This window comes from Centroberyx affinis, unplaced genomic scaffold, assembly GCF_046629955.1.
Source record: "Centroberyx affinis isolate AG114_WGS23_722 - 3 ecotype Tasmania unplaced genomic scaffold, CSIRO-AGI_Caff_v1 ptg004359l_1, whole genome shotgun sequence".
Classification (NCBI taxonomy): Eukaryota; Metazoa; Chordata; class Actinopteri; order Beryciformes; family Berycidae; genus Centroberyx; species Centroberyx affinis.
In genome coordinates this window covers 124283-176916 of record NW_027282055.1, presented here as the reverse complement: position 1 = coordinate 176916, position 52634 = coordinate 124283, and the positions used below count along the sequence as shown (strand labels likewise).

At 41.8% G+C, this 52634-nt stretch overlaps 2 protein-coding genes across 5 annotated transcripts; one reads left to right on the top strand and one right to left on the bottom strand.

Annotated features, from left to right (window-relative positions):
- The first annotated feature begins 9334 nt into the window (after window positions 1–9334).
- On the top strand, window positions 9335–27626 carry LOC139664693 (guanine nucleotide-binding protein subunit beta-4). Of its 2 annotated transcripts, XM_071543619.1 has the most exons (11): window positions 9335–9530; window positions 14806–14989; window positions 15535–15573; window positions 16401–16507; window positions 18889–18903; window positions 20826–20889; window positions 22221–22383; window positions 23264–23330; window positions 23600–23801; window positions 24932–25148; window positions 26464–27626. In XM_071543619.1, exons 2-11 carry the CDS (start codon window positions 14933–14935, stop codon window positions 26568–26570), a joined length of 1038 nt encoding a protein of 345 aa, XP_071399720.1. In that variant the 5' UTR covers window positions 9335–9530; window positions 14806–14932; the 3' UTR covers window positions 26571–27626. The 2 variants fall into 2 exon arrangements, with proteins under 2 accessions (XP_071399720.1, XP_071399719.1); XM_071543618.1 differs by lacking the exon at window positions 18889–18903.
- A 4279-nt stretch (window positions 27627–31905) lies between these two features.
- mfn1b (mitofusin 1b) lies at window positions 31906–51212 on the bottom strand. Of its 3 annotated transcripts, none has more exons than XM_071543626.1 (18): window positions 51182–51212; window positions 50357–50514; window positions 50108–50243; window positions 49139–49301; window positions 47173–47297; window positions 45781–45889; window positions 43750–43857; window positions 43309–43462; window positions 42455–42522; window positions 40536–40657; window positions 40036–40162; window positions 39328–39432; window positions 38268–38370; window positions 36161–36387; window positions 35466–35648; window positions 34569–34765; window positions 33730–33864; window positions 31906–32789 (listed from the first exon to the last, which is right to left on the bottom strand). In XM_071543626.1, the coding sequence occupies exons 2-18, from the start codon at window positions 50502–50504 to the stop codon at window positions 32720–32722; spliced, it is 2280 nt and encodes a 759-aa protein (XP_071399727.1). In that variant the 5' UTR covers window positions 50505–50514; window positions 51182–51212; the 3' UTR covers window positions 31906–32719. The 3 variants fall into 3 exon arrangements, with proteins under 3 accessions (XP_071399727.1, XP_071399726.1, XP_071399728.1); XM_071543625.1 differs by having other exon boundaries at window positions 51075–51204; XM_071543627.1 differs by lacking the exon at window positions 51182–51212 and adding an exon at window positions 51054–51081.
- Between the last annotated feature and the right edge of the window lie 1422 nt (window positions 51213–52634).

The following is a 52634-nucleotide window of genomic DNA, read 5'->3' as shown; positions in this document are numbered from 1 at the left end:
CTTTACAGTAATAATATACTTTCCTTGTATTTTCAAAACAAAGTCACAAAGTCTTCCTAGAAGAGTCTTGGAAGAACACAGTTTTCTGTTTTAGTCAGGACAACAGTGACTCTGACACATGCTGTATTTTGCGTGCTACACTTTCACCGCTCAACTATCCCAGTTGTTTGTCTTGGAGTTTGTGCTCGGTCAAAGGATTATGTTCTTTCCTTTCCCCATGTGCCATTCGGATAATAAAATCCACTGAACAAATCAATCAAACAAATAAACAGAGAAAAGATGCAGTAAAGATAATTCGATTGGAAGTAGGAACAAACAAGATGTGTTTTTGTTTTTAACCTAGATGTCTGTTGGATTTTGAGTTCAGAACAATGTGTGGAGTGTTGTTCGCCGGTTGGCTGCTCATGTGTCAGCTATCAGACATTTCTGACATTTTACTTTCGCTGCATTGTTCTCCATTTCAACAAAGACAGCAGAAATTCTTCCAAAAAGGGGATTGCTACCAGGAGTGGGCCTTAAACGCACAAAGACACCCATTGTGTCTTAAAAGCAATGGAGCTTAACTGCAAGTCTGTCCTGTTTTTCAGTTTTTCAACATGAAGATTTTGTGTATTTAGATGAAGTTTAAGTATTTAGATTTAGATTAAGTGTAACAGTCTTCACCTCTGCAGCTTATTATTAGACTCAAGTCACAATTGTAACTGCTTGAGACTTGACTTGATGCATGAAGAGAAGATTTGGGACTTGACTTTGACTTGTACTTTGATGACTTGAAAATGTTTCTAAAGTCATGACAAATCAGATGTTGTGTTTGTGTAAATGTCTTAGATTGAAAGTGATGAGATTTGTTGAATTGGCTGAATTTAAATTCTGTTTTCTGAATTTGTATGGAATGATTGAATCTATTTTGAAATTGATTATAGAAATCAAACTCATGATGCTCTTACCAAGTTTTTATCCTATTAAAACCATATTGCATTGAAAAGTCCTGGATATTTAGTTTTCTTTAAGATATTAAATTGATACTGGACTCTTGATTTGTTCTGACTTAACTTGGTGTTCTACATTTAGACTTGAGACTTGACTTGAGACTTGTGCCTCAAGACTTGAGCCTGACTTGGGACTCGAGCAAAGTTGACTTGGTCACACCTCTGACACTTTCTAATAATAATGATAAACTTTATATGTATAGAACGTTTCAAAACAAAGTTTCAAAGTGTTTTACAGACAATAAATCAATAATAAATAAAAAATTGAAAGACTATAAAGCAGACCAAAGTGCTTTATGGAAGACTTCTTTACTTACCTTGCCTTCCTAAAAGCTTCATAGAGAGCATGATTTCTGTTTTTCCAGGGATAGCTTTAACACCACAGAAGATTGCTACCAGGAGTGGGACTTGAACCCACGAGGACACATGTCACATCTTGAGTGCAACACCTTAACCACTCGGCCATCCTGGGTCTTCCACTGTTAAAGCTCACTTGATAAAAAGACAACATTTCTTGGTTTCATATGTGACATTTGCTTATCCAAAGTCACAAAATAAACCAAACAAAAAAATACAGTGAAGATAGAAGCAGTGATGTTGAAACCCATGTTGAGCCTAATGCTTTCTGCCACTGTAGTTTGGATCTACAGTATGTGTGTAGTGTTATAAAGCGGTTGTGTTGGTATGTGTTGTGAAGATGCAGTTATACAACATCAGAGGGAACAATATTATCCTCCAAAGCTCACTGAACCCATGTGGGCACATGAAGTCCATGAAGTCCTAAACTACTTTACCACTCGGCCATCCTGGTGGCAACAGGAGCGTGTGGTTGACAGTTTTTTTTGATAACTGGTGTGAAAGTGTCACGTTGTTCTTCATTTCACAGAAGGTGCACGTGTCTAATGTGTTTTATAAAAGAGTTTCTAATCTACTTTGACTTCCTAAAGCTTCACGTGTTTTTTTTAAAAGAGTTACAAATCCATTTTGACTTCCTAAAGCTTCAAATGCGTTCTATAGAAGACTTACTTATCTACTTTGACTTCCTAAAGCTTCATGTAAAGTCTTGGCATAGCATTACTGTCTGCTCTACCTGGGATAACAGTCAGCTGGCCGTGCATTAACATGAAACCAACCACAGCGACAGTACAGTATATTGTACAGTATATATGGGTTCTGTGTCAGCAGGGCTTGATGAGTCAAAAGACACCTCTTTCAAGATAATACACATTTCTTAGATTTCTACCCAAAATGTCCTCTAACTAAATACATCCAGTAAAAAACTCTTACTGTTGAAACACACATTGAATTTGGGTCCAAGGCAGCGGCTCTCTGGATCAGAGCGAGGCTGTCTAACAGCTGTGTGGTGTTATGAAGCGGGTGGTTACTCACTGTACACTTGTGACACTTTATTTCACCACATTGTGCTTCAAAGGGTCTGGCATGGTGGCTCAGTGGTTAGCGCTGTCACTTCAAATAAAAAATAAAAATCCCAGCTCCCTCTTTGAGGATTTTGCATTTTTTTCCCAAACTCCAAAAACATGCAAATCAGCTGTACTGGAAACTCTGACTTGCCCATACGTGTGTAACTGTGAGTAATGGGTTAGTAATGGTTTATCTGTCTGTGTTAGCCTTGTGATGGACTAGCGACCCCTCCAATGCATGCTGGGTAGGCTCCAGCTCCCTGTGACCCTGAATGAGAATGAGTGAGGAAAGACAATGAAAGAGTCTTCTTCAAGATCAGAAATCCTTTTAGCAAACAGTTCCTAGCAGGAGGGCAGGGCTGGGGCCATTCATGAATTGAACTGAGAATGCAAATGGTAAATTCCAGTTAAATTCCTGGAGTTGGAATTGGAATTGGAAGGAAACAGAATGGGAATTGAAGAGAGTTTGTCTTGCTAAACATTATAAAACAAACATTATGAATCAAAGAAATGACAGTTAAACAAATCAAGTACCGTCAATCATAATGTATGTATAAGAATTACATGTTATGCTTCAAATACCACCTGAAAGGTCCATTTAATTCAAAATTGATAATATATTACACTTCTCAGGTATATGGTAAGAAGAACAAAACAAAACAAAACATGGGGTTTCACAGAATTTCATTGAATTAAACTGAACTTCCTGAAATTCCAATTCTGTTTACTGTAGATTTTTTTTCAAATTCCAAATTCCAGATTCCTCAGTTGAACTGGAGTTGATGAGTTCATTCATAAATTCTAATAATATAACAATTGGTGTATATCAGAAGTGAGATTTGAACCGTGAAAATCTCCCAAAAAAATGAATAAAAAATTGAAAAGGAATCTACACAGACAAGCATCAAGATTGTGAAGAGTTTGGGGGGGCAATGGCTTAACCACCTGCCATCCTGAAGCTCAGTAGCACAAGTTTGTCCCAGTAGAGTTTCTTAAATACAATAGCCGAGAGTTTCTTATCTAGACCCATATTGTCATAAGAAATAAACCCTGTCCCTTTAATAGAAATACTACTCCATCTCCCATCCTCCACCCCCCCCCCCTTCCCCTCCGTTCCCCACCCCACCACGCTCACCCTCCCACTCACCCAGCCCTCCACCTCATACTCCAGCTCTCTCTCTCTCTCTCCATTTACCGCTCCTCCTAGCAGCATCTACACCGATCTGAGAGGAAGAACTGAAACCACAACGCTGTCTGTACAACTCACAATCCATGCAATTTAGGACGTATGCAGAAAACGCCCACTTCCTCTCCTACTCGCCTACACTGGAGAAAGGTAAAAACATCTTATCTAATATATATATATTTCTTCATAAATATAGAATTGCTGGTGTGTACTAGTGTGCATAGTGTCCAGTGTTTGCTCTGTATTCATTCATCTGTGATGCATCGCTAAACCACTGCTGGAGAAAATGTGAAATTAAAATAGCAGTAGAATATAGTCAGTTTTCCCTCTAAAACACAAAGAAGTGTAGAGATAATGCCTTTATCATGGTAAAGCATCTAAAGAGCAGCATTTTCTGCACCAGAAGTGCAACTTGGATCAAAGCAGGGATGGATGGGTGTGGAGCCAAAACTAAAATTAATGCCACTGCTGCAGAAATCACACAGAGGAAACAGTGGTGTCTATGGGCTCGTCAGACTGACCAGTGTGTCCGGCATCAAGGGGCGTGTTTGGTTTTCAGGCAGCCAGGAGGCAACACCTCGGTCTTATCTCGTGTTTTGAACCTGTGGCGCACCAAAATGTCAAGTCAAATTAATTGTGGGCTCATGGTAATGAATAAATGATAATCTGGTATCATAGTGTTTCAGCTGCGAGGGGAGGCATTTAGAAAAGGGTGGCATTAGCACACCAGGGCTGCACCTCAGCTCGTTTCATCAAACAATCACAGTGCTGATGTATTTCTTAAGAATGGGAGTTTTCCTATACCTGACGAGAATGAGTCACTATACGGATGAAACTGGCAGCATGTTAATTCATGCTCTGCGCTGGTTGTTGCACCTCTGATTTAAGGAAGTCTCTGGGATTCCCCTGACAAACTCTCACTTCTGCTCTTTGTACATTTCCTCTGCAGCTTCTTCCCTGAAATGAAAGCTAAGCAGTCGGCCTACTCACACTCCTACATTTACATTTGTATTGTAGGCATGTACAATACAATACAGTAACTGAGCCGGTATGGGTTCGGACACATATTGGATGTTGCGTTGTGAGAACATGTGACATTTTGGTTTAAGGATGGTCTTGGATATTAGGCCACACTGCTGCCTTTTATCTAAGAAAATGTTTGGTTTTTTTTAAATATGTATATTAATTTAACCAGGCTTATCAATTAAAAATAAATTCTTATCTATGGGGCGAGTCTGGCAAATGCTAGTCTCAAAAAATATCAGAACACTGTCAAAGGACTCACTGTTCCTGCAAAAGATTTGGACCTTGTAAATGGACACCATTTCAACTTTCCACTGTGTGTGTGTGTGTGTGTGTGTGTGTGTTTTTGCCCAGCTGTATTCATTCGGGTAGCAACAGTACTTGGCCTTTGCCATCAGCAAACTGGGCTCCACAATCAGTGTCATGCTTCTCGAGAGTGTGACTCCAACACTACATGAGAGGCATTATCGCAGAAATGATGAGGGCGCTTCAGCAAGCTGCCACCGTGACAGTCTCTCCTGGGCCAACAATAGCCTGAGATTAGACAAGAACCCGACACAGGGACACAGGGAACAGCCTGCAGTTATGCTCTGGACTTTAACATGATCCGAACTGATCAGTTTCTGAGAACCTAAGCGTGAATGTTGTTGTGTATCCTATGGGATCGACTGAGGCTGGTGACAAGCAGATGTGCCAACCCTCTCTCTCTTTGCTTCGGTCTGAGCGAGTTGCAGTGCGGGTGCCGTGTGTTCTGATTTGAGAGGTTTTGCTTTTTGGAGACACACAGAAGAACATCTGTAATGTGCTCTTATCCAATCACAGCACGCATATTCCTCCTAGGAGAAGAGTACTTCTGAATCTGGTTCTCTTGTGATCGCAGTTGTAATAGAATGAATGATACAGGATTTCTCCACTAGAATAGAAACCATCGTGTGCGTTATGAAGAGATGGTTGATGAGCAGCTTTTGACTCAAAACGGATAGTTTCAATCGGGCCAGCCTAGCTCAAGCTGTGCCAGTCAGCCAGTAAAACCCTGAAACTGTCAACATCTATTTCCCTCATCACACACACGCACTCAGAGGGAGAGATAGAGAGAGGGAGAGAGAGAGAGAGAGAGAGAGGTGGTGGCGAGCCCAGCAAGCCACTCATATTTTAAGTCACTTTAGCACTCTTCAAGAGGGCCCTTTTTTCAATGATCCATTTTGCATAGCAGCTCTGGCTCTCCCTGGTATTTCTCCTACCTTCTTGACGTCAGTTGCCATTTGTGAGGGTTGCCGTGGCAACGGCCAGCCTCCCCTGGAGATATGTCTGGTGGATAAGACGGCCCTGATAAAGCCTTTTAAGGTTCTACTGTTGCTACATCTTTTAATTGCCTTTGATACAGTGGAAGTATTACATGGAGGTCGTCGGGGTGCGTCGCCGCATGAGGGCAGAAAATGGGAACGTGCGGATAAAAATAGGTGTTGAGAAGCTGCTTTAGATTGACGTCCCATTATCTCCACTTGATTCGATCACCCACGTATTGGGCTCATTTTCGAGCAGTCCTGTGAAACTGAATTGGACATCGTGGATCTATTTTTTGACTGTGTTCTGCACGGCTCTGCCATTATGTGAAAGACACACTGTAATGCTGCAATTCGGTGTGATGCATTTTAACAATGTGACACTGTAGTGATCAGATAGAGAGCAGATAGTACCCAGCTCGACGTGATAACTCTTAACAATGTGAAGACGTACGCATCCGACAGTATGAAAATATCTGATAGCATCCAGGTTATTCATGCAAGACATAAAACCATAAACTGCCTCCAGCATGCAAACTTGTCCATGCAGCTTATTGATTGTTACTGTTCATTCAAATCTGTCACCACACCAGAGGCCATAGCAGGTTTGCATCTAGGCAAAAACATGGACCAAAGACATACAAAAGCCAACCTGTTGTGAGTTTCGGGAAAGGCTTTTACACTGTAATGGAAGGATAATGTGAGGTCAGCTCTTGTTATTTTTCCAGGCACTGAAACCCTAAAATCCCCCAAACGTTCAAATCATTCCACACAGCTGACTGAATGTTAATGTACATCTACATCTGCTCCTTCTGCACTAGCCCTGCTGGGTTTGCATCTATGCAAAAGTGTATCATGGACAAAAGACAGTTGAGATACTGTACAAGGAGGATACCTGTTCCAAGCTCCGGGAGGCTATTTATAGCCTCACCAGCATGTGTGTTTTTTTTTTTCAGACACCAGGCTATTGATGTGCTATTTTTACAGTGTCAATTTGCTCCCTCCCTCTCCTTTTGGTTGCCAAGCAATGGGCCAAGGGACCTGATTGGCCAAGGATGTGCTTGGACACCTTGACTCTGATTCTCAGCTGGCTAATGAATTCAGTCTCTTTTGCTCACTAGAGACTGTCGTACAGCAGAAAGAAGACTTGACTGCCTTAAATAGTCATATTTATCATTTCTCTGTACAATCAACCTCTCTGGACCAAAAAAAGGCAAAAAGAAAACTGCTAATGAATTGACTGTTATAAAACGTAGGACGAGTTGGTATTTAACTACAATTGCGTGATAAATAATCCATTTACAGGCTATGGCTGTTGCTCTCATTTATGATCGTGGCATGGATTGCTGAGAATGAATTGCACCTTGTGCAATCACAAATCAGTTTGTTGCAACTTAAGGCATGAATCGACAAAAAGCTTGGGCTGATCCAAGATGATGTCATGCTCAGGTTATTGCCATATCTTGTTTTATTGTATCGTCTTCCGTACTATCGCAGTATTCATGAGAACTGCCAAATTCTGCCATTCTAACATCATGATTATACTGAAGGTTTAAGAATTCATATGTTAATACTGCAGCCGAGGACAGTCCAATCAATATTTGTGACAATGAACAGCTCTTTTTTCAAGTCTTTCCTTCTAAAAAGTTAGAAACCAAAGAACTACGACTCTAACCTGTGATGACGCCAACATGTTTGGTTAGGTTTTCAAACCCAGATGAGCAATAGCACTGTCATCAGTTTTGAACCAGACACTCCCCAAGGCTGAACTCTTCTCAAATCATCTTTACCCTCTTTCCCACTTGACTTGTCTGGTTTCTGGCTTTCAGACAAGTCTTCATGTTTGCAAATATTGTTTAGACTGTCAAACATTTTCATACCACAGACCCCCAAATAGATTCACATCAGGCCACGGACCCTGATTTTATAAGACTTTGTCCCAGGAACCCCAATATGAGGATTTTTGTTGTTACAATTTGGTATTGAATTGTTTAACTGTCTAAATTGTATGTGGGGAGATAACAGAGTGAAACTATGATTACAGAAGTCATTCTTATACAGTGCATTCTCTAACTGGAATAATTTCTAGTGAATTAAACTATTTTTCTTTTTGCTTGAGGACCCATTCAAACCCCTCCAGGACCCCTATAGGGAACCCTGGACCACACCTTGAAAACCACTGTCCTTGAACATAGGAATAACAAACTCATACTGAGTCATATTTCCCTTAAAACAGTCATAATCGTAGTATTGTAAACCAACGACAAAATCCAGGCTGCACCATTGACAATCCAACCACAAAATATGTCTGCTATCATCCTAATCCTAATCCCCATAATGCGTTTAGGGGGGAAATGGGACCGGCACGCTTAATCTACTGCTGTGTGTGAATTCAATTAGACTTAATCTGACCCCATGCCATTCCAAAAGGAAACCGAGGGCCGGGCAACTTTCATCTCCCCTTCATTGATTATGGCTCGTGCAGAGATATGGAAAAGCCTATCCCACTGCTCCCTTTCATTGGCCCCATTAAAAATTCATCCTGTCCTAATGGAGAGAGATCCTTTTCAATGAGCCCACTGCAGGCCAGCCATGGTATACTAGGGCGAGACTTGGCACGATCCAAACATTATGTAGCTTTAACTTTTGATTTTTTTAACGATTTTTGTTTTTTAGACTGTAACCGATTAATCTCCACTGTTCTGCATTGATGATACTGCATGTGCAATACTGGATATTACCGTTTAATCCTGAAAATGTATTTTATTCAGTAATTCCCATATTTTTCATGTCACTTCGTGCAGATATTACCTTATATTTAATTTATTATAGGCATACAGCTAGGGTACTTTCTGTTTATTATAGCCTGGAAATGTATTCTAATATAATAATGTTGACAGGTCACAAAGTAATAGATTACATTCACAGACTATAAAATACTGTACTTTGCTTCTACCGCACCCCTCACCTCCAGTTGTGATATCGACACACTTTCACGACTCTCTTTGCTTTATTGGTGTATCGGTATTTTTTAATATATCTCCGACAGAGGTTTTTAGACTAAACAGACTGGCTTGGTAAAGCAGGGGTGAAGTCCATTTGAATTACTACTACCAGGCTTCATAGGTTTACAATTTGTTTCCTGTATCCCATTCTGTTCCTTTTTGTTGAGGGGGCTGACAGGCAAAACCATTTTCCTGTAGGTTACACAACCCGTTTCGGCACAGTTGATTCGCGCGCACAAGCAGAAGAAAATCTTATTACCGAGCGGATGGAAACACGGTCGTAAATATAGGACGATTTGGTGAGGTAATGGTATTTTCTAACATGTTATAACAGGTTTGTAAATCAAAAAATGTGCGCCTTCTCTCCGCGCGCACCCCTCAGCGTAGGCTGTTGCCATGTTCCCAGTTTCATGGGTGTGGTGATTAGATTGCTTGGTGAAAATTTAGTCAAATCCTGCCCGAGTTGCGCCAGCTCCTGGCCCTTTAAATCTGTTTAATTGTCTTAAAATTAACACAAGCTATCTTTGTAATTCCTCTCCTAGCTGGGACCATGATGTGTGTTTGAAAACGGATCAGTGTGACACGGACTGGAAGGACGGACAGAGCCGAAAAGCCTGTTTCAGGTAAGGACGTGTAGTCTATCTTGATATTTTCTTGCCTTTATTTCCTGCTTTGCTCATGTCGGCTTTTGTTTTATATAGAGGAGATGCGTAAAATCGTCCGGATAGTGAGATGTTGTCGGTGTGTTGGGCAGTATTGCTCTTCATAACTGTTCCCAGCCTACTATTCTCTCTGTGCTATTTTTTTTTCTGAGGCAAGCTTTCCTCTGCTGAAAATTCACTGTTATCAAAACGCGGCCTTGCAGCGCTGTCAAATGACTCTCAGGCGGAAATATAGGCACCAAACCTTACAATAACAACATATTCATTTGAGCGGCGTTCACATCTCACGCTGCAGTTCATCTCATATGTGGAGCAAGATGCCCTAGATATTTTAATTTTTTTTCCTTTTACTATCAATTATACATGACAATCCGCCTTCATCCGAGCGGCAACTGGTAGCTCGTCCATGTAACGGGGCGCGTAGCAATTTGTTGCTTGTATTAGAAATTTCTCCTGACTGAAAAGATGCAGGCAGATTAGTTTATGTTAATATCACACACCAAGTCTGTATGTGACCATCTGATGTTTATCATGGTTTCCTGTCTGCGCTGTAGTTGACAGCAGTGACACCTTTTACCTCTCAGTGTGAGCAGTGGGTTGTTGCTGCTACAATGTCAAATATATGCAATTTGTAAAAGTTGCTACTCATCCTTGATGTTTCCACCTGCGACAACATCACTGTTATTTTTCTGCTAGTTGTTTCAGCAATATGCCAGCAACCCAAACACCACGCCTCGGGAGAAGGAGGTGGTGACAGTAAAATAAACGCCGTCAGTTTTGACTCCTGTCACTCCAGCTGTGTGTATTGGCCTTGCACCAGCGTAACCCAAATATTGACCAGAGCGGGGCTTCCCAAACCGTCCATGTTAAGGACTGAGATGCACATCAGACCATTGACCTCAATTTGATGAGATTTTTGTGGAAGGAACCCAAGCTGTGAAGATTTTTATAGCTGGTGTTGATTTAATTTAGAATTGCATCGACTGTCTAGTGTAGATGGGGTGGGGAGAGTGAAACCTGTAATCAAAATAGTCATCTTTATATGTTCATTCATTGTGTTTCAGTTAAATAATAGTGAAATTAAAGTATTTCTGATTTTTCTGGGGACCTCCTGAAATCATTTGAAGGACCCCCAGAGGTCCTCAGACCCCACTGGGAACCATCAGACTAGAACACATGTATAGGTAATATGTAGGTAATTAAGCTTTCATTACAATTTCAGTAATTTGTTAACACTACTATAGGTGATCTATTCTTCATACCAGATGTTTTCTAAAGTATTTTTCATATTTATTGTCATAATTAATCTGACTTAAATGATATTGAACATCAGTTTTCCCCAGATGTTCATACCAGTTGACTGTTGGCTTACTGGAAACTCAGCAGATAATTCCTCCATTCTGGGGATGTTTGGAATAGTCATTAGTTACCTGAACAAGTTCACACCTGGTGGAGCCGCCCTGCCTCCCACTTTCAGTTTCACACACTTAACTCTTGTTGTTTTGCTCTTTGTCCTTAGTCGGGCCCATCAGTACGGATGCGGTAATCGCTCCTAAATATTGCTCACAAAGAGAGATTGTGAAGGCGAGATGTTCAGCTGGATTATTGTTTGACAGACCTCAAGCTTGATATTCTGACGATTAAGTGCGCATCTTCAGCATCTTCCAACAGGGTTTGTCATAAACAAGCAAATAAAAAAAAAACAATCTGTGAGGAATTATATAGAAGCTGATATTTGGTCAAGAAACAGAGAGCTCAGATATTGCTAAGCCATTAGATGATACACGGCACATTAGAACTTCGCTACCCAAAATGCATTGGCAATACAAAATACACATGCACACAGACTCTAAATGTCAGCATGTATGTAGGTTCAATGTAACTCAGAGGTGAAAGGCTTTTAATTAGCTACTGACAATTAAAACAATTAGGCCTAACTAATAGAATGTTATTTTTGCAATGATGAATATTAAAATTTTCACTGTATGTCTGTGCAGCATTGGCAGAATTTACTGATAATTGGCCATGGTGCAAGAATTTGTTTGGACCCCCCACCCCTCTCTCTAACTAGCTGTTAATAATGTTAAATCCTTAACTTCCTAGTCATTTCATGTCGAGCCCCCTGTGGCCCCCCAGCACCGCTGCACCCCCTGCACCCCCTGCTGTTCAATTAACCCACATTTTTACAAGTCTGAAGCTCACGTGAATGAGTTTCGACTGTATGTGACCCAAGAAGAGCAGAGGCCACGTTAGGTCCCAGTGACAAATTTAACCAATAGTGAAATCCTTATCAAAGTGAGATGCTGGGCTGTGTAACTCCATTCATGTTTGATCTGATGTGGATCTTCATCAAGTTTTGACAAATTGAAAAACACTGGGAGGAAAAGGCTTTAATCTTGTCCATGACAGGTTCCCACGGAGCACTCACTGTCCAGTGGCTGTGTGGCTTCCTATTGCTGAACATGAACTGGCACTAAGGGCAGGGTCAGCAGGAACACCTGCACCCAAGGGACAGTGTCTCCTGTAACAAATATGTCATGACCGGGGCCCATTACGGCAACGTTAGACCACAGTGAAAGATGGCAGACGCTCTGACCTTCCTGGGGAGAAGTTAAGGCAAGAGGCAGCTCTCTCTCTCTCTTTCTCTCTCTTTCTCTCTCTCTCTCTCTCTCTCTCCCCCTATCTCTCTCTTTTGTCTTCCTCTCTCTGTCTCTGTTTGAGGTTGAGTGGTATAAAAACGAAACAGAAAGCTTGCATGCCAGTGTTTCACCCATGGTAAACAGAATCCATTTTACTGTCATTATTAAACTGGAATAAAAAGGTTAATAATTAAGGCTTGCAGCGACCGCCTGGCTTCACATATATTCACTCGTACACATTCACACCTGGACGCTGCCAGGTGCGACCGCAGCCCTCTGCTGAACAGGTTGGGTGGGTGGTGTCAGAGCCTCCCATGGCCAGACTCGGCCCCACAGAGTCCTGCCTGTGGCGGTGCCAAGCAGCACTAGCTGCTATAGCCGGCTGCCACATACTAAACAATAGGCAGCTCCAACACACACAGCTCCCCCTTTGTCATCCCTTTTCCCTGTGCCATGCTCTGGGCCTGCATGGGCCTGGCTGGCTGCATGACTCCAGCCATACAACTGGAGAGAAGACACACACACACACACACACACACACACACACACACACACACACATACAGCACTGCCCACTGAGGTTTAAGACTTCTCTAAATTCTCTAAAGAATTCTCTAAAAAGTCAGAGTTGAGAGGTTACAGGAAAACTTTTTCTTGTCCCTCCCTCGTAGGCATCGTCTCTCTGTCACAGCAGCTTGTTTTGCTGATTGTGGTTGATGTGTGGTTACATCACATACAGTGCATCGCTAGTCTTGAGTAGCCTGTTTTGGTTTCTAAATGACTATATAGTAATCATCTCCCAGTGTCCAAGTGTGAGGAAATGTGTGGCATTCCCGCAAAGCAGGTCGAAATGTATGACAAGTAAAAGATGTTGCGGCCCGCCTCAGATCTGACCTGTCAGTTTCGGCCAACCTTTTAGCCGCTTTATGACAGAAATGCACCTGAACGCGTCACATACTTCAACGTCATCTTACATCACACCTCCGCACATTTTCATTTCTCATCTCTCTTGTGTGCTCCGGCGCGTTTCCCGGCACAAGCTTCAGGCTGAAACTATCGATTGAAAATATTTAGCTGACCATAGAAGGTCATGTCGGGTTTGTTTGCTAGCGCGCGAGGCCCTCTGTGTGACGTGGCAGATTTTAGAGGCATATAATAGATCCATCGCAGTCGTAGAGCAGCACCACATCACAGGCGAGCTGACGCTGAGAGCCTCTCTTCAGGGGGGTTGCGTCAGCCGCGGGGGGAGAGTGACGTCACTCCTGGGCAGCTAAAAGCATTGCAACGCTCTCTGTCCCTGATGCCTCGTTATTGTCAAAGGCCTCCTTGGCTGAGACAAGAGTCCAGGATGAGCGGTCCAAGACATCCTCTCTTTTGTCAGCGGAGCACAGGCACAATGGCCAAAACCTAATTTAATTGTGAGTCTTTAAGAGCAGCTTTCCACCGAGATGAAAGTACGCTCTAAAAGGCAGCGTAAATCTCAGCACTTTGAACTTTCAAGCATTTTCGTAATTGAGCATGTTTACTTGCTCTATGTAGAAAATGAAGTATTTAGGTTTTAGCCTCTTAGATTTCAGTGCTACTTTGCGGCCGGTGCGTTGTACTAGGCCTCATGTAAGGCGAGCAGTGGATGTAAAGCTTCTGGAAAAAGGAAGATAAAGCAAAAAAAAAAAAAAATCCCCCCTCTTTACAACAACATGATTTCCTGTGGAGAGGATGGGCTGGACTCGGTCTAATTGTTGAATTATAGAAAATGGAACTGAAAAATTAATCTGGGAGGGTTAGACTTCTGGACAGCAGGCTGTAAAACGGGCTGGAAAATGAGGGGGGTTGAGAGGAGGAGGAGGAGGAGGGGAGGGGGGGGGCGATGGTCCAAACATTTCTGAGGAGTGTGTAAGTGCTCTGTGACCCACATTCAGGCTCCCTAAGGTAAGGGAAGTGGCGACACACACACACACACACACACATACATATGCATATATACCGCACGCATGCACACACAAACAGATGCTCTATCTGACACAATTATCCAGACATGCATATAAACAAATACACACACAATATATACACACACATTGACTTACACACACAAATTCTCTCTCTCGCTTGCACACGTCATCTAATAAACCATCCACAGCTCCTTACAGTACACACACACACACACACACACGTCCAACATTCTGCAGGGCTCGATGGGGCGGGCCGAGCAAACAGCACAATGCAACAACACAAAAGGCCGATTGAGTCAGGAAAGGTCAGAGCCCGGCTCAGATGGCCTTTTGAACCAGACCGGGGGTGTTTGAAGAGCCAGGCCACCCTCTGCGGTGCCTGGGCTCAGGGTAGACGCCCCCCCCCCCCCCCCCCCCCCCCTCCCTCCCTCCCCTCCCCAGCTCCTCCCCCCATCTTCCCCCCTTACCCCCCTCTTCCCCTCCCTACAGCACCTCCCTCCCCTTTGGTACGAACCAAAACAGCCAAGCCCACAGGATACCTCTGTTTGTTTGATGGTAGCCTTCCCGTCCGAAGAGCCCCATCCCTCACTCTGTCTGTTGAACTTACAGTATCTCTCTCTATCTCTCTCTCTCTCTGTATGTCCTGCAGGTGTCAGCTGGAAAGAGTGTGTGCGTGTGAGAGAGAGTGTGTGTGTGTGTGCACGCGCGTGTGTGTGTTTTCCCAGCCCAGTCAGTATTCGAAGCGGAGCGCGGCCTGAACACATCACCGAGGGACAATGAGCGAGCTGGAACAGTTACGGCAGGAAGCCGAGCAACTACGCAATCAGATCCGGGTACGGGAGCGTCTGTGTGTGTGTGTGTGTGTGTGTGTGTGTGTGTGTCTGTGTCTGTCTGCTTGTTTATGTTTGTGTGTGTGTGTGTGTGTGTGTGTGTGTGTATGAGTGTACATGCATGTGTGTGCACATCACGTGTGTGTCACTCCAACAATTCATTCCAAGCCGTGACTCATGTAGTTTCAGATGAGGCTGTGACGCGCTTCAACTTATCAGTCAGCCACCTCCGTTCTCTGGGAGCAATTGGATTCTGTGAATTAATCTATAAATGTCAGTCGTTGCTGTATGATTATGCTGAGATCACTGAGACGCTCTGTCCCTGTGATCGCTAATAACTTACGGCACGTGTTCAGACACATTCTGTAAAAGCAGTTTTGTCAGAGGAAGTTGTTTATGTTTCAGGTTCTCTTTTTGTTTTATTACTGTGTTTGTGTGTGTATTAATTGCATGCACATCAAGTTTAGCAATGGTTGAATAATCTTAAATTCCTAGCTGTCCAACATGATAAACTAGCTGATCAGTAACTGGTTGCTGTTGTGTTGCAGGATGCCAGGAAAGCCTGCAGTGACTCCACTCTGTCACAGGTAAGGGACTTCCTCTCCACATTAGGCGTAATGGCCTGGCTTTTCCCTGGCATTCGGACAAGCTCATGCAAAACGTGCTGTTTTGCATGAACATGCTGTTTTGCATAAGAATGGGTTGTTGAAGATGTAAAAGTAACTGTCAGTGGCCCAAAAGGAGGCTACTGGAACCCTAATGTGAGGAAAATAAATTAATGTAACTCATCCACAAGCCAAACCACAAGACAAAACAAAATAGTTACAATACAAAATAGTTTTTGCATGACAATTTGGGGTTTCAAATTTTCTAACAAAAAAAACAAAAAACAAACAGCTAACTACATGTATACCATGAGTTAAGCTTTGAGTATAACTATCTTCTTTATTCTAAGATAGTTTTTCTGACATTTTTTAGGTCTGTTTTTAGGCCAAATAAGCCTACATGACTGGTGAATATCCCATAGTAAGATTTATTACTGTATGCAACAAAAATGTACTAAATGAATGGTTAATCAAGATAGAATCAAAAAATAGATATAACAAATATTCCCATGCCCTGGTCTCCTCTCAAACAGTCAGCATTTACAAACATTTCTGTCGCTCTGAATCCACATGAACATTACATAGACATTATATTATACATACAAAATTACAACACATACGACTTTATAACAGCATAATCCAGTATTATACATCACTATCACCCGACACTGTAAGCTGTCCCATTCAGAGTGATGTCGGGTCACTTCTGGAGTCCCGGCCGGCGTCCTGTATCCAGCGGTGTGTGTTTGTGGTGATAAGTGTGTGGGCCTCGTGTCTCGCCGCTGACGCTGCTTCCTGTGTTTTGGCAGATCACAGCTGGTCTGGACTCAGTGGGCCGGATACAGATGCGGACGCGACGCACTCTCAGGGGCCACCTGGCCAAGATCTATGCAATGCACTGGGGCAGCGACTCCAGGTAGGGTGGCTGGAGTACTAATGTTTTAGGAGTATTAATTATCTTCTTTTCGACTGTTGTAAACTAGCAGCAGGCCTTACAGAAGAGGATCGTGCCGTTTTTCTGCTCTGTCCCCAACCAGTCCATCTTCCACCCCTCAACTGTTGACTTTTTTACGATGCAGTTGTTTGTTATTGATGTTTGTTTGTTTGTTTGTTTTTATGATGAAGCAGTGGTTTGTGTGGGGTCTGCATTTTCTGCTGCTTCAGGCTGCGTGCTTGGTTGTTTTCTGATAAAAAAAAAAAACACTCCATATTTCTCACCCAGAACCACGCACTGGAACAAATGGCCAGGTTATAGGGTCCCATGAATTACCTACGGTGGCCCACGGGGGACAGTAGTTGCATTCATGTGCAAAAACAAATGGGAGCAGGGTGAAATGCACAAAAGACTACTCATAATTATACTGTGCCATTTTTTGCGCCTTCATTTTTAGTTTCACAGGCATTTTATGAGAGTCCCCATTAATTTCTGACCTTGCTAATGGGCCAACTGTTAAAATCTCTAGACTGCTACTACTGGCACACCACAACTATTACTATCAAGATCTGTAGCAGGGTTAGGACACCGTGTGTCATGGAGGGCCGAGACTGTGCAGGTTTTCACTCCAACCAAACACCGCACCAGATGATTTCATTTCAGCCATAGAGGAGGAACTAGTCAGTGAAATCAGCTGCTGTAGTGTTTGGTTGGAAGGAAACCTGCATGACCCCCCTGGTTGCCCATCCCTGATCTATGCAGTGCTCTTGGCAGCAGCTCCAGGTATGACGATAGACTACCACACTATTATTAGTAATGTTCCCGACACCACAATTGTTACTAATTTGGATTTATAGACTGCTGCCGATGACAGGGGCGCTGCTGGAAATTCTGGGCCCCCTGACAAGACCTGATACTGGACTCTTCTCGACCCGATGCACCTTACTAAGGACAGTATCACCTGCCCTCTCTGAAGGGCCCCTTATGACTGGGGCCCCTGGAAGCACTCTCCCCTTTTCCCCCCATTAGCAGCCCCCCTGCCCCTGAGACCAGCAATGCTACTTACTACCACAGCTGTTATTATCAGTGCAGCAAGACTAGTAATGCCACTAGCTGTACGATTCTGTTGCATTTTTGTTATAGATTGAGTAGGAGCGTTGAGTATAACACCATATGGCTATTATCTGTGAGTGTTATGTTAAAACTTGTAGGCTGCTACCACGAGGAATAGGAATGTTACTGAAACCAGGACTATTGCCAGAAAAGTATAGATTTCTACCTCTATGACTAGTAATGTTAACAAACATCGTGACTGTTACTAGTGGGCAGTCTGTTGGATTTTAACATGGGAGATGGTGAGCAGGTAAAACACAGTTTTCCCTCTATGTTTGCGCAGAATTCAATGTCAGTGATAGGGATGCATTTCATGTTGTTGATAATAAGGGAGATGTCATTCCTCTTCAAATTACCCCTTACTATTAATGTCAAGGTCTCTGCAATGTACCGGACCATCGTCTCCGTTTACATTTTGGGCTTTTAGCGGCCGCTCTTATCCAGAACAGGTAGGAGATCAGTGTCTTGTTTTTTTTTAAGGACACTTTGATAAGTCACATCATGACTGTTGACAGATACACACTGGCTGTTACAGGGATCAAACCTGTCACTTTCCAGTTCAATTCAGTTCCACTTTATTATCCCTAAGGGGAAATTATTTTGCAGCCAGGTGAATAAAAACAGACACTTTACACACGACAACCGAAGTCCTAGCATACAGAAAATCAAAGGCAACAGCAGCAAAATAACAACACTAAACTGTAGTCAATCAAATAGTCAAATAAAAACAATGATCTGTTGGCAGCTAAAAAATAATAATCCACAGTCAATCAGTCATAGTATTGCATTGTAGTGAAATTGAGCATTTTTTGTTACACATGGAATTAAATTCTTTGTATAATAAGGGAGATTTGGAATGGGATATAGTCGTCAGATATGGGACACAGCGTTACTACTTAAGTACCAGGTCATTAACATTTACATTTTCAGCATTTAACTGACATTCTTATCTACTGTAACTTACAATGAATGAATAAGCAGTAGAATAACCTTAAATTGCTTAAATTCCTAGATCACCAGCATTACAATCAACCATTAGTAAGAAGCCGTATATCAGTTACCAGCATCTCTGTCACTACAAACGTATATTGGGACAGTAACTCAAGATCTAGGAGCACACAACGACTTGCATCACCGGTGTTATAATCTCTTCTCTGTCTGTGTTTAATATGTATGTGTCACTGTTTATCTTTCTCTCTGTCCATCTGTCTTTGTATCTGTCTGTCTCCCAATGCAATGCACTGGGGCAGTGACGGCAGTCCCAGGTGTGGGGCTATACACTATTACTACTACTATTATTATTCTACTAAAATGACTAATACCACCATGAAAAACTATCACTACTGCCACCTCCACTACTACTGCTGTTATTATAAGTACTGGCACTATTTTACCCCCACCACTATGAGCACAGTAATGACGTTTGCAAGGCACAGACAGGCAGTCACCATAGCTTACCGAATATTTCCTTAAAGATGCAGTTTGTAAGATTTAAAACTTTGAAATATGTTATCATAATTCAAGAGGGATCATTAAGTAAAGCTTAAGCATCCAATGGAGTCCAGTATAGTAATTGTGGTTGAACATGTTGAGTTGTAACTAGGTCAGCAGGCGGCCGTCAAAAGAGGCAACATGAACAAAAACAAATGAAACTTACAAACTGCTTCTTTAACTTCTTCTTTTGCTGCTGCTGTTGTTCGTTACGAGCACTGACAGATGATCGGTCAAGATCATGTTCATTTTCCCATAGTATGCATGCATCGCACTGAACCTCACCCGCAGGGAAGAAACTGGAAGTTGACGATACATGGCCAAAGAAAGGTTCTGCTTTCGGATAATTCAGCTGTGTCTTACGAAATCTTGTAGATTCTTAGAAAACGTAGAACATACACTTCCATCAAGTCCAACTGAGTCCAACTACAGTATGTTTTATCAATGAGCTCAATATTACCCGCAGCTAATTAGGCATAGGCTATTCATTCCTAATTATTCTTACTGTTACCAAAAGTGTGTGTGTGTGTGTGTGTGTGTGTGTGTGGACATGTACGCACGTGTGTGTGTGTGTGTGTGTGTGTCTAGTACCCTCTGGGTGACCCTGCGGGAGGCCAGTGTTTATTTTGTATACAGCCGTTGACATTTGAGCGTGGTGGCGCTCCCCTTGATTGTAGCGCCGCACCGTCGAACCACTTCCTGTCCCCGGGGAGACGGAAACACCCAACCGAGGGAGGGGGGGAGGGAGGGAGGGATGGGGGGATATAGGCTCTCTCTCTCTCTCTCTCTTACTGTTTCTGCTGCTCACTCTCTCTGCATCTCCACTCTCTCTCTCTCTCTCTCCCCCACTCACTCCCTTCTATTCCTCTCTCTTCATCCTATCTCCATCTCCGTCTCTTTTCCCTCTTTTCCTCTTGCTGTCTATCTCACCCCTCTTTCCTGCCCTGCCCCCCCCCCTAACCCCACCCCCACCCACCTCCCACCCATCCACCCATCCACCCATCCACCCACCACCACCTGGCTCTCTCTCTCTCTCTCCTCTCCTCTCACTGTTTCTGCTGCTCGCCCTCTCTCTGCATCTCACTCTCTCTCTCTCTCCCCCACTCACTCCCTTCTATTCCTCTCCCTATTTCCATCTCCGTCTCTTTTCCCTTCTTTTCCTCTTGCTCTCTATCTCACCCCTCTTTCCTGCCCCGCCCGGCCTCAGCCTCTTTCTCCTGCTCTCGCCCCCCTCCACCACCTCCCACCTGACTGTAGAGACTTTCACATAACTGGGGTAATGAATATTACATGCAGTAGTGGCACATTCAAAGTGGCTTCCCTGGATGCCTGTGGCTGCTGCCCTGGAATGAGGAGGTTTTCCACCAGGAGAGGGAGAGAAAGAGGGAAGAGAGAGAGGGGGGGAACGGGGGAAGAGAAAGAGGGAAGAGAGAGGGGGGGAACAGGGGAAGAGAAAGAGGGAAGAGAGAGAGGGGGGACAGGGGAAGGAAAGAGGGAGAAAGGAGTAGGGAGCTCATGCTGAATTTGAAATGCTTTTGGACGGAGCACCTTGTACTCATTCACTTAAACTGTAGGGTAGCCGGCTCCCATTGCTTTTTTTTTTTTTTTACGATCTAGATGCATGTACTTTAGATTATGTCGGGTTCTGAAATGTGTCGGCCTGTTCTCAAGTTCCTGTCATTTTCTTTTTGTCCAGGTTACTTGTCAGCGCCTCGCAAGACGGCAAGCTGATCATCTGGGACAGCTACACAACAAATAAGGTGAGAGGAACGATCATCAGCCGCAGATGGTAAAATATTCACACAGTTACATTAAAAATCCATCTGAGAGAGCTAAAGCGCTTGGCGTACACAGTAGTCAACAAACCTTGTTGTAGGCAGCAGCAGTGTCTCTCTGCTCTTAGTGCTGCTCTGATCCAGATTGCGTCTCACCGACTCTCCTCAGTGAGTTTAGGATTGAAAGGATGATTCAACACATTGATATTGACTTTCAAGTGGTCCCTTTTTAGTGTAAAGGCTGTAATTTTTGGCTTGAATGTTGGTTTCTTTTCCGCCAGCATGTTTGCAGCTAGGTTTCTTCCTTACCACTTAAACACTGCCCGGGAGAGGAAATCCAATGAGGACAGATATAAACACGGTGGGAAATTAAGCCACCAGCCAAATGCTGAAAAATCTTGACTTTGGCTAGTAGGTTTGTCTGCTGTGCTAGCCACTGGCAGCTAGCTTCCTGTTTGTATTCTAAAAATAATATTTGGCTGGTAAAATAGTGAAAGTGTCCACTGGCTTGTGCTTTTTCAGCCATTATAACCAGTGGATGGAAATACCAGTTTCCTGCCCTGGTTCCAAAACACTTAACCTCCCAAAAACATCACACAGTATTACTGTTAGCCAGGGTTTTTACTGTCTGTTAAATTCTTACAGTCCACATAAAGGCTTTGTCTGACCACCCGAAAGGAATTTAATAATGATCTGATGAAGACTTTTGGCAAAACATGTCAGCCTGGTGTGGCCATCAATAAAATAGGCTACAATTGAGGTGTTGCCTTATTTATTGTAGTCTGGAGAACTGCCACTCCCATGTTTTTCTGGTGTATTTTGTGTCTTTCAGTTGCACAGGCAACCATCTACCATCTAAACCTCTACAGCAGAGGAAAACCCTGCCTGTATCAGTGTTGTAACATCCGCAGTCCAGACACACCCCACATGTCTTGCACTGTATGTCAAGTCCTGTTGTCTCTGCACCATCTGTGCCAGGATGTAATTTTGTCAGTATGTTTGTTATTGACAAGTCTCTACACCAATACCACCCAGACAAAGTGGAGAGTTCATTTCTAAAACACTATATATCCATTTTGGAAAAACAACAAATCATCACCTGAGGCTCATCCTTCAGTGTCTCCAAAATATAGAATATCCAATTTGTAAAAGTAATTTTAGCATTTGAGGACTTAAAAGTGCCATAATTCATTTTTATTTTTGGATTTTGTCAGAACAGGTGTCACCCTTTATCTCATTTTGTATTGAAACACTTTCACTACTGCACATTTATTGCACTTGGTGAATGAATTGATCCTGACTCCCCTCCTCCTCAGATGCATGCCATCCCGCTGCGCTCCTCCTGGGTGATGACGTGCGCCTACGCCCCCTCTGGGAACTATGTGGCCTGCGGAGGCCTGGACAACATCTGCTCCATCTACAGCCTCAAGACCCGCGAGGGCAACGTGCGCGTCACCCGAGAGCTACCTGGACACACAGGTAGGCAGAGGGCCCGCCGAAAATAATGGGAATATAATTAGGGATGGGACGACACGCTTATCTCATGATATGATTCAATACGTGATATGGGGTTCACAATTCGAGACAACCATGATACGATGTAATGCATAAAAGTCCAATGTTATTGTATGTTTATTTCTGAGACACAAATCTATTTAGCAATGGCATTGTCCTGCTAGAATATAAACAACAATAAAAAAAATGTCATTAAAGTGCAAATAATATAATTTGGATGGAGAGCTTGTGAAATTGTGATGGGCCAGCATCTCAGTAGTGATTACTACAGCAGAATAAAATTTAGCTTATTTCACAATTTTTCTGCCCAATGATATGTATTTACACATTTTTGTATTGTAATATATTGAATTTCGATATATACAGTATTTTCCCATCCCTAAATAAAATGGGCCTTCACTATGGGCCTTAATTAGAGCGAACAGTTCTAAGTCTTCCCTTTGTTATAATAACTGATCATTTTGTTCATTTTGTTAGGTTAGGGTTGGTTGAATAGAAAGTCTCCTTGTACTCTGTATAATCAGTATTTTCTAATTTCAGTAACTTAGAGTTTAACATATAATAGATCCATTTAGTAGCAGCTATCTTGTTTTCACCTTCATTTGGCCCTGTGTAACATATATAAAGAGTATATTGTACTGTTTTATTTTATTCCAGGGAAGCATGCAAGCTGTTTTTCAGTTACACATGTTCACAGTGTGTAACAATGTCCTACGGTTGGCCACTAAGCAGCATCATGGTAGCAGTTGAGGGTTAAGTGCCTTGCTCATGGGCACTGCAGTAATATTTGCTTAGGGAGAGGAGAGTGTTTCTCAACTGATGCTGAGCCTCTTTGTGTCTGCAGGTTATTTGTCCTGCTGTCGTTTCTTGGATGACAACCAGATAGTGACCAGCTCCGGAGACACGACCTGGTGAGTGAGCAGCTCTCTGCTCCTCTGCAGCTTGGGTGTTCAATTTAAAGTTCAGAGAAAATACTATAAAAGGCAAAATTTAGGAATATTTAGACATTAACATTTAATAGGTACAAAAATATGTCTCTCTCCCTTGTTCTACCTCTTACTACAGTATCTCACTCCCACTGTGCCTATTGGGTATTATATTTACATAATAACTTGCCATATTGTGCAATTTGGGGGAAACCGATCTCACTCTTATCTCACCACTACATCCTGTCTTGCAGTGCGTTGTGGGACATAGAGACGGGCCAGCAGGCCACTACCTTCACCGGCCACACGGGCGACGTGATGAGCCTCTCCCTCAGCCCGGACTACAAGACCTTCGTGTCGGGCGCCTGCGACGCCACCGCCAAGCTGTGGGACGTCCGCGACGGCATGTGCAGGCAATCCTTCACCGGCCACGTGTCCGACATCAACGCCGTCAGCGTGAGTAGCGGGGCAAGATGGGAGGGGTGTGACGGATTAATGAATGAAGCACCGCATTAATTCGACAACGGTTCCCTATCGCTGTACTCATGTGAAAACCTAATAGTTCCAAATTTGTTCATCTTTGTTGCTAAGAGCTCATTGCTGTGGCGTTTCTGCATTGCACTTCCCACAGACTGTGACGTCTTTTTCCTTGGATTTTCTGTTGATGCAGTTTGAGTTTCTGTAGGTGGCGCTCTTTTCTTTGTCTGTTCAGCCATGGTGGCTATCACTGCTCATGCTAACTACCCAGGTCTTCTTCTGTTTATTCCAAACAAAGCGCTGTTGCTGCCAGGAACATAAAGTCCTACCAGACACCAGGTTTTTAGAACAGCAAATGGAAAAGCTTTTATGAACTGGCTACAAGTTGAATCACTGTTGTGTTTTATCAATCAATCAATGATAGAAAGTAGCAAAATTGACATTTATTTATATGAAAATGTTGCAGATTATTACTTTAACTGATGGTTCACATGGTCCTTTGTGGGCTGAGCAAGCTTCATAACCCACAGGACAATGAGTGAGAAATAAATTGCAGAGCATAGACTCAGTAGGATCAAACTCACTGTGCCTTATTTGAGGTCCACATCCAGTCTTTTTAGGTGCGTAGGTGATACAGCTGATACAAGTATAGTAAGTAGTAGGAAACCCACACATTGTTAAAAATGAGGTTGAGAGGTTTTTTATCTGACATATAAGTCAATTTTATTCCAAAGTGGAATAAGTGCAAGGTGATGGTCACACGACCATTGTGCATATAACTACAGTACATAACTAGCAAATGGATGTTGAAACACTGGGATTTTGTATGGACTGACGTTTCTACAACTGCACACGCATTGTTATTCAAAGAAAAGAATGAGCCAAAGAATGAGCTTGAACACCGGACATATTACACATCTGGAAGTTCTCTTTTTAAGCAAGTCAGTATTTTACCCATTTATTCCTCTTTACAGCCCCCAGGTGGGATGTAAGGCTCTGGGACAGACCAGAAGCCTCTCTGAGAGTTAATCCCATCTCTCACCCCCATGCTACAAAACCACGATACAGTTAAACAAATTCTTACTTAACTTCTTTCTCTTTCTCCTCAGTTTTTCCCCAACGGGAACGCCTTCTGCACCGGCTCGGACGACGCCACCTGCCGGCTGTTCGACCTGCGCGCCGACCAGGAGCTGATGATGTACAGCCACGACAACATCATCTGTGGCATCACCTCCGTGGCCTTCTCCAAGAGCGGCCGCCTGCTGCTGGCCGGCTACGACGACTTCAACTGCAACGTCTGGGACACCCTGAAAGCCGAGCGCGCAGGTGAGCCGAGCCCGCCGCCCCGTTGTGGTTTTCAGGATTTAGGCACCATCTTGGTTTAAAGAATAGTTCGGCTTGTGTAGTTAGAACAAGGGTCTGTTTTCTGATAAGCAAGATGGAGTTGAAGTTTTTAAATCTGTTAGTTTCATAGAGGCAACAGGCAAAAAGAGGGATTAGCAACTTCAGTGATTTTCTGAGTGATTAGTAAGCTACATTGATGACGTCAATGTAGCTTTACATTGACGTCATCAAGTACTTTGCGTGATTATAAGCGATTAGCAATATTACAAATCCTGTGACTTCAAATGATTTCTTAGGCTACATTTACACTGCAATTCAGCTTTCATTTTTTCCTTCCTTCCCTTGACACAGACCTGATGTTTTCTAATCAGCAAAAAGCTGCATGGAGTTGCATTTTTTCAATTCTGATCTTGACCACACAGGCTTTTGGATGTCCAAGGCATGATGCAACCTACATGTGAATTGTATTTGAACGCTCAAATCACAATCTGCCAGTGTTGCCATGACAATAAGTAAATCTTACATCATTCACCTGGGACAATTTAGTGATAATTTTAGCACCCATAGCAGCTTGGTTTCTGTCCCGGTGTTGTGCCAAAATATGTATTCCCAAGAATATGTATTTCCTTGGCGGTGTGTCCTAGTTTCGTACTCTGTGTGTGTTGTGGGGAAAGACGAATGTAATGTACAGCCTGACGACTTCCTTACAGCATCAGTGGATGCTTGTGGTTTGAGAAGATGACAAACAAGCATGATCTCCGGTTAGATTTCTTTTGGTAGACTACTTTCATTCTTTGTAATACCGTGAAATTTTTGTTTTACCGTTTGAAAAGCCAGAGATAGGAAAACAATCCACAAACTTTAAAATGATTTTGTTATTTTGTTCCCCTGCCGTGAAATTGAGACAAAGACACACTGCCAGGGAAAACACATTTTTTAGGGGAAACAGATTTCTCCCATGTTAGCCAGAAGACCAGCCTGCATAGAGAGCAGAGGTGTAGGTGAAAACAGAAAAAACAGATTTGACATCTTTATTATTGTTACACTTTGTATGTGTCTTTTTGACATCACTTTCGGTTCATATTGGTATCAGATGGGTTACATCATTAGAGTCATCATAGTGTGACTGCTGATGTTACAAACCTTGTGACTTCCAGTGATTCCTGAGTGATTAATGACATTACAAATCGTGATGTTCAGTTATGTCTTGAGTGGTTACTGATGTTGCCATGACTGACTGTGATTGGTCTGTACTAGCTTGTAATCGACCTGTGACTGTCTGTTTCTGCACGTCCAGGTGTGCTGGCGGGCCACGACAACAGGGTGAGCTGCTTAGGCGTGACAGAAGATGGCATGGCCGTAGCCACCGGCTCCTGGGACAGTTTCCTCCGGATCTGGAACTAAACAAACCTGCTCCCTCTTCTCTGAGACCCCGCCCACCATCCCCCATCCTCCCCTCCTCCCCCCCCCCCCCCCCCCCCCCCCCCCCATCCCAGCTCCTCCTCCTTCTCCACCGATTCTGCTGGGCTGGACCTGAGGGGTGAACACTGTGTCAACCGAAATCTAACTCACCCCAGTTCTCCTCCTCTCCACCGGCGACCTGCCCACCTGTGAGAAAGTACCAACTCTTTCTACCTTTCCAAGTGACGTTTTTTTACCCAGCTATTACACAACAACAACAAAAACAACAACAACAACAACAACAACAACAACAACAACAACAACAAGAGCTTTTCCAGTAGAGTTGTCCAATCAAAAAAAAGCTAAAAGACGAGTTATGAAAAATAGAAGGAAAAAAAAAGAAAAAAAGAGGAAATCGATTTCGCCCCTTCCTCCAATCCTAGGCTAGGGGGCGATAAAGAGCGCATGTTACCATGGTTACCACCAAACTAGAGGACAGTCTGTGTGTAATATGTAAATGTATATATAAATACAGTATATATGTATAGCATTATGTGTGTATATATGATATATGCATATATAATGTGTATGTATATATTTTTGTAGTTTATTTCCCACCCTTGAGTTTTTTTTATGATTTTGGGGGTTTTGTTTTATGTTTTATTTCAAATGTACATAATATTCACATTACTACACAGGATAATACCAGACCTGGGCCAAGTAGTCATTGCAAATACTAATTCTTAGCGTTTATTTTATCCTACTTGGGTACCAGATGGGTGGGGTTTTCTATACCCGTCTGGCACCGAAATAAGTTAAAACTAATTTTAAAAAAGTATTTGCAAAATACTGTTTGGCCCAGCTTTGGGTAACACATTCTCTGAATTTTAATCTCACTTTCCTCATGTGTATGTGTGCATGTGTGTGTGTATGTGTATGTGTGTGTGATGGTTACAGGCACTGGGCATACACACGCAACCTGTAACTAAAAAATGTTGTGTACATGTGAATGATGGCTGTGATGGTGATGATATTATACTTTCTTTTTTTTTTTTTTTTTACATAACCCGTTGGCATTCCTTGCCACAATCTGCAGTTTTCTTCTCAAAGGAACCTGTCACACTGTCGTGGTTGTGTATAGAGAAAGCTTCTACGCCAACAAAAGGCGTTTTTTTTTTTTTTTCAAGTCTGGATGCAGCTTTAGCTCCAAAGTAGAAACTGGTGAATTCTAGGCTAAGATAGAAGACTTCTGTATCTGATCGGAGGCCCTGCATTGTCCTTTGCTCCCTCCTCGCTGGATTGTGGTCTCAAATCATTGGATGCTGAATATCTGAAGCCCACGTCCATCCCGTGCAAATCAACAACTAACTGTGTGATACGATTGATAACCCGATATTGGTCAAAAAACGGAGGCTTTGCTTCGTTAACGCCCCCCCCGTCTGCGTCTCCTGCCGCCTATCCAATCCACACATTTCCTTTAGAGTTGAGACGAGACTGAGACGAGCTTCTCCAGACTTGACCTGACACAAGAGACAATGATGGACGCAACCTGATCTCCTGTTGTGTTCCTGTGAGCCTGTAACAGCGCTGAGGCCCGTACGGACTGACGGGAGAGCGGTCAGTCATGATGTGAGGATGTGAGGATGTTAAAGGAGCGGCAGATTCATGTCAGGACCGTGAAAAGACAGCAGTGACTGTCAGTGGCTTCTAAGGACTGGAGAGAAGAGGCATAAAGAGAGAGAGAGAGAGATGCCTGTCAGTGCTCGCCATGTTATTATTTTCTTTTCTTTTTTTCAATGAAGGATAAGCGAGTCCTCCTTTTCTTGCCAACAAGGTGTTCACCTGAGTGACCGCATGGAACTGAAATCATGTTAGCCACTCCAAAATCACACCAGTGCCACCACGAGCCTGTAAAAAAAAAAAAAAAAAAAAAACTAAAAAAAAAAAAAAAAAAAGAAAAAGATTTTTTTAAAGGGTTTATCCGTATTTAACACTTTCAGTGATTTATTTTTTGGTTTCTTTCCTCACCAAAAACATGCTATGAACAGTTAAGTATTGCTAGCGAAGAAAGTACACTTGGTAGACAGAAATGTACACTTACTAGAGAGCTAGAAACGCACTCACAAACTGTAGTACAAATGTAAAGCGACGAGCACATGTGACTTATTTACCCATAGAGGTGGTTCTCTCTGATGATTTTGACGTTTTCTCATCAGGCATCTTCCATTTTTGTGTTCCTCTAAAGACTTGATTTGAATTAAAACACATATGCGCGTGCGTGTGTGTGTGTGTGTGTGTGAGTTGGACCTATCCATCAGCTGTTTCAGGTGCCTATCTCCGATACACACATTTGACCCACGCGGTTGGGTCGGATTAGGAGGGTTTGTGCTCTGAGATGCGGCACTATATTGTGTCTCCATTCTGCCTTACGATACGGTTCATAATAGAAGGTAATACTAGCATCGACTACAGCAATGTTTTACTCGTACTATTCCTCTTTTCACGCTGATCGATAGACAGATTGCAAAGTCTAAATTTCTTTCTTTTTTTTCCAAAACAAGAAGCACATAGCATTTCCAATACTAGTGAACACTAAACGCATGCTTACAGACGAACACCGTGACCACATGCAGCTCTGTGCGGCTTCTTCAAGCAAGTGCTCTACATCATTTTTTATACGACTCTGCTTTCTACTACTACCGTACAGTTTGTAGTATTTATTAAGGTTCAATCAATTATCAATGAAACCCCTCTTTGGCATACCGTGATTCTAGTGACCGTTGATTTTCTTTTTTGTTTTCTGTATGTTTTAGCTGCTTCTACCTGGCTTCGCATTAATGAATCCATTTTTGAGAGAATGTTAAAGATAACGGTTCTTGTTTTTAGCCTGAGAACATCCTTGAGGTGCCTAGGATGTGATATGTGTTGCATATCAGTGTTGGGGTGTGTGTGGGGGGGGGAGGGGGACTTGCTGATATATGTGGATAACATATAGAACTAAGTGTTACTTTCTCATTTGTGCCAATGTTATCCACGGACCCTGAGCTGTGAACTGAAAACTAGTCAACGTGACAAAACATGTTTGCTCGCTTTACTTAAGTGCCAGCCTTTTCCGTCGAATAAGATCCCATCAGTATCTCACTTTGTACCCAATCTGCTGCCTGATGGAAAACATGGACTGCCAATCAAAAGATGGGTGTTGTACCCCAAAATGTTATTAGGTTGACAACGCTTATTAGACTCATCAATTCTTTTTCAACCAGTGGACAGCAGCGTTTGGGGCCTTCATGAATTGAACTGAGAATTCATGGTAAATTCCAATTCAGTTTCTGGAGTTGGAATCAGCTATGAAACAGAATTTGAATTGAATTGGAATGATAGGAAACAGAATTTAATTCCATTAAATTCCACTTTGGAATTTAAGTTTGTCTTGACTCACTAAACATTATAAATCAAACATTATGAATCAAATAAAAGACAGTTTAACAAATCAAATATATTTATATATCATAATGTATGTATTACGGTTACATGTTATGCATCAAATACCACCTGAAAGGTTCCTTTAGCTTTTTATGATATTCAGTATTGATAATCTATAACGCTACCTGTATTCTCAGATGTGTGGTAAGAAAAAACAAAATTTCATTGAATTAAATTAAATTTCCAATTCTGTTTCCTGTAGATTTTCATACAAATTTCAAATTCAAATTCCTCACTTGAAATGGAAATGATGAGTTCATTCATGATTTGACCCCCACACCCTGCTGGACAGACTACAGACTGGCCCGAGACAACAGACGCTCACGTTCCCCCAGAAAAAAAAAAGACAACAAAATGATGGACTGACATTCTGTACTTTAACCGCCCCTCTGTTTTGACTTTCGCTCCGTCACGAGCTGTGTGAGATAAAACGACACCGTAGCCCTTAAAAACAGCTGAAAAAGGGGGATATTCTCTATTACTGACAGTGACGTTCAGCAGGCAGCCATTTCTTCGCTCTGTGTGTAAAATGCAGCAGTATTAGCAGCTGGAACCTGGAATAGTAACCACACTTCGACGTGCCTGTGCAGTTCACTCATCTTAGTCGTGCAGTAGTCTCACTAATCAAAAAAGGTGCTCAACCTCATTGAATTTCACCACACCATTGTATTTAACCTACAGTCTTCTCCAGTTTATTTCCTTCATGAAACAACTGACTTCAGAGCCCTCCAGCCAGCTTACAAAATGTCAACTTTCAATGCATTTAAACTGTAAATGTGGGTAGATCTGCGAGTTTAAACCCTTAACAGTAGTAACGTCATGCTTGTTCGACAGTGCTTTTTGGCCGTCAATGAAATTTGCGGCCATAAGATTCGATTGTCACCCAGTTTTACTTCAAAGAGCCGATGAGACGTCAAGGCAGCATTTTGAGAATTTGCGTTTGCACTTCCCTCCCAATTTGTTCCTGAATACGGAAGAATCGTTCAGTTTTGTGAGAAACATTAAAAATAGGAAGAAAAAAAAAATATATCCAATGATACCCCAATGATTGAATTAGTGTTACGACACACGACCACCACCACCACAACACCATCACAAATTAATGCACTGCCCTTTGGCTCTACAACCTACTTTTTTCTGACAGTCTTCTTTCTTTGATTTCCTTTTATTTATTGTTTTGTGTTTTAAGCCAGTGAAGACCAGGGACTTGGTGCCATGATAATTCTCTTACAGTGCTATTGTGTGAAATTATAATCACTTGTTATGGAATAATTTTTATAGTCTTTTTCACACCAGATTTTTTTTTGTATTTGTACAGTGGCTTGGTGATACTGATATGTTGCCATGAGTTGATATTGTAACCAATAAAAAAGCTTTTAACCAAGAATACCTATCCTGGCTGATTCTTTTAGCTTGCAAAATGAATAAAGAGACTGTATAAAGTGTGTAAAGAACTGTAACTTTGGTTAAATATAAACAAAATATTTGTTCATACACGGGAGTGACATTGTGACACTCTGGTGTTTTGAGTGTATTAGGGGAAATGAGTGCAAATGAAGGGTTTCACTCCACATTAGATTCAACCATTTGAGAAGAAATAAGAAAATAATTGCTGGCAGGAAAGTAAATCACATTATAGGTAACTTATAACTTATTACTTAAGTGACAACTAATTTTAAGACCTTTGCTTACAAAATTGTTGTTTTTCAGGATTGAATCAGCATTGTTTTTGAATGAATTATTAAAACATGGAATTTCAGGAGGCAAAATCCTTCCGAAATGGACATACAGCATTTTGGAAGGGAAACCTTTTAAAAATACACACACAAACAGTCTGTTCTACATAGTAGCATATTTAATACAATCTGGGAATTCAGGAGGTATTTCAACTCACGGTCAAGAAAAAGACAAAAAAAACAGGTCGGATCTAACTGGTATAAATGACAGAGGACATTATAAAATACTTGGAATTATCAAAATATTTATCTATACAGTATGGGTTGTTCCAAAGTTGGACATGAACCTAGTTTAAAGTAAAGACAGGCCTTCCCTTCTACTTAAATGTTTTTTTTCTCTCTCAGTGAATTAAACTAGTTCCTGATAATTCACAAGCAAATCTATTGTTTTTTTTTAAACTTTCATTATTAAATATATTTATTTTTTGACACTAACTTAACAGATCATGTGCCCGAACTGTACACACCGACTTAATTTGCTTCTCAAAAGTTAGTTGAAAAGGCATCTTCACAGTTAGAAGCACATTAGTGTCAAAGTATAGCACCTGACCGCTAGCCTTCATGCCGACTCAGACTTTATCACTGCCGCTTTACGGAGCGTCTTCGCGTGCCACCGATCCAGGTTTCTGTTTGTATTACAGGCAGTTTTGCTCTAGAGTTTGTTCGCTGCAGTCCCTTTGAGGTTTGAGTGCGGGGGTCACACTTGACAGACCTCTGGTTGGAGAGGTGGAGAGGAGGAGGAGGAGTTTTTGGAGGAAAATACTGCAGTGGCGGCAGAGGCTTCTCTCTTCTCTGTCCACGTTAAAACCGTGGCGAAGGAGACGAGGGAAGTTTTTGGTGGGTGAGGAAGACCAGGTGCAGAGAGGCTCAACAGGAGCCGAGAGGAGGAGGAGCAGGAGGAGAGAGGAGAGAGGAAGAGGAGCAGCCTGTGGATCACTGCTGAGGCTGGAGGTACTGGTTTGTGAACGCCTCCAACTGTTTCTGCAGATCTGTGGCTTTATGTCTGAAGAGGAAAGGAAAACACGTTACACTCACCAGGCTGAAGTAAACTCTCGAGTCCAAACCTGTCACCAAAGCTGTAAAAACCTAATTGCCTGGTGATATTATAATAATGTAATAACATCTAGTATTTCCAATCCTCCTTCAACATCGAAGTTTACATCATCCGATCTTACAGTGACATCATATCCTCGTTTTACACCATGATCCTGACAGGACAGCAGTAGGCCTCCATCTTTAAGCACACGGTCCATAGAACTGTCCAACTTCATCTAAACTACATGTACAGTAATGATGTTTGTTTAACATCCATTTCAGTTATCTTTAAACTTTTTTTTTTTTTTGCTGAACATGCATGCCGTTTTCAAGATTTCCACACATTTCAAAATTCCATAATTTTCCCAGACTAAAATTTCTAAATTGAATTGAAAGACTTGTTTGTTAGACTCTTGTACAGTACAGTTCATGCTGACGAAGACAGAAAATTAGTGTCAGCTAGTCCATATTACCCTGGAACTGAAAACTATCCTTCACAACAACAAATATCACATGTGAATTGACAGTGGATAAAAACTACATCAATTGTGTAGTCATATGTATATCATGACAGAAGAGCAATATTTTCCATACTTCCCAAACTTTTCTGTGCAGTTCACAAACTTTTCAGGACCTGGAAATGATAAAATTCCTCATCCGTACTTTTTCAGACTTTCTACACCTGTTTTCCCAGCACTGCCCTGCTTCACATTCCTATAGTTACACACATTCACACTTAAGAGCTGCCCAGTAGGCTACAACCAGTCCTCTACTATTCATTCACTTTCCCCCCGACTAGATTTTCTGAGAAGGTCCAGGGGGATTCAAACTCGCAGCTTCTGCTCTTTCACACACTTCTCTACCCTTCAGGTTCCTGCTACCTCAGTGATAAAGGGAGCTGGACTGACCGTAGGGTCTTGGAGCGGCTCTGGACGGTCTCCAGCTGCTGTATCTTGGCTGTCAGCTGGCTGATTTCTGCCTCCAGCTCCTTCTGAGTCTGGTCCACCTGCTGACAGAGCCGAGCAAAGGTCGTCGCCATCTCCCTGGCAACACAGAGGGCACAGCGCCACACCGCTTATTTATTTAGCCCCGCTACAGACGGGAAGGCTGGGTGGGGCACAGGGGCGGCTGAGGCAGTGACGTGTGTGTGTGTGTGTGTGTGTGTGTGTGTGTGTGTGTGTGTGTGTGTGTGTGTGTGTGTGTAAATTAGGGAGGTTATGAAGGGTCAGGCTTTTGACCACGCTATTCCATAAATACAGTACTGTGCAAAAGTCTTAGGCATATGTCAAAGATATCCATAAAGCGAAGATGCTTTCAAAACTAATGAAATGAAAAGTTTCTGAATATCAAAAATTTACAATAAACAGCAGTCTAGTGACAGACTAATGCAGAAAACAAATAAACATCTAAGACTTCTAAGAAATTTATATAAAAAATCTAGGGTGGCTAAGACTTTTGCACAGTACTGTATATGTAATGAGACGAATACAAACTATTCTAAACATTTTGATGACATACATGCGAGGTTCTACATGCATCATCCAGTGACAAAGTTAATTATTTAAGCTGCAATTGCCATGGTGAAGAAAAGTTGCTATATTCTCCATATATATTAACACACATTGAATTAAACATTACAGAAGTCAAAATGACCATCTACTTTGTCACTGTCACATACAGTCTGAATACATGATGAGAAAAGTTTGTTCCACTCTCACACAGCACAGTAAGTGGTATCGGGACTTACTGTTGGACCTGGTGGCTACAGTTGGCGCTGGTGAAGCTGACGATGAGCTGCAGCTTCTCGGTGGCGTAATCCACAAACTGGCGCTTCAGAGTTCGCTCCTTGGCCTTCGTGGTCCAGGTGAGTCTCTCGTACAGGTACAGCAGGCCGTAGAGCGAGGCCGACAGGGCGATCAGCCTCCAGCCCACCGTCCGCCACACCTGGGGACAACCACAGATGGAAGCCGGGCTATAAGACTCAGGGTTTGTTTATTCCCCCCCCCCGCTATGGATCCATGTAGAGACAGGCTTCAGGAAGGTTAAAACTGTTTTCATAGCAAGGATGCTTGTAAATGCTAAAACTGCATACACACTGGCAGCAAACACAACAGGAGTTTGAACTGTAATCAATGAGATTCTTATTGTCTTTAGAATCAAATGTTTGTATTTTCACACCTGATATTCACATTGCACTGGTACAAAATAGCTTTATCCACATGCTATTAGTATCAAAAGTTGTTTGCTTTGTTGAAGTTGGCTGAATTCAATGCAGTAGGCTAGCTAGTCAGCAAGGTAAAATAACTTCATCATGATAAACATTATTTAGGAGTGTCTTGAAATTCCAATGGGTGGGGAATTTTTGTTCCAAACAGAGTACAAGCCGGAAAATGAGTTTTGAAAGCCAGACATTTCAGCACATAGCGAAGGAATAACTGAGTCACTGGTATTGATCAACAACCCTATCAAACCCCTGCAGACTTTTGGTAATTTGAGCTATGAGGCAGTAAAAATCTCACTTACAGCACCTTTAAAACCCACAGAGGTTCATTTTTAGACACTATGTTTAAGTTGATACCTACAACACATCCCAGATGTTGGCATGCAACAAGCCTAGTCTGCACAGGTCTGGAAGGTAACTCACCACTCCTCCGACAACGAGAACGCTCATGGAGGTGCGGGACGTGATGGATGCCACGTTGGTTGCCATGGCCACCATCACGTCCTCCTGAGTCATAACAGCTGTCTCCTGGTTGGGCAGGGCTACAGTGGAGGAGGGGGGTCCCGACGAGGGCGTACGGGCCACGGGCAGCGCGGGCCGGGAGATCTGGACAACGACACACAGGAGAAGTGTGAGATCTTTACAGGGTTCCGACACATTTTTCCATACTCTCCAGATCTCACTTTCTAGATATGAAGAGTTTTGTTTGGATTTGACGTGATGTAAGTTGACAGTGGCTGTGTAATATGACATAACTAGGCCACATCACTCCATAGGCAATAAATATCACAATTTGTGAAATGACAGTGGCTTTCCAACAACATAAAACATGTAGTTACAACAGTTTTTTCGCCTCATTTTTTATAGATTTTTACATACAACAAAATACCATCTAAAATTCTGAATTTTCGCTGGTGCCAATATCTTGATAGTTGTAAATCAGGATCAGATTGTTAATCAAATATTCCTCTGACTAGTCACACATAACTGGGGCTACTTTGGAAGATAACCAATCACAATCAACTTAGCTGGTAAAGTATTGAAAATAGCTGTTGAAGTCATGAATTCTTATCCTGTTTAGGGGCCTCCATCCAACTGTGGCTCTTTCCAAACCGTACCTGGAAGTTTTGGTCCACCAGTTTGAGGGCTCTCTGTGCGTTGACGGGACCCAGGAAGCGGTGGACCAAACATGACCAGCCCAATGAGAACTGGAACTCAATGTTCTCCTGGAAGTCGCTACAGAGCGTGGCGCAGTTCAGGTCGTAACTCAGGTCAAACTTCCTGCTAGGCACCAGCATGTGGATCTGGCTCTGGACAGCAGGGGGAAGCAGAGGGAGCATGCTCTCTGACAGAGAAAGAGGAAACATGGAGCGTGAGGATTATAGTTATAGCAAAGAGAATAGATCATGGATGCAAAATCATGGAGAGTGAAAAAGGTGACAGATACCAGGGCAGACACAAAACCAAGGAAGGAGTCAACAGCATTTATGAGCCGTGTGAACATGTGTAGTTTGCTTAATGTGCATGTCTAAGTTCTTGAAATTTGAACTCCTAATTATGCATATTTATGGAAATCATGTTTTATTCTGCTAGCTAACTTCGATGTGACAGTGACGTGTAGTCATGAATATTTATGTGAATAACAGCAGCCAGAGGGGACTCACTATAATACTGTATAGACTGAATAGATACAGCTTTGGTCTCTACCTAGCTTCCTCATGTGGGCAACCTTGGGAAGTAGTTGAGAATGTAGGAGTGGAGGATTTACCTGAAAACCTGAAAACTACATATCTCAAATCAAACAAGAAGAGCAGACACAACAGCATCTACAGCTGGATTGGTCACCGTAACGTTCATTTTTCTCCAAAGGTCAAGCAAATCTAGCCAGGAAGGGGTCTGTAGTAAATTTGATTTGAACGAGCCATTTCCTGCTCCTCTTATCCTCTCCTTGAAATCACACCACTATTTCATAACAGTGCCTGGGGGCCTGTTCATAGGAGGACGCATTAACACCTCATCCAACATCACTGTCATTGAGCACAGCTTGCATGCGTGCCTGACATAATGACGCATGAGTAGCATGATGTGGCGTGGGGTGATGCCATTAAGCGAGGTGAGTAAATATAGCCGGGCGCTGGGTGTCGCAAACCATAGCCCGAGTGCCCAAAAGGTTTTGCCTATCTTTAGCACCTCCCTCTGAATGAGAATGTGAGTGAAAACACAATGGTGGACTGAATAAATCTGGGGTGGGTTCATTTTCTATGGAAAACATTATTATTTCCTTTTATTATTATCTTTTATTATAATATCATCAAGTGCATGAAGGAAAAGTTTGGAGGAGAGAACAATTTTAAATAACCAATCATTAACACAGATCTTGATTATACTCCTTTTCTATAAGAGTTATGACATTATGGTTATGAGTTTCGGATTGTTTTTTTTTTTCCTTTCTTTTTGATGTATGTGGGGGGGTACCGGTGCCTAGTACTCTTCTTTTCGTATTGGAAACACTGTATGTACGTATTGGATGTAAACACTGTAGATATGTGAATGTAGGTCATGGGTATGTGACAAAAAAAAATCATTTCCTGGTGATGTGACCTAGAGATTATATATGGCACCTGTTATATGCATGGTTATATGGCATCGGTGCTTTTTAAATAATTTTAACATGTGTATCCTATGCATTAGCCAATAAATAATAAAGGTTTTTTAGTTTTTGTATGGGAAGAGTGGCCTGGACACATTTTTTCTGCTGAAACATGAGCCTGTCACCCAAGCTTCAATGAGCACCTTTCCATACTACATACTACAATTTTGGCTCTCATTTGTACTCTCTATCATTTTTTTTTACAATTCATTTTTATAGGATTTCTGCTTTATTAGACAGTATAAAGTAGAGAATGAAAAGAAAGATGAAACAAAACGATTCTTCTTGGATTTGAACCAGGACAAGCTGAATGCTGTGAACCTTACCCTCTGGGCCACTGAGTGTACAAAATATTAGGAATGACTGCTGACCAGGTGAAAGCTATAATCCCTTATTGATGGCATCTATTAAATTCACTTTGATCATGAAAGAAGATGTAGTTGAAGGGGAGAAGACAAGTTCAAGAAGGATTTTTACTGTAAGCCTTGAGACGACCGAGACGTGGATTGTGCAACCAAATATTAGGAAGGTAGACTCGCTATTTTGTACACTCGGTGTGTTTGCTGTTACATTACCCATCATGTCTTTCTGAGAAGACTGGACAGAGGCATCGATGGCGTTGGTGCAGCGGAAAGCCAGGTTCTTGCCCATGCCCTCCTCCACATGGGACAGCAGCTCCTGTCAAAGGTCAGAGGCCAGATGGAAACAGTCAAAGTCTAAGAAATATAGCGAACAGTGTAAACGTCACTCCTGGAGTATTTGACTGTATCAAATCAAATTAATTGCTTGCCATTAGAGAAACCATACTGTAAGTAAACATTATCAATGCACATCAATTAATTGCCATTACTAAGTTTTGAGTTGAATCAATCTGAATCACTCTGACTGGCAGCAACATTCAATATAGCGATTTCTACTTCTGGAGATGTTGGGCCATCAAGTTCGACTGGTTTGTCCCATTGCTGTATATATTGTTAATACTGTAAAAAAAAATGTAAGCTGTGCATGTGTATAGTGACACTGATTTGCTAATCAATGATTTGGGGGATTTATGTACTTTTTACTGATGAGGGACTACTTTCCTGTGGAGTGCTACACCCAACAATTAGGTGTCATTGGTCCCCTATACATATTTATACACCTTGTGTTTCACACTGCCAGCATTTGCCTGAAGAAACTCTGGTCGAAACATTGCTACCAGTAAAGTGATAAGGGAGCAGAGTCCCAGTGTGTGGATATCTATTTTTGTTTGTTCCATTTCGTTGCGTTGTCTCAGCACACGGCCGAATATGTGGATGTGCATACTTTGCCTTTTTTGATCCTCATCACTGCACCTACACCTTGCACCTTGCACCTTGCACCTCATCCCCTTTCAGTGATCTGTATTGCATACTGGTCCGACAGTAAACAAACACTAATGTATACACAAGACGACACCGATCAACCCCCCCTAGTTTTGAACACCACATCAAATCACTGTGACTGAAAGCACAAACACTCCTCTGACCGTTTGTTTGCCCCTGCCAAAACTCATCCACAGTTTTCTCTTGGTGCTGCTATTATAATAAAGTGAAACTAAAGTGAAAGATGAATAAGTGAGGCGGAAACAGGTTTTGAGGTTGTCCTTCTCCTTACAGACTTGTAGATCTTGAGGACGTGATGTGAGGGGTGGAAGTCGGCGTGGAACTCGTCGACGATCACGTTGAGACGGCAGATCTCCTCTCCCATGGCGCTGGACACCTGGATGAAACACAACCACAGTTAACAGTCAGCTAAAGAGCCGCACCTCTGGAGCCGGTACGTCAGGATGCAGCGTCTTGCTCATCTCAGGTCCTCTGGTTGAATGATTGTCTCCCTCCTCACTATGACACCTTTCTGCCCCAATGTTTCATTTTTCACCTGCAGAATGTATGTGAGCTTCGTAAAATTGGTCAACTTTGGTGGTAAGACCGGAATCGAGGTCCCCTGATTTCAAAATGGGGCCTCTAGAAAAACTCCTAATCAAACCAAAATAACCAATGGTAATTATTTTAAGGTGAGCATCTACCTCCAGTTTCTTTTAAAATGTTCCTAAGTCACTGAAATCTATGCAGTTTGTCTAGACACAGCTGTCATCATGCTTGGTTTCTGTCCCGGAAAGGAATACATTTTTTGCTCTCTGTCAAAGCTGTAAACTCAAATGTGATAGGACAACTTTTGTACGTTTTATATTTTGCGGTCACAGGTAATCTCAGTATTCACTCCCCTAACAAAAACACCACACAACCCCAGTTTCTGAGGTATTTTCATGGACACTTTGACAGGACACACAGCAGCTGCTCCACCAGTTGTCGACTGCGTTACCTTGGCCTCCACCTCCTCACTGATAGCCTTGATCTTCTTCTTGATGTCGTCGATCAGCAAGTTGAGCTGGTTCTTGACAAACGCCAGCCGGTCCATCTGATACTCCCTGTCCTCGAGCGCCGCCACTCTGAAGCCCCGCCCCACCAACAGGAAATTATGTCACAAACCCAAAAGAGTGGCTACACAGTTTAACAGCCTTTTTCAAAAGAATGGGGTACAGGTATAGGAAATGCAAAGATGTAGAGAGAATGTAGTGTATGTGATTTTGTGCGTATCCACTACTAATTCTATCACCCATTTTACCCGTTAATTCAATACAGTATGATTCAAAGATTGTGCCACTAAGACATTTAGAAAATAGCAGAGTTTCTTGGAAGCTTCATACTACACAAAGAGACAGTACCAGTGCTATGAGACATCCAAGAAAATCCATCCGAAACAACCCGCTCCCACTAAAAGAGCAGGAGAAAAAAAACAAATGGACGGAACAGGATACCCACCTCTTCTCCGCTGCCTCGATGTTGATGGCGTCCATGATGCCCTGGACTGTTTCAGTGATCTGCTTGGCCCTGATAGTGTGCTGCTCAAACTTTGTTTTCACTGCTGACTGCGAGATACACTCCTGCGAGGCCATAACACACAAGTTACTGTGACGATTATAGGGGCTGCTGCAGCGAGAGTGCAATACACACACACACGCTGCCAGGGACAAAGAGTGGACAAGATAGACACCTGCTGCTGCAACGTATAGAGAGAAAATGGAAACACGAGGGTGAAAATGACAGCAGCAGTGTGTGTATCTTGCATCCCACAGCTCCACATTTGTTGTAATGTCACAGTAATGTGTTGGTGAGGCAACAGCAAAATCATACAAACATATAAAGTAAATACAACCAATACAACACATAAAAAGGAAATAAGACTATTTGTAATGTGCATGATATGACTAGGTATGTTGTGCTGTTTTGGGGCACATAATGTAATGGGGTACATATGCATGGGGTAAATACATAATGTTATTTGATATTTAAGAATGGACTAGGCATAAATGTTTGACAGCACTATTATGTAGAGCTTTGTGATTTAATACATTGTCCTGTAGAATTACTGGATTCAGGAGAACAATTCTCAACCCTTTTGCAGGGTAAAATAATCTTAAGTACATAAAATCCTTGCTGCTTAGCTCTCTTTTTTTTTTTACCTAGCACTTCTCCATCATACATGAACTCTCTGACTTTTGCAATCCTTATTATATGTTGCTTGTCATGTTGATAATCTAGAAATAAGCCTATTTAACAGCTGAATTCATTGAGAGTCATTCCAGATAGGAGTGTCAGCTGAGGGTCTAAAATGTAAATGTAAATAATTGTTTAGCAAATTTCCAATAGTTCACTGAATAACACAAAAATAATCCACCCCAGTTAAAAACAAAACAGCTCAACAAGATGCAACAAAACACAGGCAAAGAAACTCAACAATCAAAATTAAAAAGACACACAACAAAATGAAAGTGGAACTGAAAGAAACGGATGTCCTCGCCTAAGTAAATCTAGACTTCAGCAATGAAGACGCAGGATGATGGAAAATGCACAGTGATTGGTCTAGGGGGCTCTGTGGGGGGTCAGACTGTAGCTGGGTGTTTGGTGGAGAGATACACCCGCTCCGGCATGGTGTGAAGTTGGGGCAACCCACAGTGTGGGGTCACAGAGAGAGTAGTTAACTGGTAATGTCTGCTGTTATGGTTAGGAAAAGGACTTTGGTTGCTTCTCTAATTCAACTTCTTTCAACATTCAATAGCCACAAGTACACATTCTCACACACACACACACACACACACACACACAAGTAGACATACAGACTGGCGTCATAGTATCACCAGCCAACTGAATTTCTTACCTGTAGTTTTTGTAAGAGAAATGATTAAGCACAGGTTGGCTGCCTGTCAATTCAGTTAGTAGAATTGACAGATTACCAGGCATAACCAAAATTGATCACCAATTTACCATGGTGTTAACCTCCAGGTCTGAATGCCAGAAATAACATGTTCACATGCAGGTTATTTCTCACTGGTAGTAGCCAGAGAACGTCAAAAGATTTGCCTAGCTCTTTATCATGCACCGACCTCAGTGTTTATCTGCCTGGCCATGTCATCCGAGTAGCCTGCTGTGTTTGACTTGATTTGAATATACACTGATTTCACCTCAGCTTTGGTCCCGGGAGTGTACTTGTTGAGCTATCTTTCAAGTGAATGCGAACATACCATTTTATAATCAAATTTATGCCGTGAAATCTTGAAACTTGGCTTTCTTTTGTTCATATTCCTCTGGATTCAGACAGGAATTGTGAATTGTGAGTAATTTAAGGAAGACATGTGAAGACACTGACTGACACACACAGACACACACACACACACACACACCTCAAACCTCCTCTCAAAGCTCTGGAACTCTTTCAGTCTCTCCTGGAAGCCCTCAGCCAGCGCACCACCTGTTGGATAGATTGATCATATTAAATATAAAAATGACACCTAACATTACACAAATACACTTCACAGGTACACATCTTTCCTACACCGAGCTATGTACTGAAAAACATAGGAAACATAGGGAAAAAGCCTGCAGAAAAATGTGTGATGTGCTTTTTCAGCATCAGTAAATTGCCCCAATACTCTGGATTATTCAATCTCCACCTACAAGAAACCTGCCGGAGAAAAAAGAAAGATGAGATCCATGGGCACAATCCAGGAGAAGGTGCCAAGCTAAAAACAGAGCTCATAAGACAAGCTTCCTGAGTTCATTAAAAGGTCAAAGACAGCCAGCTGATTACACAAGTGGCTCACTGGTCCCATGTGAGTGTCGGTGGTTGTAGCTGCAGCTGATAACATACCTCAGTCTGATAGTTTTATAGCTTGGCTAGGGTCAAGTAGGTGTTATTTGGAGGAGTGCTGCACAGTGGGAACAACCAGAATAACAATTGGATTACTTTTATTATCCTGAAAACAAGAATTTAGGGTACGTCAATTAGGGTATGACGACCGATATGGGTTTTTGAAGGCAGATACCGATATTTTTAGAATGAAGTGGCAGACAGCTGGTGGAGTGATACAAGTATATATACACACATACAGTCTGACAAGTGAACTTACTATTCTCACTGAAAGCGATTAGACTTTTCCTCTAAAGGAACATAAACACATAACACACACACACACACAGTTTCCTCATTCTCTCCCTTCAACACAAATACAGCCTTAGCTACAGTGTGAAGGCTCACCGGTTTCGGGCATGCCCTGCGCACGCTGCATACGGGAGTTGAGCACCTCTTTAGCGGAGACGAAGAAGATGCGGTTGGGCGCCTGATCACGGTCCACCACCTTCAGCTCCTCTACCAGGAAGTTGACACATCGGTCTGTGTGCTGCTTCCTCACCTGGAGGAAGAGGAGACAGATTTTGTTGCTGTGACATTACTTTAATGTTTCCGCAATAACGGAACTCCTATTGTAAAAGAAATCGAATTGGCACCAAAACATAAACAAGAAGTGAAGTCAATTAAATTCTACACATTTAGAGATAATATCTTAGCTATTGGACAATATTTTAGCCATTCTGAAATGAAAACTTTGTAAATAATACAGTAGTATATTGTGCTCTTGAAACTGTACTTGACTTCATTCTAAGAGACCTAATGAATGCAAGAGATAGACGGTGGACTCACATCATCCATGTACTCTGGCTCGTTTGCCGAGGCGTCCCAGCGGTTGTTGAGGATGAAGATGTTGGGCTTCGACAGACGTTCGTTCACTTTGTGGAAGAAGTGTTTTTCCTAAATGGCAGTAAAAGGTGAAGAGAGAAGGGTAAGAGTTATCAATGATGTTTAAAGGTTGTTGAAATCAGTGAAAAGATATTGCTCTTTTTATCAATATTGCTTTTTCTCTGAGATCAAAGAACACATTAACAATCTACTGTCTTCTACTTTCCAGGAAATTGCCTGATGAAGACCTATGTTGGATCAAATCATTGTATGTTAGTTTTGGCTCCAATAAGTAGAGAAATGGCACCTAATTTACTGTTGATTCACATTCGACCCAAGGACCTAGGCTGGCTTTATGAACATGTCTGCTTTGTCCAGGAACATGGACATTCATTTCTAAATGTTTTTGTTGTAATGTGGGGGTTGTGACATGATAAAATGGATAGGTTTTGCACACAGAGGCAGGATTCAAGCTCTCACCGGCACATGAAGCCTTTTCTGTTACTTCAGTACCTTTTCATTACCTACACACGCATGGATAACATCAAGCCCTGGGTTCATTTCCACTGAGCAGCAATGTGGGAAATGTGTCCTTTCCCTTTAAGAGCTGAGGCCGGGATAAGAAGCTCTGATCGACTGTGTGTCCAGCTTCACATAGCATGAATGCCTGAGCAGACAGAAACAAGAGCGGCGCCTGTGTGTTGCTGTTTCAAAACAGAGTCAGCCACATTCCCTGCTCTGTAATAAGCTCAGGATAGGAAGCGTCCACACTGGCCCCTTCATTATAATTTGGTACATAATTCAAAACTTACCTCCGTCAAGGGTAAGGATGCATGATTATGGCTAAAATGATAATCCTAAAATGAAATTGGAGTATTGGAATATTCTACGATTATCAAATGTGGAAACTAAAAATGCAATATACAATTAAATCTGATTATGCAACCCTGGACAACCCGTTTTCTTATGCAACAGGTATAAAGAGGAAAATACCTTTGAAGTCATAATCATGACTTTTGAATATGAATACCACTAGGTTTCACCTTGTGCAGGTCCTTTTGATACAGATATTCTTACTGCAAAACAGTATATTATCTCGAAAAGAGAGACAAAATTGATCAATGGTAAGAAAAATTGTATAAAAAAAATCTCCCAAATAAAAAAGATGCTTTTAATCAGTGTGCTCGACCTCCTAGCCACGCACTGTAATCACACCAATCTCTGACTGGCAGCTTTGATTGGACAGATCTGTTGATGCCAAGATGGGATTGTCCAGTCGCCAAGTAAGACGGTGCAACAGTTTACGCCTGATTTACAAGATCAAGCCAGGGGATCTGGAGAGAATCCCTTCACTCTGGAGGCACGTGCAACTAGTACCGATGATTGGATAGAAGGGTCAGTGGCACACTCACTACGGTTATGTAGAGCAGTGGTTCTCTACCTGTTTTGGCTTCTGACCCTTTAAAACGAAGCAATGGCTATTCGCAACCCCCCATCACAGGTGTGCATATGGTGGTGAACAGTTCAGCCAAAGAATGACCTTTTGAGGTGGTTTCATTTCATTTAGTATCAGAGGAGGCCTAGACTAAAAACTATTCAGTATTTCATGAGAAAAAAGCAAAAAAGAGCAAAAAACTTCCCGATATCCTGACCCCCAGGTTGAGAACCACTGATGTAGAGGAGGCTACTGAACTGCCTATCCAGCACTTCTAAAAAGGTAGTGAAATCTTTGCAACAGCTTTTTATGTGATAAAACACTGCACGACACCATTTCATATGTTGGAAGATTAAATTAGTCCAATTCAAATATTATTCAGCTGTGTGTCATCCAAGACACTCTGAAGATGTAAATTGGGTTTGAACTAAGGTACTGCCATATTATCAGCACTGTTAATGTAATCCATGATGCAGGATGACCATAATGACCACACCTACATACCGGGGTAAAATTTCTAGAGAAGATTCACCAGATGTGGGCTTTAAAATTGTAATTACCGTGTTCATTAGCGTGGACTCAGAGTTGGCCACCAGTACAAAGACATCAGCATCCAGGCAAAACTTGTCGATCCAGCTGTCCAGTTGTGACGTGACGTCTGTCCCGGGGCTAAGGAGTGGAAGAGAGATCAAGAGCAACATGAAGTGAGTTTGAACCTCTGAAGCCCTGCTGAGGAGAGAATCTTGAGTGGGGAAAAATCCTTCTCAAAACAGTTAAAAAATAGGATATAGTGAGGGTAAGAAACAGACTACAATATGTGATTAATTTGAAAATTTACCAGCCAGTTTCACCGTTTTACCAGCAAACAAGGGTTTTAGAGTAAAATAGGACCTATGGTGGCTGGTGGCAACCTCCAACATCGGTTACAATGCTCATCAGAGCTTCAGGCAATCTAGACATTTACAGTATACAAAGCTACTCAGGTGGCTAAACAGTGTAATGTGTTGGGCCTGTGGATTCTATAGCCAAGTTTAGTAAACACAATCTAGATACTGAGAAGTCAAGCCACACCGCAGTGTTTAGGAAATATGCATACACACTGTGTGAATGGTGTTCTATTTTTACACTTACACATCACAATAAGTTCTTGCAGTCCATAGTAGGGATGCAGTGATGCCAATATCAAGCTGATACTAGGCTTAAATAGAATATCTGTGTTGGAAAATTACTGTAATACTAAGATCAAATACCAAGGCACATGGGAAAAATGGCAGAAATCAAAGCAACTTAATTTTCTGCTTTTTTCCCTCTTGATCTTCATTTTTAAAAATTTTGTAAATATGTTACTTCCATCTGTAAATCTGATCTGATAATTTGAATAGCTAACAATGCACATCTGCTCTGTAAATCTAATAATGTAGAGAGAGCCAATGTAGAGAGTCGTAAAATTGTAAATCTGTACACAGCAAGACTCTGTTAACCTGTAAATCTGTCAATATTCAACAGTGAGAACTCTTTCAAGCCAACTGGAGGTTTGTATTGGCACGATGACGACACTAAGGTTTTATCTAAACTATTTTGTTGTATCTTATCTATATCCTTTTATTTGCTGCTGAAATGACCCAGATTCCCCATCAGGGACCACAAAACTTATGCTGTAAAAATGGATCAAGTTATTTTGGTCAGTGTTCAATATTATGTACATTACATCTGACTGTTAACGAGGCCATTTCAGTCTATAGCTAAAAAATATTCTTTACAACATGACCATTACAACATGTAAAATGCCAATGTGTCTACATACATCTACATTAAATGTGTATTCATATGTCCACTGGGATTAAACTATTATTCTGTATTTTTCTGGACTGTTTTGTGCAATTCCCAAATTTTTTAAGACCTAGAAAGGATCAAATAGACATTCCCATACTTTTCCAAGCTTTCCCGGTTACCTGTCTACGAGCACCAGGTCGTCTCGGAGCAGAGCACACTTGGTCTTTGGCCAGAAGACACGGACCAGGCAGCCGGCGTCCAGACTCTCATCCATGTGGAGCGCGTGAGCCAGCTGGTTCACCGTCTACAGAAGGGTTGAATAAACAGCTGTTAGTGTAATAACTTCCCATAACATAAAACCAGTCTGCAGCTAATACTGTAACAATCTTGTTAACATAATACATTTTCCATGTAATAAAGGTTGGCTACCGCTAACGTAATGACTTCCTGTTAATATAATAATTATTACATTATTGGGTTTTATTATATTAAATCCCAATTCTTTTTTCAAATTTTTGTTTTCCCTTTTTCAGACGTAACATTGTACATAATTACCAAATTTGTGAATGGTGAACAGTGGATGAACAGAGTGAACAGTTGTAAATAGAATTTTGACATATAATTACATTATCAGTTTGGCTATTTCATTTTTGGAAACTGAAAATTTTAGACTTACATGGAATGAAATCAAATCCAATATTGTAATAATTATTACATTAACAGGAAAAACATTGTTAGGTAACTTTCATGACATTAATGGTAAATATTATGTTAGCAGGATTATTACACTATCAAATGCAAATTGTATTTACGTTAATGGTTTATTACATCAATAGGAAGTTATTGCATTAAAAGTTGTAACACTTTTCTCCTGACACTCCCCTGACTGTTCCATGTAAAAACATTGGACTGATTAATGTGGCAAATTGTTAAGACAATGTAAAGCACAGATGAGCATAGCCACAAGGTTTGGATTAAATTGCTCCCATCTGTGGAAAACTCTTATTATTCTTTCTAACCCATGTCACCTCCAGCCAGTTCAGCAGAGAGCGGAGAACCCCACACCAGGCACTTCAGACACCTGACACCACAGTAAACATCCTGCATTACTGTGTCAGTTCAAACATGGCTTGAGGGTCAGCTGATATTCACTCAGTTTACACACACCAGCCACCGGCAAAATGCTGTTCAATTTTGGCAGTGGCTATTAGTTTTTCCTACTCTACCAGCCAGCCTGGCAAGTAACTAAACATCATTCATCATTCACTTTTGTATCCTTATCATAGTTGGCAGGAAAATTAAAGAAAATGGCAGGTGAATTCTGGGATTTACTGTGGCCCATAAACGAAGTTAATTTCCTGCCTTGGTCTTTTTCAATTCAAAACACACATGCACACACACACACACACACACTTCTGTTATCTCATAATGATGGGCTTTTATAATTTTTAATTGTACTGTTTATGTCCTTGCCGTTGCTCTAAAGCACTGTGTAAACTTGTAAAATGCGTTTTATGAATAAAACTGATTGACAAATGGATGTCTTATCTGGCCTTTTAATGCCACCTGCAGTATCAGACAACAGGAATGAGCATCTGAAGTATGAGCCTGGCTCTGTTATCAGGCTGAGGAGGAGGGAACTTAATCAGCTTGTATCCTCAGTCGTGTGACCTGTTTGAGTACACTTCCACAACTATAGCTAATATCTTCAAGCCCGCCAATTATGCTTCTGCCCTTTTGACCGCCATAAAAACACAAACTCCATGCTTAACAGATTCAACACGAGCTGAGACCAGTCAATCAACAGAGAGAAATGTCAGAAGGGGAAACATCACCCATCAGATTTCTGAACAGAACAATGTAAATGGGTGACAATCGTTTAATGGCAACAGATGGTCCAATTAGTGGACATGGCACACAGCCAGTAGGGATCTGGTGTGTGTGTGTGTGTGTGTGTGTAAAACCTATAACCCCTATCGCTCCAGTAGAGGTGCTCAGTTGCCAATACTAGAGGACAAGTTGTCCTAAGCAGCTTCCAGGTGTCACTATGTATAAATGTATGAATGGGAGAAAGGCCGCTGCTCAAAAAGAGCCCATGTGCTGAGCAAAAAGGTTATAAAAAAAACAAACCAAAAAAAAAAAAACCTTGATGCTCTTCTCCTCATCCGAACCCTCTGTCTTGAGGAAGGCCTTGTCTTCGTCGGTGCCCTCCACACTCAGGAAGCAGTTGGTGGTGTGGCCAATGCCGCTGGGCAGCACCCGGTCCCTCAGCATGGCATTGATCACTGTGCTTTTCCCATTACTCGTCCTAGGGGCAAATAACAGGGTCAATAACTATGCATTCATGCAGCCAATAATTTGCTCTTGTTACAAATGAAATCTAACAACTCAACCAGCCTAGGGTGACATAACTAGCTACAAATCAAATTGAATCTTCTGATTTTCTCACACACATTAACAGTTAATACAATCCTACAGTGTGATTACTAATCACACTGAGATGTATGTATTCCCCGTAAGAAGCTCCAATTTATCACAGAGTCAGACAAAGGAAATCACTTTTATCTTTGATGCATCTGCTGCTTGTGAACTGGATTCACAGGCTTTCGTTTATATCAATGGAGAGGAAGAGCGGCAAGAAGTGCAGAAAGTCCAGAGCTAGGTTATCTACTTTGTAGCCCATTTAAAGGCAGAGTCTAAAACTCATTAATGCAGAATGGGTTTTAAATGATAAAAGATGGGTAAGATAACTAAACAATGGGCTGTCAAGGACACTACTGAAAAAATGAAACCAAAAGCAAAATAGTTTCTTAACGTGTCATTATCCATCTGTCATGCTAATAATTTGGGGAATATCATTAATTTATTTATAATAATTATTAATTATTATTATTATTATTAATTTACACAGCCAGAACAGCATTACCTCAATTATATTATGTCAGTTCACATAATGTCACTCTGTTCATCAACTGTTCACCAATACGCTTATAAGGGAGGCAGTTAATATATTGATTATTTCAACTCTACTGACTCTCTCGCATCAAACACGTTTAAACAATAGTCATACAAACAGAGCATGAAAGGTGGATAAACCAGAATCGATGGCTTTACCTGCCAAAAAAGGCCACCTTCATGTGCCTGCGTGCCAGCACCTCTTTAATGACAGCCAGTTTGTCAGCATACGACTGGATCTCCATCTTTTGGTCCTGACTTGCGATGTTCTCCAGAGCTTTATTCTCACAGGTTTCTGTCCGAAACACACAATCAAACAAGATGAGGGAAAACACACTTACCTCCTTACACATCCAGATGTAAAGAGCCGACTGACAAACAATAAACAAATCAAACAAAGCCTCTCACCTTCTACAAACCCTGAGCTTTCTTCCACATACTCCAGTAGCTGTTCAAATACATCACTGATCTTCTTCTTGGCCACAACAAAATGCTTCAGAGGAGAGAAATCCCCCCTAGCTGAATCCATCCGTCTGAGTGGAGGGGCTGAAGCCATGGTTTCCAATCTGGACGCAGAGAAACCACATAGATAGAGAGTTATGACTAGCATCACGGCCAAGCCACCATCATAACAACATATTGTTTAGCACAAGCTGGACGATTTATGTTTATCATAAGATTACAGTTAAACAACTTCTCCAGTACAGTTTTGAAATACACGGTATATTCTAACTATGGCAGGATAGCTAGCTGGCTGGCAAGTAAAGTAACAGTTAGCTAACGTAACGTTAGGTCATCTAGCTAGTAAAGACATTAACTTGAAGTGAAACTAACGTTAGCCGTTTAATTAACTTGTAACTTAGCTAACGTCCGCACGAGTTACAATGAGTAACTCTTGCCACATTAGCTAACTGATACCTTTGTTATCACATAACCTATGTTGTCTAGATAGATGCACATGCATAACATTTCTTTGCTATGCTTCAGTTAGCTAAGATTCATAATCCAGTGTTTTATAACGAATGGGCGCATGTTGACTTCTCGTGCTGCCAAGCTAGCTCCGCTAAACTACAAGCAATGCGGTAGCAAGCTAACATTAGCTAACCTGGTAGTATTCTTTCCTTACCACAGTCCAAAGACAGTCAATGTCCTCTTTTCATAACACAAACAAAACCTTTCAGCAGCGACAATATCCAATATCCCTGCAGTAAGGCCGGTTGAAAGGTTACTTACTGACAGCCTGGCTAACCTTCTATTGGTTATCCTTCCAGTTGCACCTGTCAAGTCAGACAAAATAGCAGTACTTACGGTAAAAGAGTTCAAAGTAAAAGCCTTATTGCCAAACACATTGCAGCGTTTTCATGTGGTTAGGTCGAAACTAGATATTCGTTAGGTCCTTGCTTACTTAAGTTGCGCATGTCTGAAATGCCTGTAGAAATATTTATAGGCCAGCGATTTCAATTTCACAGCATACATCGGTTTTACTAAAGGCCTTAGCTATCCTGTCACAAATTTTGTGCTTTTGTTGTCAAAGCAAAATTACTCAACTTCCGGTCTTGTCCTGGTTAACTGTAGCTGGCTTTACGCGGCATCCAGCTGCAGTAAGGACAGGGGGCGGGGTCAAGTGACGAAAAGGTTGGCGGGCAGCAGCCAATCAATAAGCAAAGAATGCATCCAACCCCTCGGGTCCCCCTGACTGGAGGTAAAACAGGATTCACGTCTGTAATAGCTCACCAAGGTTGTGATGGTTGACTAAAACTAAAACCTAAACATGAAAAAACATACAGGAAACTGAAATAAAATAAAAAGTGGAGTGTATGGAACATTTTTTTTTTACTTTTGTCCGGTTAGAAAAGCATCTGAAACAGCATTTAGACCATGAAGGGACACAAAAACTTTCAGTTGAAACCCAGACTAATGAATATTTTTTTAGGATTTGAAGCTGTGGATGACACTGACAGGCTGATATACGAGATTTCATTGAAGGCCAATATCAGCAAACCAATATATCAGTCTAAACCTAATATCTACCAGTGAAATAATTGCCTATTATATCTTTTTACCAGGCTAGATTAGAGAGAAGTAATACATGTGTCTTCCTCTCTTTCAAACAGCACAAATCCCTATAGGGAATATTACAGTGATTTGTCCAACACTCCTGTGGACTCGTACACCAAAGTTGGGGCAATTCATGAACTGAATTGAGAATGCATGATAAATTGCAGTTCAATTCCTGGAGTTGGAATTGCATCCAGCTCTAAGGAAACAGAATTGGAATTTAATTGGAATGAGAGGAAACAGAATTGAATTCCATTAAATTCCATGAAATTCCACTTATAAGAGAGGTTGTCTTGACTTGCTAAATGTCATAAAACAAACATTATGAATCAAATGAAAGACAGTAAAACAAATCAAATACATTCAATCATAATGTATGTAGCCTATTACAATTACATGCATCAAAAACCACCTGAAGGGTAGGCTACCTGTAACATTTTATGATATTCAGTATTGATAATCCAATTCTGTTTCCGGTAGATTTTTTTCAAATTCCAATTCCTCAGTTGAATTGGAACTGATCAGTTCATTCATGAATTGACCCCAGTCCTATCATACACAGATGTAGCCTCTCCAAGTGGCTAAATCAGATGGCATTCGAATGAAATTAGTCAGTATGTGTTTCCTT

Excerpts from the sequence above, each read along its gene's own strand:
- mfn1b (XM_071543626.1), bottom strand. The coding sequence starts at position 50,504 with ATGGCTTCAGCCCCTCCACTCAGACGGATGGATTCAGCTAGGGGGGAT. Across the intron at positions 39,433-40,035 it reads GTGAGGAGGTGGAGGCCAAG|GTGTCCAGCGCCATGGGAGA; the intron begins GTAACGCAGTCG and ends TGTTTCATCCAG. Across the intron at positions 36,388-38,267 it reads TTCTCAGAAAGACATGATGG|AGAGCATGCTCCCTCTGCTT; the intron begins GTAATGTAACAG and ends TTTCTCTGTCAG.
- LOC139664693 (XM_071543619.1), top strand. The coding sequence starts at position 14,933 with ATGAGCGAGCTGGAACAGTTACGGCAGGAAGCCGAGCAACTACGCAAT. Across the intron at positions 15,574-16,400 it reads GTGACTCCACTCTGTCACAG|ATCACAGCTGGTCTGGACTC; the intron begins GTAAGGGACTTC and ends GTGTTTTGGCAG. Across the intron at positions 23,331-23,599 it reads AGCTCCGGAGACACGACCTG|TGCGTTGTGGGACATAGAGA; the intron begins GTGAGTGAGCAG and ends CCTGTCTTGCAG.